The sequence below is a fragment of the Cryptomeria japonica genome, chromosome 7 (assembly GCF_030272615.1).
Source record: "Cryptomeria japonica chromosome 7, Sugi_1.0, whole genome shotgun sequence".
In the NCBI taxonomy this organism is placed as follows: domain Eukaryota; kingdom Viridiplantae; phylum Streptophyta; class Pinopsida; order Cupressales; family Cupressaceae; genus Cryptomeria; species Cryptomeria japonica.
In genome coordinates, this window is record NC_081411.1 from 643,786,568 (window position 1) to 643,858,656 (window position 72,089).

Here is a 72,089-nt window from a genome sequence, read left to right on the forward strand (position 1 = left end):
TGATGAGTTATCACCGATCATGATGAGTTACCCTAACTGATGAAATTTTGGCGGTAATTTGTGATAAGTTATGTTTGATTTTCCAGATACACTGCAATTAGGAAATTGTGATATAATTTCTAAGCCGACATGAAATCTAAATGTCTATATAATGACATTATGATGAACTATTTTAAAAATATGATATGAGATGATTTAATGCAAAGATAGAAGTGTTAAGTTATTGAAGGCATTGCAAAATATGTTGGTGATGCAGTTTTGAGTGTGCAGAAGAGGATCTATTCAAACAAGTTGTGCTACTTCTAGATCACACCACCTGTTGTTTTCTAATCACTACAATAGTCAAATCCCCTAACGAGGTAAGCTCTAACAAGATTCATTGTACAAATACTTTAACAAGGTGATCCATTAGTTTGAATTCAAAAATCCTCTACCGAGGTTACTCCTAACAGGGTATAGCTCCTAAAATTGCTTTGGGATCTTTAACAAGATTCACTCCTAGCAGAGCAGTTTTGTAGAGCTTAATTGGTCAGTTACCTATTACTGCAGATAGTTAACTTGTGGGTCCCATCTCACCATGGTTTTTCCCATTTGGTTTTTCCACATATAAACACTTGTGTTATGGTAGATGTTTTACTTATTGTGGATGCTTTAATATCATTTTCAATTGCATGCATAGTGTTCAAGAAACTTTTTAAGTATATCTATCAATCAGTGTTTAAAGTAGTATTATTTTTGGTGTCACTGATTCACCCCCCCTCCTCTCAGTGCTTTATAATTCTATCAGTTGCATCCTCAAATTTTATATAAAAGGATATTCAAGGCCTTATTTTTTTCTTCTTCTTCTTCCTTGATAAAATATAGTTCATACATTTTGAGGCTATTGTATTGTTATTTACCATGGGTTAACAACATACAAAAGAGTTCATATGTTTCGTAGTGCAATATTGTGATTTTGTGTCATGTTCCATTTGTAGTAACTATTTGCAAGGAATATTATGCATAATACAAACATCTAGAAATCTAGTTCTATGATTTCTATGATTGTTTCTCTCTTTTTGTTATCCAGAGTCCTATATGAATCAATAAAATCAGGGATTTTTGGTTCATATGTCTTCACTGTGTTGATTAGTTTGAATGATTTTTAGCTTATTCTAAAGTAGAGGATTAAAAGTGCTTACCTTATTCAAGGAGGCTCTATGTAGAGAATCAAAATTGAGATACAACTCTGAAAATTATTTCATGTCGTGACTGATATTAGGTATCAATCATACTAGGCATAAGGTGGTACAGATTATGCATGTTTTATATTGTAATAATGGTTCATCTAGTGCTTAGACCAATGGATAAGGCACTAATAATAATTATGCATATTCAAATATTGCAAGAAGAAGGATTTATCTAACATAAATATGTAATACTCATTTTCAGTTTTGTTTTTTTTTGCTTTCAAATATCCAGGATGGCTAGTTCTCATTGTGATCAAAATTATATAAGGATGAAGGCCACATGTTCCATGAGGTTTAAATATAATTGAATCCCATAGTAGTCTGAGAACCTTTCTGTAGTAGTATCATATAAACCAGAAGAATTGTAAGGATGTTGTTGTAAAGGATATCCACCTAGGTCTAACAGACCCTGAAGTGTAGAGAGTGTAATTAGTTTCTTATCCCTGATTACCATTCTGTTAATTGGTCCTTTGATCCAACAACTTGAAGATTGAGATTGGTCTCTCATAGAGGAACTCAGGAGTAATCAGTTGGAAACACCAACAAGTGGCTAATCTGCCAAACTCATCCAAAATTTAGTTTTATTAAGAGAGATTTGAGATCTTGAAGTTGAACAAAACAAGTCCAAGATTTCAAGTATGTTATTAAGGTCCTCTTGCAAATTTTGAATGAATAATAGGCTATCATCATCAAAATAGGAATTCAAAGAAAAATCACTACCAGGTGGAGAAATTCAAAGGATAATTTTTTGTTGCTTTGCATGATGTAGAAGGCAACCAAGAACATCAACAATGAGCACATAATGAAAGGGAGCTAAGGGGAACCTTTGTGTTATTGATCTTTGAAGGGGAAAAGTATGAGTGATTGAACCATTGATAGATAATAAATAATTACCATTAAAAAAAGGATTTATATGGGGGAAAAGAAATTGGGACTGAATCCTAACCATTTAAGCATTTCCAAAATGAATTGCCACCTAATTATATCATATGCTTTGTCAAAATCCAAATTGATGCGGAGGCAATTTTGATTAGTTTGTTGAGCCCATTCCATAGTTTTCCAAGCTAACACCAAGTTGTCAAGAATGAATCTTCCTTCTATAAATTTGGCTTTCTCAGGTAACAATCTCTTGCGTAGTAAGTTATAGTTTGTTGAGGAATGCTTACTAGTCTATATAATTGAAAATAAGTGTCTCATCCAAAGAAGATTTATTTTGATTAAAATTTGTGTCTTCAAGAAAATATATCACCTTCTAATCAAAATAAAATACTATTTCAAAGCCTCTACCTATTATAATTTGTAAGGAGTCATTATTCTTTATGGATTCAAGAAAATATACTACTCTCTATATACATGAAGATAAAAACTTCATTAGTTCATCTAAGTAATTTATAATAAAATTTTGTAAGCAAGCATTATTCTTTTACTGCTACATATATCCTATTGGAATCAATGAACACTAATTCACCACCACCACCACCCCCCTCCCTCTCTATGTTCATTTATTAACCCCCCCCCAATCTTAGTGTTCATTGATCTATGAGGAGAAGAAATGCATGCATACTTTTTTAGTGCTCTAATAAATTTTTTGGAGAACTTGAAGAAAGATTGGGATGATTATTTGTAGTCATTGAGGACCATTTTTGCAGACACTTATACATTTTTGTAATTTGTTGTGTATAGCCTTGTACACATACAATTTTGAGCAGATACCTACGTTTGCCATTAATGTCAAAGGGGGAGATGGAAGAGTGAAAAATGATGTATATTCCTAGTCATTTTTCACTAAGTGTTGTCATCAATGTGAAAGGGGGAGATTGTTGGCAAGAGACACTATTCTGGAAGAGATTAGTGCTTGAGGATTGTTTAGGGGTTATCATTGATGGCAACTAAGATCAGATGCATCATCCAATATATGCAAATTCATTCTACCAGAATTTTTTCTTTAGTCTAGAAGGTGGAACACAATGTTCGACAAAGTATGAGTACATTGAGCAGAACTCGATTTTGGGTGCGCATTTTTGTTTGCAATGGAAGAGGTAGTTGATTTTTTGGTTGGAATTTATTTGTTTCTAATCCTAAATGTGGGTGTTGATTCTTGTGCAAGTTTGATGATCTGGTTGTAGAACACAAGATACAACAAAGAGCGAGGGTGAATCAGTTGTTTCCAATCTTATCCCTTTTAATTATAAATGTGAATATTGGTTAGCATATCAAAGACCAAGATGAAATACCGGTGAGATAAGGGAAGATAAAATTATGCAAGCACACACAAGGATTCATCACACAACATAGGATATACGAGGAAAACCCAATATGGAAAAAATCTCAGTGACAAATGATGGTGGAGTCTACTTCTCCAGTCCAACCTCACAATAAACACTGTATTACAAATTTTAGGGCATGAAACCAAGGAGCACCAACCCAAGGAGGACCAACCTAAGGAGCACCAACCCAAGGAGCACCAACCCCTACACCGAGCACCAACTCAATGATTATAATGAATGCTAACAATACAATAGTTGTATCCTAGTTACAAATGAATTTTGTAACCTCTGCAAATAAAATCTTTGTCCATTTAACCCTTATCTATTGGTCCTCATCTTCTATGTTCTCTATTGGTTCTCTAACTCTTCCTTGCTCATTGTTGTTGCCTTACTTGTTTAGACTCTACACCCGGTTACCGGTTACTCTGCTTACCGGTTGAACCCTAATTGATTCACTTCCTGACTCCACTTCTGGTTTCACTCCTCCTTGACCTTACTGGTTGTATTCTCTTTTTGATACTCTGCCTCTTCTTTGTCGGTTCACGCTCTGCTTCACTCTTTGTTGCCTCCTTACCGGTATGCACACTACCTATTCACACCACTGTCATACTCAGTGATAGTTCACCGGTCACCTTGACATCACCAGTTACACCTCTCTTAAACCCTGCTACCGGTCTCACCTCCACATACTCAGTTGCTATTATCTTCTGTAACTTGCCCTTTGACTGCATGAGACACTATCATGCTCTTCTTCTCTTCTCTCTAGCCTATAGCATCTAGTAGCATCATCAATCACTCTGAACTTTGGTCTGCCTATTTATCTATGCACGTTCCTTCCAAAACATAACTTCAAATTTGGCACTATAGGGTTTCTCCACCGACCATGAGACGCATCATATCCAATAAAATCTTCTTGCAGGGATCTACAACATGTAACAAATCATGCAACTCTACCATATTTTATTCTTCCAATACATGTCTACTATCTTTCATAACCTGCATCCAATCTAGTGGCATATCTTTTGGTCAATCACCATGAATTCTCTTGTTGTAACATTCACCAACTATGATAAGCCTCTAACCTCTTTCCTTGACACACTCTTCACCGACTACTATATGTATGACACCTGAAGTCCATGTGTCCCCTTTTTCAGCATCCACCTTAGCTCAGCCACTTGTCTAAGTTGAGGCTTAGCCACTGACCACAACACACAATCAATGCATACTCTATACTACTGATCTTCTTGCCTTGTTGGTTATGCTCTAACCAGTTAACCTTTGAACCATGCAGTCACCTACTCTATCGGTGGGATCACATCAGCCTGGTCACCAACCTTATCAATCCACAACATGCTCATCTTCATCAGATAGGAGCTTTTCACTTTTCCTCTCTGCTAGCTCACCGATTGTCCTACTTACAAGCTGATAGTGTGTCTTCCACTATACCGGTAATAACCTTGATGACACCATGCCATCAAACTTCAACTATCATGCATCAACCTACATTTGTATTTTAGTTGACATCAGCATCTCGGAGTAGATCCATATCTACAAGTGCTAAGCTTTTCCTTCTCCTTCATTAGCTCGGATCTCACCTCAACTAGTTTATGAAAGTGACAAACTCATCATTTCTTTACTCTTCCTTCTCTGTCCTGATAACACATCATACTTACTCTTGTTGATCATGTGCACATATCTGGTTTCACACACTAGGGGAATCATTATGTTTCACTTTGTTCATCTGGTGTGTGTCTTCAACCACCTACCTTATATCTCTTGACTGTCTTATCTCAGAGGGTTATGATTCATTTCATGCATATTGGGAGATAAGCTTAATATTACCACTTACTAGTGGAAGTGAATCCTTGTCACCTGTGGCCCAATGAATGGTGAGAACTAGTTGTCATTATATTGTGCTCAGTTTGCTTCCGGTATTACACCAGTATGACTTCCTTGTTTAAGCAGACACAACTTCAACCTGACATATGATTCGGTTAAGCATATTCTATGTCAGTCTTCTCTTCATCTTGTGATAGCATCTTTATTTAGTGGGAGTCCTACTGATTAACATCCAACTACTTACTGATTTTTTGCACATTCTTTATGGATCATCCTTCCTTTCTTATTGTTCACATTCTTACTGATTGGTAACCATACACTACCAACACATCACTCACCAGTTGACATACCATACTGGTCTCCAATATTTACTCACTGGTTAACTTCATCTTGTAACATGTCGGTTGATATCCCATGACCACAAAACCAATTGACATCAATGACAACAATACCAACAATCTCCCATACCGGTTTCCATGCTATACCAGTTGACATCAATGACAACACAATGCCAACAATCCCCCCCTTTGGCATTGATGTCAACACATGTAGTATCTGTTATACTATAAAAAATTTCTCCCCCTTTGACAACAATAGCAAAGGGTGCTGATAGATATTTCTACCAGTTTCTTTTCCTCCTTTTACCATTTCACTCTACAACCTCTCATCTAGCAAAATTTGAGATAGAGTGCTTGGAAACCAACTGACACCAATTGCTCTGCTACCAAGTGTATATACTAACCTGATACCAATTGTTGAGAAATGTGTCTGTGAATTTCATTTACCTGTCGGTCAGAGTGCATCTTCTCCCATTTGATATGCAGAAAGATATTCTGATACCAATTTGCTACCAAGTTGATATTACTTGCATATTATTTGATACCAAATGTATGTTCTCCCCCTATGCAGGTGACTCTCCCTCTTTGTTAACTCTTCCTCTTTTTTTCTCACAACCGATTGAGTGAGCACTTTTCTTCCTTTATTGTAGGTCATTTTTCTGGGCAAACTGACTTGTGACTTTGATAGATAGATAAATTGAATAGGAACCTTCCCAAAGTCACTTACAAACTGGTATTGTTAAGAAACTACCTGATCTCCATGTGTCCAACATGTCTAACACCAATTAGTAGATATGGTTGTGAACTCCCCCTAAATCATAGATCTTCGATCTTCTTTTCCTACCAACTCCTCAATTGGTTCTCCAACCTACACCTTCTACCGGTAGAGTTGAGCATACATGATCTACAAGTGATTTTTAAGCTCCATGGTATCCATCACAACTTATGACATGATCTTATATGACCACAATGCCAAACTACATCACTATCATGTCAATTATCAAACTGGTTAGCCCACAATGATGCAAGGACATGAGATCAACTACTAGAACAATACATTGTCACTCAAGACCTTCCAATATCTCCTAAGACACATTTTTTTACTTCAAGCCATAGGAGTCACTGCATAGATCATAATCTACAATACCGGTTAGTGCCCATATCGGTAACATATTATACTCATCAATTTACTATATCAAACAAACATCTCCATTGGGACATCTTATCCACTCAACTGCATCTTCCTATATCAAATGCCTCTGCTACCAATTTTGTAGTTTAACCATTCATGACACTTGCAGTAGAAAACCATCTCACATATCTAGATGTGTAGCCAAGGCACTAACTACACACGCTGTCATTTCATCTTCTCCCTTATACCAACAGCAAACAATCCTTTCATTTGTCCATTTCCACTAAGTGGGTGAATGATGTGATCAATATGTAGCTCCCCCTAAGGTCCTGGATCTCCCTTAAGCCTTAGGAGATATCACTTGTGCATTGAATGCATAGTGCCTGCCCATGGTTGTATTTTCTTCATTTTTCCTCCATACTTTCTTGATCTCACTCCTCTTCTCATTTATTGTCTCTAGGGCAGTGTTGACCTTCATTTGCTCATTTTTTCTTTCTCTACAAACATTTTTGTAGCAGTAGACAATGTTCATGCCAAACATCTGATTTGAGGAACTTTTATCAAACTGGTTTGATCTTCTTCTCCTGATCATGTTGTTGTAACTAGCTACCGGAACTGGTAGATTTCTTGATCTTGAAGGAACACTTTTCCTTTTGTTCCATGCAAAAATTTGTCTCTCATATATTATATTATTTCTTTCATGCTAATCATAGTTGCTATACCTTGCAATTTTGTTGGAAGAGAAGGTGGAAGAGCTGCCATATATATGAAGATTCTTCTTTCTACACTCATGACTTATATGGCCAAAACCATTATATCTTTGACAAGAAGAATTGTTGTTCCTAGGAAAAACATTTAATCTATTCTTGGACCTCTTTTTACATCCATCTTCTTTGTGGCCATAATATTTGCAAGCAAAACAGTAATCAAAGAAACAAGGCTAGTAACTTACAAATTTTGTCTTTCAAGCATGAGGTGATCTTATCGGCTTGGTTTCTCTATTTCTACTTCTCTGGGGATTCTTCTTGGGAACATCAGAAACTCTTTGTCTTCCACCAGTAGAAGGTCTTCTAGGATATCTTCTTATGTTCCCATTTCTAATGAAGCCTTCTTCTCTTAGCTTTCCTTTCCCTTTAGGATCAACATTATTCTTTCTTGCAGCAGCATCGATCTTCAGCCTCATGTCTTCACCAGTTGTAGTTATGTCAACCTTCTTCCTGGGAGCATTTCTGACTGTGAAGGTTTGACCCTTGTTATCTCCACTTGAGGAGACAAACTAAATGTATTTATTGCATGCATTCTTGCACATTCTTGCTTGTGGAGCATTCACCAGAAGCAATACCTAATCCTCCAATATCCTTGGAGTGTTTTTGTTTCTTCAACATTTTATCCAAGGCATCATTGTTGCCATAAAAATGGATCATCACCTTGAGCTCATCTTGACACTTTTCCAACTCCACTGAGAGTTTTCTTATTTCATCCTTAAGATTATGACACTCTTTACCTTCTGTTTCCACTTCTATCTCTAGATCCTCACATCTTATCTCCTCAGCATCAAAGACTGATTTCAATTCAGCAGTCATTCCTTTTGCCTCTTCTAGCTGAGTTGTCTATATGTAGATATTATTATTTGACTCTTCAAGCCATGTTCTCAACCGGCTACATTCTTCATGAACTGAATTTTGTAACTCTTAAATTCATTTCTAACACTTTTTAGCTCATCTAGGGCACATATCAATTCACCTTCAAGATCAACTTGAGCTTCATCATCTTCTTCATCTTCACCATCACCTTCAAGATCAACTTGAGCTTCATCATCTTCTTCATCTTCATCATTATTGTTGTTGCTAACTAATCTATCTTCATCTATAGACTCATGTGTTCCATTTTTCTTCTTGCTTCCACAAACCGGTTCTACAGTGCTAGGTTCATTGCCATTAAGTTTCTTCAATCTATCCCACAGGCTTTTTGTCAATTTACATTTTTTCACCTGTGAAGAAACATCACCAGGAAGCCCACTGAGTATAGCTTTCATGGCTTCAACATTGCACATACATCTTCTTTCTGCTTCAGGACCGGTGGGAGGACTAACCGGACTAGAGAGACCACTAAAAACTAACATCCAAACATCAAAGCCTAAAAAGGATAGGTAGACTTCCATTCTACAACTCCATATAACATAATTTGAACCATCAAACACCAATGTAGGGACTAACTCAAATCTAACCATTGTGTTCAGACACCAAAATCTACCCAAGCTAGAGAAATCTTATCTAACCAGGAACCTAGGCTCTAATAATAATTGTAGAACACAAGATGCCACTGAGAAGGGGAGTGAATTAGTGGTTTCCAATCTTAACCCTTTTAATCCTAAATGTGAATATTGGTAAGCATATCAAATACTAAGATGACATACTGGTGAGATAAGGGAAGAGAACATTATGCAAGCACACACAAGGATTCATCCCACAACACATGATATACCAAACCCAATATGGGAAAAACCTCGATGAGAAATGTTGATGGAGTCTACTGCTCCAATATAACATCACAATAAACACTGTGTTATAAATTTTAGGGCACCAACCCAAGGAGCACCAACCCCTAATTTAGGGCACCAACCAAAGTTGCACCAACCCCTGATTTTAGGGCACCAACCCAAGGAGCACCAACAACTGCATTGAGCTCCAACTCAGTGATTACAATGAAATGCTAACAATACAATAGTTGTATCCTGATTACAAATGAATTATGTAATCTTTTAAAATAAACTCTCTATTGGTTTAACCCTTCTCTATTAGTCCTCCTCTTCTATGTTCTCTATTGGTTCTCTGACTCTTCTTTGCTCATTGTTGTTGGCTTACTCATTCAGACTCTACACCTGGTTAACAGTTACTTTTCTTACCAATTGAACCCTGCTTGATTCTCTGCCTGATTCCACTTCCGGTTTCACTTCTCCTTGACCTTACTACTTGTAGTCTCCTTTTGCTACTCTGCCTCTTGTTTGTTGGTTCACATTCTGCTTCACTCTTTGTTGCCTCCTTGCCGATATGCACACTACCTATTCACACCAATGTCATACTTAGTGGTAGTTCACTGGTCACCTTGAAATCACTAGTTACACCTCTCTTAAATCGTACTACTAATCGCAACTCCACACACTCATTCACTACTATATTCTGCAACATGCACTTTGACTGCATGAGGCACTGTCATGCTCTTTTTCTCTTCTCTCTAGCCTATAGCATCTGGAAGCATCATCAATCACTCTAATATTTGGTCTGTCTATTTATCTCTGCACGTTCCCACCAAAACATCACTTCAAATTTGGCATGATAGTGTTTCTCCACTGACCATGAGCCGGATCATGTCCAATCAGATCTTGTTGCAGGGATGGATAGCATGCAACAAATCACACAACTCTGCCATATTTTATTCTACCAATGCATGCCCACTATCTTTCGTAGCCTGCATCCAATCTGTCGGCATATGTTTTGGTCAATCACCATGAATTCTCTCCCTGTAACTTTCATCAACTCTAATCAGCACCTGAACATCCATCATCGATCAGTGCATGCCATAGATCATTATCATTATGTCCACATCGAGCCACAAACCTTTGTCCTTGACCTATGATTTCCGTAGTCAACATTAATGTCGACCCACTCACCAACTACCTCGTCAAAACACCCTTTACCGACTACAACATGTATGACACCTAGAGTCCATGTTGATGAATAATGATGAACAGTAAATACCCAGTAGGTACTGAGAGGGGGGTGAATCAGTACACACAAAAACTTCTTAAACAACTTAAACTACAAAGACTGCACTAAACTAGCAAACAATATCACCGATCTAAATCAAGGCACTACTGGTAAAACACAGTGAATGTAAAAGTCATAAACCGGTAACACATAGATCTTCACAAAACCTAATATCTCATTTTCACTTCACCCATATGCTTAAGAAAGTAAAACATCATAAATATAATGACCATTGGATCAGCATGCTTTTACTGCTTAATAGAAAACACTAAAACATCACATGAAAAAGCATCACACATAACACACTGATTTTTCACGTGGAAACCCAACTGGGAAAAACCATAGTGAGGATGAATATCCACAAGTTGTTCTTGAACTCTTCTGAAGTCCGCTCTGTTAGGAGCCTATTCTGGTTAAATACTTTACAATAGGTTCTTCTAGGAATCGATCCTGCTAGGGATCACCCGGTTAAGGGATGGCTCAATACCCAGTTAAAGGTTAAAACCCTGTTAAAGGTTACTGTAAAGCAGAAAAATCGAACCCTAGTTGTTCTCCCCTCCCCAACTCCAAGGAGAGAGAAGGGAGAGTCACTAGGGTTGATGGTTTTCACTTAGGAGAGACTTTACATTCAAAAGAGGGGTCGAAACCCACAAGATCCAATCCCACGCAATGCAAGATTGGATTCTAAATGAGTTTCAAGGGTTGTGACATCAAGGATACCCTCTTTTGTAAAGAATGTAGAAAGATTGAACTAGGAATGCATGAAAAAGAGAGAAAGATTCACTTATAAATAGAGATAGGAATATAGGATGAAGCTGCGGACCTGGAATTAGCAGTAAAATGTCGAGACGGTGCTGTTCTGAAAATTTGAGCAAAAGTTGACGGGATGATGGCGCCCAGCGTGCACACGGTCCTCCGAAAAATCCGCGAAATGAAGGTGGATCCGTTCGTCTCTGCACAAGGATTCTAGATCTTCAATTACAGCCGCATACCTGCAACCTACACATAGAAAAGAGAGGACGATTGGGGGGTTAGGGATGAGGAGTTTACCTTTAGGTCAAACCCCGGTTTTGGAATTAACCAAGAAATGAGAATGTTGTAAATGTAAATGTTTGTAATGTAAACAAGTACTAATACCTTGTTGTAAAAATGTTTGTATCCTTACATGCAAAGGTGTAAATGTTGTTGTATGTAATGTGTTGTAAGTGATCTCCTCTTCAATGGTTGAATCCTTGTCTTGAATGCAACACTTAGCCTTGAATGGAGACTTAGAATGATCAATTGCTTGAAGGAATGCTTGAATGCTTGAATTCTTGAATGCTTGAATGTTTGAATATCGCTTTCGCCTCTTTTTTCCCTCTACCAAAATGGGAGAGGAAATGTAGTTTATATACTTGTCAATTAGGGCTAATAGACTGATTTTCCCGACCTTAGGCTGACCAGGAAACATTATTTTCCAATTTGCAAACTTAAAGACCTGAAGCCCCATAAGAGACCGGGCCCAAAATAGGGCTAGGGACAGCAAGGTGCAAGGAGGATCAGGCCAGGGTGCTGAAAAATGCAGTTTTTGATGTTAAAAGCAAGTTTCGCGGTCTCCATTCAGGTTCCGTGTTACATCGCCATCGTGAAGACCCAAATGCAGTCGAAATTGCAAGTGTCGCAATTTTAGGACGCTACATTTAGCCCCCACTTTAGCGAGAGTATAAGCGTATGCTCATACTTCCGATAAAGTACAAGGAAACAACATTGAAAGACTTTCACCACGTCAAGGAGGCAAGATACACCAAGCCCCCAGTGGACTAAGGATCTTACGACTTCGATTGACAAAGTAAAAGGGAAGATCACGAGGGAGAACCATGACTGTCAGTGGTAAGGTTCCCTCACTATGAGTCATGCAAGGAAGATATCAAAAATTTTCAAGGCAAAGCTAAATTTGTCAAGAAATTTTCAAGTATCTTGAAAAGATATGAACGGGATGTATGCCCCCCTACATTAAATTGATCGCACACGCCTCACCAGGGGTGATTGCTTTAAGGTAGTGATACATATAAGAAATGAGAAAGGAGCATGTTATCACAAGGATTTAGCCCCCAAGTGTGAGATAAGCCCAAGGATAATAGACACAGAACAAAAAGCACAAGGTGACTTCGCTTTCCTCAGGGTCAGTATGATGTATGATAATTCATGTATATCATATGTATGTATGCATAATTGTTCTTCATTCCCCAATCAAGGAAGGTCACCTAGAAGAAGGGAACACATGTGTCTTTTGAGTCAACATGAGAGAGACCAAAAGAGATCTCAATGCTTTGCATCGTCCTCAAGTAGACAACACTAAGGACAACAAATAGAAGAATGAGAGTAACACATAGAAGAAGTAACAAAAAATCAAGAGAGGAGGAGAGAATCTGCTATGCTAATGAACTAGTCTAGCACGTCATCTATCCCCCGATCTTGCTGATCAATATTTCAGGAAGGCAGGAAACATGCTAGAGGAGGAACATTCAACACAGCAGATGGAGCTATCACAAGATCCAAACAAGCGCTACGTTCATGTTCCGAGCCACGTTGTTCTTGTCTAGGAGCTAGGATAAGTGCTTTAGAAAATTTGTTAGATAAATGGTTATCAACATCAACATATTCATATTCACTATCAGAATGAACAGGAGTAACATTTTCATCATGAGTAACATTTTCATCTATATCATCATCAAGATTTATAAAAACAGGATCTTTAACCCGCACAGGATCAAGGCCATCATGCATCTTATGTTTAGGAGATTTCGGCTCAATCGTCGGTTGAGGACAAAATGGAATAATACTGATTGAAGGTGTTTTTGGGGATCGCAAAGTTTGAGAAGCAGTTGCCTGAGCTCTAAGACGATGTTTTCGTCAGCGTTCACGTGCAGAACGATTTCATCTAGTCCTAGTAGGAAGTTGCGAAGATTGAGGAGGAGGAATGTTCTCATCCTTTTCATTTGGGTGTTTAGGTTGTGGTCTCTTAGGTTGAACAATAGGAGAAGAGGAAGGTCTCTTCTCTCCATAATAGGAAGGAGGAGGAACTGCTCCATATAAAGGAGGAATATTTGGTTTAGAAAGGAGACCAAGCCCATCATGACGAGGAGGTATAGATCTACCTTTAGGAAGTTTATTAGATATAGGCATAGTCACATTCATAGGGATGGGTTGGGAATCTTCTTGAGGAAAGACATTGGTTTTATCTTTCAAAGGAAGAACTTCCTTCTCAAGAACGATAGGAATATCAAGTTTGGGTGTTCTAGGTTCACTTAGAGATAGGATCATATCTTTTTTCCACTTTTGATAAGATTTAAAAAGATGATCACTTCGCGGAGGAAGAGATTGAAATTGTTTAGGCCAAAAGTAATCAATAGGAACGCTAGAAGTTCTTTCAGCTGGTTTAAAGAGACTATGATTGACAGTAACAACTTCACCATTATGGGGAAATTTCAAACACTTGTGAATAGGAGAAGCAATAGCTTTCATGGAAGACAGCCAAGGATAGCCTAGCTTCACACGAAATTGTTCAGATGATGGAAAGAAAAGTCCACATCAAGGGATTTGTTATGAACTTCAATAGGTAATGTAATAGAACCAATTGCAGGAGAAGAAAATGCATCAAATAGTTTCACAACCACATTTTTTTCATCATAGATCACTTGATTCAATTGCAAAGTAAAAAGAAATTCTTCCGTAATGATATTAACCATACAAGAAGGATCAATAAGCACTCCACGGCAAGGTCTATTCTTGACTTTTGCAACTATATATAAAGGACCATCAGGTGCCCTGATAGTTTCACTGGAATCAAATGTGATGGAAGGTTCTTTAGGGATTTTCTGCTGCTCTACAAAGTTAATCACATTCGGAGCCATAGACACAAGATCATCAGGTGAGACAGAGGAATCATTAGTATCAATTGCATTAGAGGTATGAGAAGGTAATGGATCAGTAAAAATCTGAAGATTTTGGTTAGGAGGAGCTACAGATGTGTTTCCTTTATCATTCACACCAGAAACAGAGATAATATTATTATCAATCAAATCTTGAATTTTACCCTTTAAAGCAAAACATTTTTCAGTATCATGCCCAGGTTGACGATGAAATTGACAAAAAGATTTGTTATCAAAATAGAGTGAGTTAATTTTTACAGGATCTATTTGCCTTATAGGAGGAAGAGTAAGCACATTTTGTTCCAATAACTTATTCATAATACTATGCAATGATTCATTCAAAGGAGTAAACTTTCTTTCTTTCTTGAAAAACTTAGAAATAGGAGGCACACCTGATGCTGCATTCACATTGTTGTTGATGATGTTTTCATTGAATTTAATGGACTCTCTGTTTGGTTTAAACTTCCCAAATGGTTGTTGACTACTATCACCCTTATCACTCGGAGCCATAGGATTTGCTTGTTCCATTTGACTCATAGACAGTTGATAATTGTGAAGAGTTGCGCACAACTGTTGGAAAGAAGTAAACTCAGAAAACAGGAGTTTTTCTCTAATATCTTTTTGTAAATTAGAAATAAAGATTCTTTGAATATCATTGTCAGGCACTGGAAAAGAAATTTGAGCATACAAATGCTTATATCTACCAATGAAATCAATCACTTTTTCTTTAACACCTTGTTTACAATGCATTAAATCAATCAAAGTAACTTTAGGACTTATATTGTTTTGAAATTGTTGAATGAAAGCATTTGCAAGTTGTTCGAAAGAAGAAATAGAATAGGAAGGCAATGAGCAATACCATTGTAGGGCTTTATCTCTTAATGTTCTAGTAAACAGTTTTGCAAGCAACCTTTGGTCATAAGCAAAATCGGTACATATTGTTTGAAAGGTCTTAACATGTGTTAGAGGATCACCCTTACCATTATAAAGCTCCAAATGCGGAATTTCAACATGTTTAGGGGGGATAGCTCGAACAATGTCAAGAGAAAGTGGGCTCGCAACATCAAATGTGGGCACACTAAACTTAGATTGATTCATAGAAGCAATTTGTTGTTGTAAAGAAGAGATAGTTTGTGCAAGATTGTTAATGGTCGCTTCAGTCGAAGAGTTCATATTAGACGTGTTAGATTGTGATGGAGGTGTTATGTTATTGAAAGAAGGTAGAGAGTAAGGTGGTGGGACACTATGATAGTTAGTCATAGGAGATGATTGGAAAGGAGGAACACTACAAGGAGGAATGGAAGGGTTAAATGAATTGCCCCCTTGCGTCATGTTCATTTGTGGAGATATAATAGGAACACTCATTGAAGGAATGAATGAGGAAGTCGGATTGAATGGAGGAAGAGGGTTGATTGAAGAAGAGGGATTGCCCCCATGACTGGTGATCATAGGAGGAATGTCTTGTGTTGAAGTAGTCATTATGTTTGATGTAAAGGTAGGTATACTAGCAATAGAAGTTGTCGAAGGAATAGAATGATTAACTTGAGTAGGAGGTTGTGTATAACCTAAGGTTTTGGCACAACTTTTCATAGGCATGACATTTGAATGCACAATGTGTGCAATACCACGCAAAATATCAATTCCATTCTTATCACTTTGAACCATATGTTTTAGACCCTCAATTAATGAAAGAGCTTCGCTATCGGGGTATTCTTGAGACATCCATTGTCGAAAATCATCAAATTGGTTATCCAATTTTGAAAGTTGTTCTACAAAAACCTCATGGAAAGCTTCTTCATCATTAAGAGGATTAGAGGAATTACCCATGTCCTCGTTAAAAATGCCATTCAAATTAGGTTCCATCTCCTCGGTAATTACACCTTGGAAAGACTTAATTCTAAGGCTTCGTCTAACGGGAATAGTGTAAGTAGGGCTTATTGTTGTAAAACTCATGCACTAAAGAGAGAGAGAAGATTTTGAATTTTAGAGGTAGCAAATTTCAATAAAATCAGCCAATCTCCTAGATTTAAGCTGTTAAATGCAATCAGGACAATCTCCCGAAATTTTGGAAAAAATGTCCGGGACCGTGGCGAATGGAGTGCACACGGTCCTCGCAAATTTTTTTGAAATTTTCAGGGATGAAAGTTATGATGATTTTAAAGCTAATCTGAAAAAATTGAGTGATTTTACGATCTGTAGATAGGCCAAATTAAAGTTGCAATCTCAAAATTGAACCCTACCAAGATTGTTGAAAAATGTAAAATTTGGATTTTGAAAAAGAGAGGGAAACTGAAATTTTGAATTTTATGATTTTAGAGGGAATACTGAAAGCAATGTAGGCTTTGAAATTTAAAATTTGACTCGATTTCACGCAAAATTCAAATTTGAAAGTGGAAATCAAGGTTGTTGCAATTAAACACTTAATTTCAAAAGTCACAAACTGCAAAAATTTGAATAAAGCACTGAAATTTTGAATGAATGCCAACACACTTTTCAGATCTAGGACAGTAAGGAACACAATTTTGATATAGATTTCAATTTCAACAATTTTTGAATGATTATAAGCCTTTATCCAAGCAATCACTAGACCAACTTTGACTTTAATTTTGAAAGTGTTAGAATTGATAAAATCAGCCAAAATTCTGGATTTTAGCAGAAAAATACAGTAAGATCAAGCTCCCGAAATTTCGGAAAAAATGTCGGGGAAGATGGCGCTCAGGGTGCACACGGTCCTCGCAACTTTTTTCCAAATTTTCAGGGATGAAAGATATTGTGATTTTATTGCGGAATCCAAAGTTACAGCCGATTTGGAGGTGTTTTGATTAGTGAAATTATCAGTCAAAGGTTGAATCAAGAAGGTTTTAAAAATTAGGGTTTTGACACTTAACCACTTAATTTTCAAAATTAAAGCACAAATATGAATTGACAATTTGCAATAGAAGGACAGATCTAAAACAAGCATTAACAATGAAACATTTCACAAGTTTAATTACTTAAAAAGAAAATTTTAGGGATTTTATGCAATCAACCTCTAAAATTTGCAAAAGATCAAACATGGAAATATAATTAGGAAAGCAAAATTTTCAGATCTAACCATGAATAATCAGAATGAGGATGTTCACGTCGGGTTCACCAAAATGTAAAGCAAAAAAATCGAACCCTAGTCGTTCTCCCCTCCCCAACTCCAAGGAGAGAGAAGGGAGAGTCACCAGGGTTGATGGTTTTCACTTAGGAGAGACTTTACATTCAAAAGAGGGGTTGAAACCCACAAGATCCAATCCCACGCAATGCAAGATTGGATTCTAAATGAGTTTCAAGGGTTGTGACATCAAGGATACCCTCTTTTGTAAAGAATGTAGAAAGATTGAACTAGGAATGCATGAAAAAGTGAGAAAGATTCACTTATAAATAGAGATAGGATTATAGGATGAAGCTGCGGACCTGGAATTAGCAATAAAATGTCGAGACGGTGCTATTCTGCAAATTTGAGCGAAAGTTGACGGGACGATGGTGCCCGGCATGCACACAGTCCTCCAAAAAATCCGCGAAACGAAGGTGGATCTGTTCGTCTCTGCACAAGGATTCTAGATCTTCAATTACAGCCGCGTACCTGCAACCTACACACAGAAAAGAGAGGACGATTGGGGGGTTAGGGATGAGGGGTTTGCCTTTAGGTCAAACCCCAGTTTTGGAATTAACCAAGAAATGAGAATGTTGTAAATGTAAATGTTTGTAATGTAAACAAGTACTAATACCTTGTTGTAAGAATGTTTGTATTCTTACATGTGAAGGTGTAAATGTTGTTGTATGTAATGTGTTGTAAGTGATCTCCTCTTCAATGGTTGAATCCTTATCTTGAATGCAACACTTAGCCTTGAATGGAGACTTAGAATGATCAATTGCTTGAAGGAATGCTTGAATGCTTGAATGCTTGAATGCTTGAATGTTTCAATATCGCTTTCGCCTCTTTTTTCCCTCTACCAAAATGGGAGAGGAAATGTAGTCAATTAGGGCTGATAGACTGATTTTCCCGACCTTAGGCCGACTAGGAAACATTATTTTTCAATTTGCAAACTTAAAGACCCGAAGCCCCATAAGAGACCGGGCCCAAAATAGGGCCAGGGACCAGGGCACTGGGCGCCATGGTCCCACCTCCAGGGACAGCAAGGTGCAAGGAGGATCAGGCCAGGGTGCTGAAAAATGCAATTTTTCATGTTATAAGCAAGTTTCAGGGTCTCCATTCAGGTTCTGTGTTGCATCGGCATCGTGAAGACCCAAATGCAGTCGAAATTGCAAGTGTCACAATTTTAGGACGCTACAGTTACCTCACAAGAGGATTTGAAGAACTCAATGATTGTGAGTCACCCTGTTAAAGCTACCCGATAAAAGGATTTTCCAACTACTGAAATGGTTAGAAGTCAATAGGTAATACACTGATCTGATAACAACACTTAATGCCAAGGCAGATCTGCTTTAGTTACTTTACATTTGCAATCACACTCTGCAAATCTCTACTCACTTCTTCAGTCTAGCAAGAATCACATCACACACATTCATTTGCCAACAACTTCTAATTAGAATCATCATCGACCTTATAGACAACAATTAGGTCGGTGGCAAAAACCTAAAACCCTAAGCATCTAGGTTATCAATACAGTCGGTCCAATCCTGACCATTTAATCACATTACATACAGTAAAACAATCTTGAACAAATCTCAAGACATTCTACATCATTCATTCTTTTCCTCTTCTAGAAGCTAATAACCCATCACATGCTCTCCACCATTTACTGAGATTTTACACATTCTCGAGGTAGATAGAATCAATCTTCTTCATGTAAGATCCTTAAGGAAATCCTTTGCGCACACAAGGCTGACATGGCAAAATGATCTGATCTTCATTTCAATGTTAACTTATCACAGGATGTCATTAGTCAAATCACACAGTCTTGGAATGCATCAACCGGAAACCCTTAATCTGAGACTACCAATCGGTAGTCATATTAAATGATACCCCGATACAAACTTTGCATATACTGGTTCACATTCCAACATAACGGTTCACCTTTTCACATATACCGGTTCATACCATCATACCAGTTCACTTCATACCATCATACCGATTCTCTTGCTAGTTTGCTTACTTCAATATACCAATTCATACTTCAACATATTGACATCAATGACAACATACAATCCCATCATGTCATCAAACTTTGCACATATGCCAACAATCTCCCCCTTTGGTATTGATGGCAATACACAAAGACATATCTACATCTTCTTCCATATAATATGTCTTCAATACTGTAGACATCTTCTCTACTTCACATATTCTCCCCCTTTGACAACAATGTAAAAGTGGAGGCACAAACATCCATGATCTATTATGTTGCTCCCCCTGAGGAGTAGCATCCTTCAACACATCAATCCTAAAAAAGATTTGACAATGCAATACCTAACTAATAAGGAGCACATACCTTTAGTTCACCTCTTGAAGGGGCAGCACCCCTAATTCACCTCTTAAATAGGTAAATGTAGCCTTTGGTAGAGGCTTGGTGAATATATCTGCTAACTGCTCTTTACTGGAAACATGTTCCAATACAACCTCTTTGTTCTAAACTTTCTCCCTCAAGAAATGATACTTGAGCTCAAAGTGCTTGGTTCTAGCATGAAATACCAGATTCTTGGAAATATTAATTGCACTTGTGTTGTCACAAAATATACTCCCCGGTTTAGATACAGGGACTTTGAAACCACTTAATACATGCTTCATCCAAATTGTCTGAGTGCAGTTCATAAATGCTTCTACATATTTTTCTTCTGCTATGGACTGAGAGATACAACTCTGCTTCTTGCTCATCCATGAGACTAGTCTACCACTGAGAAAGAATGCACCGACGGTTGTGCTCTTCCGGTCATCCACATTACCAGCCCAATTGGCATATGTCAATACTTTGAGATTGAAATCATTACTGTATGGATACCACAATCCATAATCTATAGTTCCCTTCAGATATCTAAGAATCCATTTGACTGCTACCAAGTGATATTCTCTTGGAATTTTCTGAAAGCATGCAGCAATTCCCACTGCATGTGCAATGTCCAAACTGTTGTGTACTACATAGTGCAACTTACCAATCATTGATCGGTATTCCTTCTCATTCACCAACGTTGAGTCATCTTCTTTTGACAATTTACAACTAGTCATCATAGGTGTACCAATCGGTTTGTTGTCTTCCATGCCAAAGGTCTTCAACACCTCTTTGACATACTTGGACTGAGTGATAAAGATACCATCTTTCATTTGTTGAATCTGTATTCCAATGAAGAACTTAATCTCTCTGATTAGTGACATCTTGAATTCCTTCTTCATCTCATCTGCAAACGCATGGCTCATCTTGTCATCTCCACAAAAAATTATGTCATCAACAAACACTTCACAGATCAAAATCTGATCTCCTTTTGATTTTAGATAGATATTGCTATCTTCACTTGTTCTTTCAAATCCAATCTTCACAAGATGGGAGTATAAACGTTCATACCATGCTCTAAGTGCTTGCTTCAATCCATACAAGGCTTTATGTATCCTACACACCATATCACTATATTCTGATAGGGGAATACCATCTGGTTTCTCTATATGCACTTCCTCTTCAAGTATTCCGTTCAGAAATGCATATTTTACATCCATCTGATATACTTTGAATCCCTTGAAGGCTGCATATGCAAGAAGCATTCAAACTCCTTCCAATCTAGCTACTAGAGCAAAGGTTTCTCCATAGTCTTCTCCTTCTTCTTGAGCATATCCCTTACATACCAATCTTTCTTTTTTTCTTACCACCGTGCCATCTTCATTTAGCTTGTTTCTAAAAACCCATTTGGTGCCAATAACATTTTTCTGCTCAGGCCTAGGTACCCAAGACCATGTACCATTCTTTTCTATCTAGTCAAGTTCCTCTTCCATAACCTTAATCTAGTCTTCATCTTTGTGTGCCTCTTTAAATGTTTTGGGCTCAAATTCATAAATCATGCCAGAATTCTCTCTAACCTTTCTTCTTGTAATAATTCCTCCATCCTTATCTCCAATGATCTACTTTGGTCCATGACACAACTTTACATACCTAGGAATGATCTTGGCTGATTCCTCTTGGTTTTCTTCTTCATCCTCATCTTCATCTTCATCTACATCAGCATCTACTGGTGTAGGAGCACTGTTACTTGTACTTGATCATTTTGCAATTGGTTCCTAGAAGGTTACATCCGGTTCATCTACCACTCACTCACTGCCGGTTTCCTCAAGTTTTTAAGTGGTCTCATCAATTCTAACATTGATATTTCAAGAATTCTCTGAGTCCTATTGTTAAAAAACTTGAGAGCCTTTCTCTTGGTGGAATACCCTAGGAATATTCCCTCATCACATTTAGCATCAAAATTTCTTAGGTGTTCACTTCTCTTAATGTAACACTTGCTACCAAACACTCTAAAGTAACTTACTATTGGAGTCTTACCAGTCCAATACTCATAAGGAGTTTTATCCTTACCTTTCTTGATGAGTACGCAGTTCATAGTGTAGACTCTAGTGCTCACCGCTTCTCTCCAAAAAGTGTGAGAAACCTTCCCTTGAATCAGCATCATTCTGGTAGCTTCAACTACAATCTAGTTGTTCCGTTCTGCTAGGCCATTCTGTTGTGGATTTTGGGGGGCAGACAGTTGCCTCTTGATGTCATTCTCTTCACAGTAATTATTGAACTGACTAGAGGTGAACACACCTCCTTGGTCGGTTCTAAGGCATTTGATTCTCTTACCGCTTTCCTTTCAAACTAGTGCTTTGAAAGATTTAAACTTTCCAAAAGCTTCAGACTTGTCTTTCAAGAAGGTGACCCACATCATTCTTGAGTAATCATCAGTAAGAATCATAAAGTACCTATCTCCCTGAACACTCCTAGTTTTCATAGGACCACATGAATCAGTATGCACAAGATCAAGTAAATTATCTGTAGTGAAAGATTTTCCTTTGAAGGTTGAGGATGACATTTTCCCCAGTTGACATTCTTTGCACAAAGGATTCTCTGGTTTGTTCAGCATAGGAAATCCTCTATTTGCCTTGATCTTACTAGCCTTCACAATATTATCAAAATTTACATGGCAGAGTCTCCTATGCCATATCCAATTGTCATCAAACTTAGCCATTAGACATTTACTGATATTTGTATTTAACTAGAATAACTTACCTTTGGTCTTCACACCGGTGGCCATTAGTTCACCACTCTTTCCTTTTATTTTGCACACTCCATCTTTGAATTCCAGAGTGATTCCTTTATCATTCAGCTAAGCAACACTCAAAAGGTTATTCCTAAGAACTTCTACCCAATACACATTATCAACACTGCTTTTTCCATTTAGAGAGATGGACCCTTGGCCTTTTACCATACATGGTACATCATTACCAAATCAGACTACACCTCCATCATACTCTTCCAGAGATAGAAACTTTCTCCGGTCACTAGTCATGTGGTGAGAACAACCACTATCAATAATCCACTCATTAGAATTATCAAAGCGGGAGACAAGAGCCTTCTTGTCTGACACATCTTCCTTAATGGCTACAAACACTATGTCGTTGCTTTCTTCATCTTCTGATTCATCATCGGTGACACCTTCATCAACTGCAACAAGACAGTTTCTCCTATTACCTCCTTTGAACTTTTTGAACTTCTTTGGTTTGTCCTTATTATCACTATTGGGACAGTTTACAGCAATGTGCCCTATCCTATTACAAGAAAAAAATTTCAAAGGGAGCTTACCTCTGTATTTTCTAGTTCCCTTAGGAAGTCTCTTGGCTAGAAGAGCTTCAAATTCCATCAAGATCTCCTCATCATCCATATCCCTGCATTGTCTAGGCTCACAACTGGTACCAACTTCTTTTCCCTTTCTAGATAGTGCAGCAGATGCTCTCAAGGCTGATTTGGTCTTCTGAACACTACCATCATAATTGTTTAGCTCATATACAGTCAACTTAGCAATAATGAAGTCAAGAGATACATTTGTCTTGTCAATAGATCTCAACTCTTGAATAGTGGCAACCCTTATTGCATAGACCGATAATAAGGATCTCAAAACTTTCCTAACAACAGTGGAATCATCCATTGTACCTCTTTCACTCTTGATGTCTCCAACAATAGTTTTAATTCTTATCCCATATTGTTGAATGGTCTCTCCTTCAACCATCTGCATGTCTTCAAATTTTCCTCTAAGGCTTTCTTCCTTAGCTTTCTTCACATGCTCATCACTGCCATAGATAGACTCTAGATTATCCTATACATCTTTGGGATTGTCTTTATCCTGAACATCTATAAACTCAATATCAGATAGACTGCTGATAAGAGCTTCTATGACTTGCCCATTCTCTTGAATTTCTCTTCTTTGATCGTCGATGAGAGTACTAGTAGGGACAACATAACTATTCTCAACATAGTTCTAGTGTTGAGAACCCATGCTTTTAATGTATATCTTCATTCTGTCCTTTCATATCTTAAAGTTATCTTTGTTGAACTTAGGACCTTCCCTCTTCATCATTAGAATAGGATATTTTCCTCAAGCAATTAAGCTTATAGCACAGAGGACCTAGAGGATGCTCTGATACCAATTGATGAATAATGATGAACAGTAAATACCCAACAAGTACTGAGAGGGGGGGTGAATAAGTACAAACAAAAAATTCTTATACAACTTAAACTACAAAGACTGCACTAAACTGGCAAACAATATCACCGATCTAAATCAAGGCACTATCGGTAAAACACAGTGACTGTAAAAGTCATAAACTGGTAACACTTATATCTTCACAAAACCTAATATCTCATTTCCACTTCACCCATATGTTTAAGAAAGTAAAACATCAGAAATATAATGACCATTGGATCAACATTTTTTTACCGCTTAACAGAAAACACTAAAATATCACATGAAAAAGAATCACACATAAAACATTGATTTTTCATGTGGAAAGCCAACTAGGAAAAACAACGGTGGGGATGAATATCCACAAGTTGTTCTTTTACTCTTCTGAAGTCCGCTCTATTAGGAGCCTAGTCCAGTTAAAGACTATACAACAGGTTCTGCTAGGAACCGATCCTGCTAGGGATCACTCGGTTAAGGGATGGCTAAATACCCAGTTAGAGGTTAAAACCCTGTTAAAGGTTACCTCGCAATAGGATTTGAAGAACTCAATGATTTTGAATCACCCTATTAAAGGATTTACAAAAATCCTGTTAAAGCTACCCGGTAAAGGGATTTTCCAACTGCTGAAATGGTTAGAAGTCAAGAGGTAATACACTGAGCTAATAACAACACTTAATGCCTAGGCAGATCCGCTTCAGTTCCTTTACATCTACAATCACAGTCTGCAAATCTCTACTCACTTCTTTGGTCTAGCAAGAATCACTTTGTTGTCTTCAAAATCTGATTCTCTTTAACATCTTTAATATAATATGATTGAACTCGGTGTAAATGAGATATCAAAGATAAGGAAATTCTCAAGACAAAATATGACAAGGTTTAATTAAACCTTCTACACTTCAGACTTGCTCAGAGTCCAGGTGGGTATACCTTTGTGAACTAAATTCACACTTTCAAACATAAACCCATAGCAAACCAGTCTAGAAAACCAGTGGATTTAATCACCTTGAAACCAACTGAAACAAAAGAATGCAAATTATACTCATATTCAGTATTGTGACCAACAAAACATGTAATAGACAACTTCAATCAATACCAGTGCCATATCCAAGGTCACAGAGTCATTTAAAATTCAGACAATACTCCCCAAAACAAAATACCTTCACACATCCCATTGGCTCGACTTCTATTAATCCTTATATGTGCCTAACACTTATAAGAATTTATGCATATCAAATTAAACCATGATCATCAAGATTCAAAGTTCTCTACAAAGAATTCACAGGTAGGAATGATCCCCGCATCTTTAATTTCCCTCCTAAAGAGAAAATCTAGCGAACACATCTACTGAAAATTGCATTGCAACCCCATTCAAACAAAATAACCCTGGATTATTCAGAATGAAAGCAGTAAACAAATTGATGGAATACTTGAAGACAACACAAATTTTACTCAAAAGCCGATGGTCTGCATATTGATATTATTCTTCAAAGAAGTATTACAAAAACTTTGGAATTTTCTCCATTACACTTAGAAAAGCTCAGCTATGAATTTCAGCAGTGTTTATTTTACAATTCTTTGTGATCCCCTTTCCTCTAGTCCTGGTATCCATTTATAACAACATGGATGCACAAAGCTTCAGACTTCTCAAGGAGAGTTTGTTACAATCATTTCTTTCAAAACAAAGAAGTTACAAGCCTTTCACAAAAATAGTTATAAGTTCTTTTCGGCCTCTACAGCTTCTTCAACAGGCTGTTCGGTTGTAACTTCTTCTACCTTTTCAGGGGTGCTCTCCAACTATTCCGGATCATGAGTGGCATATTTTGTTGTCCACTCATTATAGACATCATCGGTCAGCCATGAGAAATTAATCACTTTTGTCTTAGCTTTGGTCAACCTTTTCCAGGAGTTTCTCATTTTGTTGACTTCTGAATTGAGAAAACTATAATGTGCCTTAATTTTCTCTATCTCCTGTATTGTTATAACAAAGAAAGAAGCATCATCTAGATCAATAATTCCTTTAATTCTTGGTGATAGTTTGTCTTCTATCTCCTTAAGCCACATTTGTTTGTCCTTCAGTTGATCCGGGCTAGCAAAAATTCCTAGGAGTAACTCAAAAACTTGATTAGCATATTCCTTTTTGCACAAACTAACTTTCCTATCAACATTATCCACCCCTACTACTAATTGTACTAAATCTTTAGTGATATCAGAAGTGGATCTAATGATAGGATTGGCCTTTTCTTCATCACAAGATACACACATAAACTCTAAATCTTGCTCCCTAGGCCTCCACTTGTCAAAAATAGGTGTCAGTATGGCCTTGTCTCCCCTGAACTCATTCCATATATCCAAAATTTTACCTACATTATTGTATAGCAAGGAGGCATTCACGGTATCTGCAAAACTAGTAACAGTGGCCTTCACTCTATCCTCATATTTCTTTGCATACATGGCTTGGGCCTGTTTTAGATTCTCTAACTCTTGAGGAGTAATCTCAATCATTTGAGAGCTAGAAGGTGTTAGAGACGGTGGGAACTCAATGATAGGGCTGGCAGGTGGAGGTCTGGCAGGAGAAGAGGAAATCATCAATGTTGAGGATTCACCATGTTGATGTTGTCCTACTAGTTGCATCTGCAATTTAGCAATGATGTTATCTCTATTCCTTACCTCTTCTTGAGCATTAGTGTAGGCTTTCAAAATTGTCTCCAATTTAGCCTGGAGATCTTCCTTTTCCTTAGCTTCCCTTTTTGCCACTGCAACACTAAATTTTGCAATTTCTAATATAGTGCTAGCAGCTTCCACTACCCTAGTAGTCTGCACCCTCTTCACCATCATCCCCCCAAGGTAACTTGACATTGAGGTGTCCCTTTTCTTCTTGTTTTCATCTCTTTTCAGAGACCATGTAACTAATGCAGCATTGTCTTTATTGAAAGTGACTCCCTCCATAGGTTTAGTCTCCTTTCTTACTGCTTCCAGGACTAGAGCATCTGCTATATCCCATTCAGGGAGGATAAGTACCCCAGCCTTCGCCACCATGTCTCTTCCTTGCTGAGGAGTGATGGTCTTAAATTCTTCAACCATTTCTTGCTTTATTTCTTCCTCAACTGTAGCTGGGTTTTTATGAGGCTACTCACCCTTCCTTTTCTCGCACCTTGCATTGTATTTATCAATGCTTTGCCTCCACACAAATTGCATGAATGCTTCTGATGTGATGAACTTGTCATCAGCCAAGAAATATTCACTGGCTCACTTGATCTCAGGGTCCCATTCTTGGTCTTTGAATTCATTAGTGGTGATATTCATTTCAGCAGCTAAGGGCTCTTTTGGCATTCCTTCCTCTACTTCATCATAGGTGTAGGCAATCTCCCCTAGACTGCCGAATTGCAATAGTTGCTCAGCTGCTACCTGTTCATCTCCTATATGGATAGGTGATTGTGATGGGGAATAAACAGGTTCTTCAGGTTGTATCTCTTTTCCCACTCTTTGTTTCTTTGGGCTACTAGGGATGTCAATGACATCGTGTATCTTCCATTTACCTTTAGAGGAAGAGGGCTCGCCTGAAGCAGGCATAAGTACACTATAATTAGACTTCTTATGTAGCATATAATTACCTGGAGGGATCGGCCTAGTAGATACAGACATACTCAAGATCAACCTTGCTTTCTCAGGGTTATTCTTGATTACAACCTCCCTCTTTTCTTTTAGTGTTTGCATCACCTCCTCAAAACTAAGAATTAAAAACTTCATCTTCTCTGCAAAGGGGTGAAAGATTGACAAAGGGTCATAGCTTATGTCAAGTTGATGCACCAAGTCTAAGGCCTTCTTATAGGCTATCCACTTTTCCTTTCTCAACTCTTATTCATCCAAATCAAATTCATTCCTGATGAGGTCCTCAGGGAACTTAAATTGATGGGGTTTGGCCTTGCATACAACCCTCTTCCTAAACATACCATTGAAGAAATCTTTGGGGTCAGCACACTGAGAGACTGTAGTTGATAAATGATATAGCTGGAGGAAATCTCCAAAACATTTCCAACCTCCTTTGGTTATTACAAATTGGTGTGCCACGGTAATTGTAGGGAAAATTGTCCCTTTGCCTCTACCTGTCAACTCTGCCTCTTGCACAACACCAATCTACCTGAGTATCTCTGCAATTCTCACTTTAAGAGGGACCTAATAAGGTAACAAAAATGGGGTACCTGTGAAACCATATATTCTGAAAACTGTTGAAACAGGGTATAGGTAGATATCACCCCAATTGTGGACAATTTTTATGTCCTCTGCAAACTCTTGTGGCATAATGAATTCCAAAAGCACCTTAGGGACTCTTGGGTTTTCCAAACAGATAAGGGTCCTGATTTTTGATGCAAAATATTTATCAAACCTTAGGAATCTTGCATCCTCTCTGTCCTATGACAGAATAGTGCTCCATAATTGCACTGGCATCTTTTCCCCATCCTTTTCTTTTACAAGGTCCATCCCACTTGCAAAATAGTCACCACCCTTGAATAAAAACAAATGCATAAGAAGGGAGTATCACCCGAAGGGCCTATCTACTTTCCCATTCCTGATCCCTATCAATCCATTATGGATAGCATCAGTTATAAAAGAAACGTAATCAAAAGTTATTGCCATAGAAGGATTCAAAATCTGAGCAACCATCAACATGTAATGAGTGGGCATACTCGCTTGAGTATCTTCCCCTAGGATTTGGTAGAGTGACCAGTATAATCCTTTAGCCCTAAGGGTAAACAAATTTAGAGAGAAGGGCTCTTCGGTATTAGGTCCTACAATAGTTAACCCGCCTATCTTCAAAAAGAATTCTTTGAGAGGCCCATTTCTTAGGTGATTTCTTTGCACATTATACACCTGAGCTAATGATTTAAAATCAATAGGCTCCAGAACATTACTGTATTCACTTAACCCAAAGGCATTCCTAAATTCTTCATTGTTAATTTCAATGAGGTTCTTCCCACTAATATCCTTTATACTTCTTGAAGTTGGGTCGTAGCTATGTGCAATTTGAGTCAGAAGGTCTGCATCAAAGAAAACCCCTGGAACCACCAACTTTCCAACATCTAATTCCCATATACTGTTCTGAGGGCTGGAGAATTTCTCATACTGAACCCAACCTTGAATAATCCTAACCCAGACATCCCTACTTCAGGGTCTCTTAACCAATTCCCTTTATCATATAAACCCTCTCCTATTTTCAGGCGAGAAGCTCTTGGCACCAACTCTTTCATTTTGGAAGCCATATTAATTGACAAAGTCAATTGTTCAAGGAAATCATTGCAAATTGCCCTCTCGTGATAATTGACTTTTCCTAAGAATTCCCTTTTAGGTGCCATCTCTTTTAGAAAATTAAGCAAGTGATTCAACAATTTCTTTCAATTGTTCTATGACAAATTAAAATCTCAGTAAAACATACACAATTAAAAGAAAGATGGCTAAACAAGAGTATAGAGAAACCTGCTTGTACTCGAAGGAATTAACTCTGCAATTAAAGAAGTCTACTCTGCAACTGTTTCTTTGGAAGTGCTCTTCAGAATGATATCTTATTTCAATTGATACGAGATCATATATGGTGGTTGGGCTCTTAATTCCGACATTGATTCCACATGCTTGGCCGTCCTTTCATAATTGAATTCATGAAAGAATTCAAAGTTTTTGCTCCAACGGGTCACAACGCCCATGCATTTTTTCCTTTTTGCTATTTCGTAGAAATTAATTTCTTGGCAACTCTACTTCACGAAATAACGCAGGCCGTCCGATCAGATGAGAATTGATTGGTCTTTACACTAGCATAATACTTCCACCCTTTTCACTGAGCCTTATTTTGTTTCGCCATTTCACGAGTGTTATTTAGTGAGCACTTTACCTTTGGAAAACTATGCCAAGCATTGGATGGGACCTGAACTGCATGGCCTTTAACCTTTACCTGGACAGTTAACCTTTTCACTAACTGCGCCTTCACCTAACAGCTAACGGGTTTTCGCTATTTCACACAACTTAAATTGCATTCAACTTTAGGCTGTGAAATAGCACTAACCATCGGATCAAATCACACTTGATTGTCCTTTAAGTGAAGATTCTTATTCTGACTTGCTTACTCCGCTCCTCTTCTGGTTACCAGATACCACCTGGCACCCAACCATTGGCCTCGGGGAACTTACTAAGTTCAAAATCTGAGTCAGCAGCATATTGTACCCCCCTTTAAAACTGCTGGTTCCACCTGGCACCTTCAATCTCTGTGGAAGACATGTGCTCATGTACACATCACCGTTTAGCCCGACATCAAAATGAATCTCCTTTACTTTCGCCATTTTGTTGAGCATATCCTTCAGGCATCTTACAAGCACGAAATAGTGCTAGCCATTAGATCAAACCATACTTGATCACCCTTTACACTTCATGTTCACTTTGCCTTTAAGAACGAAAAACCTTTTCGCCATTTCACGAGGGTTAACATGCGAGCACTTCACCTTCCCGAAACAACACAAGTCATCCGATCAAATGAGAATTGATCGGTCTTTACACTCTAAACGTTTACCTGCAAATGTGGGCCCTCTGACTCGACTTTGAACACCTGGCATCCAGTCATCTTTCAAGCTAATATGTTAATCTTTGATTTGCCGAGAGAAAATATCAAGTTCCTCTCTATTTTCACCACCTGTATCTATTAGAATGCCTTAATCTCGCGGTATCTCTCTTCTCTAGGACCCACCTTCTTTGAAACTATCGGACCCACTTCACTGACTATTGCATTTTCTGCCACATGCCATTAGCTTACTCACCCTCAAGACTAGCTAGACCATCTGATTGGAATGCCACATCATTTTGCCATTTCGCGGGTCTTAAACCACAAACCATTTCATCTTGCGAAATAGCGCAAACCATTCGATCAAATGAGAATTGATCGGTCATTACACAAACAGCCTTGGCTCTACACTGGGTCCCGCTTCTTTATTGACTACGTGCTACCACGTGGCACTCGACCATTGGCTTTGAAAGGCTTTTTGCATTTAACTCAACGCCGGTCGCGTGTCTTTCTTTTATACTGCCGGTTCCACCTTGGCGGGCCCACGACTTCTTTTTAAGACCACGTGTTCATGGACACGTTACCATCTATCATGACACATGGATGGTCCTCATTTACTTTCGCTATTTAGCAAGGTATAAAGCATGAGCATCTTATCCTTGTGAAATAGTGCAAGCCGTCAGATCATTTTCTAGTTGCTCGGTACTTAACCATCTAAATAGACTCCATGAGGGGTGGGCCCTCTGACTCAACTTTGAACACCTGGCGTCCAATCACCTCTAGAGCTGACATGTTGTTTTTTCATTTGTCGAGAGAAAACACTAGGCTCCGATCAATTCTTGACACCTGTATCAACCAGGTCACCTCCCCTCCTGCAATCTGACTCACCTCTGGGACCTGCCTTTTAACCTTTATTCCTGACTTGCTGATTGTTGTAGGTAGCGCCGCGTGCCACCATTTTACTCACCTTCTTAACCAGCTAGACTGCCTAGGTGGCATGCCATGTTAGTTTTGCAACTTCGCTAGTTTTAAACCATGCGCAACTTCACCTAGCAAAATAGTGAAAACCATAGATCGATCTACGAGATGCACACTACTTACTAGGCCCGACAACTTTAGGAGGGATACTCATAAGGCATAAATTTTTGTGATTAATTCACATGACCACCTAGGAAGAAAAACAAGGGGGGACACTTCCTATGATCCCATGACCCATTACTTAAGTGGATAAAGTAATGATAGAAAAGAAACTAGAGGGTTTTATCAGATATTAGGCGATTTAAAATCAAAAACCCTAAACCCTTAAGACCTAAAATAGAGCTGAAGCAATTGAAAAATGCACCTTACTCAAGATTTCAAAAAATCATAGCCAATTATGGGAAAAGAAAAACCCATTTTTAATCAGTGTTAACACACTTCACACACATTCATTTGCCAACAACTTCAAATGAGAATTATCATCGACTTTATAGACAACAATTAGGGCGATGGCAAAAACTTAAAACCCTAAGCATCTAGGTTATCAATACAGTCGGTCCAATCCTAACCGTTTAATCACATTACATAGAGTAAAACAATCTTGAACAAATCTCAAGACATTTTGCATCGTTCATTCTTTGTCGCTTCTGGAAGCTGATAACCCATCACGCACTCTCCATTGTTTATTGAGATTTTGCACATTCTCAAGTTAGATAGAATCAATCTTCTTCATGCAAGATCCTCAAGGAAATTCTTCACGCGGACAAGGCTGATGTGGCAACATGATCTGATCTTTATTTCAATGCTAACTCATCATAGGATGTCATCGGTCGAATCACACATACTTGGAATGCATCAACTAGAAACCCTGAAGCTGAGACTACCAACCGGTAGTCATATCAAATGAAACCCCAATACAAACTTTGCATATACTGGTTCACATTCCAACATATCGGTTCACCTTTTTGCATATACCAGTTCATACAATCATACCGGTTCACTTCATACCAGCATACTAGTTCTCTTGCTAGTTTGCTTACTTCAATATACCAGTTCATACTTTAGCATATTGACATCAATGACAACATACAATCCCATCATGTCATCAAACTTTGCACATATGCCAACACATGTGACCCCTTTGTCGGCATTTGCCTCACCTCAATCACTTGTGTCGGTTCAGGATTAGCCATAGACCATAACGCACAATGGGTACATACTTTATACTACCAGTCTTGTTGCCTTGCGGTTTATGCTCTAACTGGTTAACCTTTGAACCATGTAGTCACCTACTCTACCAGTAGGATCACATCAACCTAGTCACCAACCTTGTTGATCCACAACATTCTTGTCTTCATCAGATAGGAGCTTTTCACTGTTCATCTTTGCTAGCTCACTAGTTGTCTTACTTACGGTTTGATAGTGCATAAGCCTGTATACTAGTAATAACCTAGATGACACCATGCCATTACACTTCAACTATCATGCATCAACCTACATTTCTATTCCGGTTAACATCAACATCTTTGAGTAGATCCATGTCTACAACTGCCAAGCTTTTCCTTCATTAGCTCATATCTCACCTCAACTGGTTTCTCAAAATGACAAACCCATCACTTCTTTACTCTTCCTTCTCTGTCCCGATAGCACACCATGCTTACTCCTACTAATTTGGTGCACATCTCTAGTTTCACACACCTGAGGCATCTTTATGTTTCACTTTGTTCATCCAATGTGTGCTGCAAACCATCTGCCTTATATCTCTTGATTATCTTATCTTAGAGGGTTATGATGAATTTCATGCATATTAGGAGATAAGCTCAGTATAACCACATACCAGTGGAAGTGAATCCTTCTCACCTGCTGACCATTGACTAGTGGGAACTAGTTGTCATTACATTATGCTCATCCTGCTTTTGGTATTACACTAGTTTGACTTCCTTGTTTGAGCAGACACAATTTCAACCTGACATATGATCCGGTTGAGTACATTCTTTGTCAGTCTTCTCTTCATCCCATGATAATATATTTATTTGGTGGGAGTCCCATTGATTGACATCCAACGACTTACTAGTTGTCTACACATTCTTTATGGATCATCCTTCCTTTCATACCGGTCACTTGATTACCGGTTGGCAATCATACACTTCCAACACATCACTCATTGGTTGACATACCATACTGGTCTCCAATCCTTACTCACTGGTTAACTTCATCTTGTAACATTCTAATTGATATCCCATGACCATAAAACTAGTTGACATCAATGACAACAATACCAACAATCTACCATACCAATTGCCTGATAAACCTAGAGGATCTAGTTAATACTAAGAGGGGGTGAATCATTATTAACAAAAACTGAAACTTTCAACACCAAAAAAGACTTATCTCAGATCTAAAAACATTCAACACTTACACCAAATCTTCATAATAGATTTCCTTATTAGATCTTGATAATCATTTCCTCTTATGCAAACTTATTAATCAGATAGGCCATCAATTCAATATCAGATCAACAAACACAGTTACCAACTTATTAACTGATCAGAATGCTTCATCAATCATATAATCATCAATACCAGTAACCACTTTAAGATCGCTGATAAACAAACATAAACTGTCTTTACCGATTCTCAGAAATAAAATAGGAACATCATAAGAAAAGCATACCACACATGAACATCATGTTTTTCATGTGGAAACACAAATAGGGAAAAACCACGGTGGGAATTGGTAGCCACAAATATTTTGCACTCATTCTGAATGCACCCTATTTGGAGCCAAGCCTGGTTAGAAGCTTATAATGATACCCTATTCGGAGCAAACCCTGTTAGGAGTCACTCGGTTAAGGGATTTACCCTAGCCCTATTAGAAGCTTTGATCTATTAGGATCAACCTTGCAAGAGGATTTAGAACCCAGATATTGAGTCACCCTCTTAGGGGATTTTACAATGTGAGGCTTGTTAGGACCTACTCGGTTAAGGGATTTTAGCTGCTGTAATTTTTAGAGAACAATAGTGAATGATATGTGTATAGAAATCTACTACTTGCTTGATCAAATCCAATTAAGTTCTAAGTCTGCATCTCTCTAGCAAATCTTCTCACACACTCTGGTCTGGCTTCTCACAAATTTCAAAATCATCAACACTACAAAACATCAACCTTGCCGACATAAATAACTTTTACAACTAGGTCGACATCAAAACCCTAAGACTTACTACATAGATCATCATAGATCTTTACAAATCATTACAGATCATCATAGAGATCATTACAATCAATTACAAATCAATATCGGTTGTTGAATGATCATAAATCATCACAACAAGTTGATCTGGCAGAACGTCATACCCTTAGCACATTCCCAAGAAATTTGTTCTCCAAACGTGCCAAAACATCTTTCAAACCCATCACGCGGTGTGTGTCGCATTATCATCAACATGTGAACTTGATGTAGATTACTGCCAAACCAAAAATCATTACCAGTTAAGAGAATTCTTTATCGGTCCTTAAACCCTTCTTACACCCTGGAAAAACTTCATCAGAAATTCAAAACATGCCTTCCAATAACCATCATGGGATTCAGTTCTAGTTACATACTCAAATCTGACATAAAAGCTTATGTATCAAACCACAAGTCACCAAACATCGCCAATAACTTGATTCCATCAAAACTTATCTGCTTTACCGATTAAGGTCCTAATTCACAGTCTTGTCGGTAAGCTCTATCAAACTGTCAAACTCTTACTTCGGTAGACCAAATCACTTAGCCAACAAGTCAATCACCAAAAACTAACTGTAAACATCATTAAACATCAGTTGAACCTGGTTGCCATCAATGACAATATAAATAACTAATCATGTAATCTTCCTCTATCAGTATTGTCATCCACCATCATCTCATCTTCATCAGTTATGTCAAACATGTCAACAATCTCCCCCTTTGGCATTGATGGCAACACCAAATATCAACATACTCAACTCATATTCTTCTGCTCTTTTTTGGACCTTCTCTACAACTCTTCTCTTCTATGTTGCATCTCATATGCCGATTACACTATATCTTCTCCAACTAATCATATGTCTTCTCTTAATCATATTTTTTCTCCCCCTTTGACAGCAATGCCAAAGGTGCATAAGCATAAAAAATCATCAAGTCTATTGCAGTTGTTTCCTTCAACATGTCTGCAAACACATCTAAGTTGCTCCCCTATGAAGTAGCCTGCATCTCATCATTCCAAAGTAAAAAATAGTCATGAAGCCCATTGGATTGATGCATCCTGCATTCTAGTTTTGTCTGAGTAGGGGTCTAACCCCTAATTTACCTCTGAGATACTCAAAGGTTTTCTTCAGCAATGGTTTTGTGAAAATATTTGCTAGATGCTCTTTGCTTGTCACATACTCTATGCGGACTTGTTTTTCCTGTACTCTTCCCCTTAGAAAATGATATTTCAATTCTATGTGCTTTGTTCTTGCATGTAACACAGGATTTTTTGAAATATTGATTGCACTAGTATTATCACAGTAAATAGTTACCAATTCAAACATATCAAATTTGAATCCTTCAAGTACATGTCTCATCCAAATTGCCTGCATGCAATTCATTGATGCTGCAACTTACTCTGCCTCTGTTGTTGACTGAGAAACACAAGTTTTATTCTTACTTTTCCAAGCAACCAATCTGCCTCCAAGAAGAAAATATCCACCGGTAGTGCTTTTTCGATCATCTACATTTCCTACCCAATCTGCATTAGTAAACACATCTAAAGAGAAATTTCCTTTATAAGGACACCACAAACCATAATCTATTGTGCCTTTCAAGTACCGAAATATGCTTTTCATTGCTACTAAGTGAGTCTCTTTGGGATCCTTTTAAAATATAGCAACCAATCCAACAACATGTGCAATATCCAGTTTGCTATGAATGACATAATGCAATTTACCAATCATAGACATGTATTCTTTCTCATCCACATATGGTGAGACATCTTGCTTAAACAACTTGCAGCCTATCACCATTAGAGTACCAACCGGTTTACATTCTTACATGCCAAATGTTTTCAACACCTCTTTGAAATACTTACTCTGACAGATGAAAATTCCACCATCCAACTGCTACACTTGCAAACCAATAAAAAATTTAATCTCCAATAAGAGACATCTCAAATTCCTTTTTCATCTCCTCAGCAAAATCCATGCATAAGTCATCATTACCACTAAAGATAATGTCATCCACAATACTTCAGCTATCATTACTTTCTCTCCATCAGTCTTTAGATATATGTTATTGTCCTCACTGGTACGTTGGAATCCTATCTTTATCGGGTGTGCATGAAACCTTTCAAACCATGCTCTCGATGCTTGCTTCAATCCATATAGTGCCTTGTGTAGTTTGCAAACCTTATCTTTATCTTCAGACAAAGCAAATCCATCTAGTTGTTCTATGTATACTTCTTCTTCAAGGATGCCATTGAGAAAAGCTGATTTAACATCCATTTGATAGACTTTAAATCATTTAAATGCAGTGTAAGCAAGTAACATTATTACTGCTTCCAATATCGCCAAAGGTGCAAAGGTATCACCATAATCTTCTCCTTCTTCTTGTGCATAGCCTTTGCAAACCAATCTTGCTTTATTTCTCACAACCTTTCCTTCTTCATTTAAGTTGTTTCTAAAAACCCATTTGGTTCCAATCGCATTTTTGTCTTCCGGTCTGGTAACAAGTGTCCATGTCTTTTTCTTCTCTATCTGATCTAACTCCTCATTCATTGCATTAATCCATTCATCATCCTTTAATTCCTCTCTTACTGTTTCCGGCTCAATAGTAGAAATCGGACAAGAATTTTCTTTGATTTTCCTCCTTGTTTGTAAACTAGCATGTTTATCTCCAATTATTTATTCTTCTGAGTGATTTAACCTGAATTACCTTGGAATAACTGGTTCTAGTGCTATGCTTCCTACTTCATGTTATTCATCTTCTTCATTGCTCTTTGCATTTACCTATTGAACACCTATTTCTACAACATTTTGCTCATCAGTCGTATGCACTTTCGGTTCTATAAACACAAGTATTTCTCCATCTTTCTCAAGCTCAGTTTTGTTGGAATCGCCAAATTTCTCAAGGATTTCATCTATCTTCACATTATCACTCTCAATGATCTTCTTAGTTCTCTTGTCATAACATTTAAATGCCTTACTCTTTGTAGGCTAACCAAGAAAAATGCCTTCATCACACTTAGCATCAAATTTTTCAGTGTAATCATCTCTCTTAATATAAGATTTACTCCCAAATATTTTGAAATAGCTTACACTAGGAGTCTTTCCATACCATAATTCATAAGGTATTTTTTTATTACCTTTTTTGACAAGTACCTAATTCAAAGTATAGATAACAGTGCTACTACTTCTCTCCAAAACATATTTGGTAGTTCACCTTGAATCAACATGGTTCTAGCAACTTCAACAATTGTTCTATTCATTCTCTCTGCTATCCCATTTTGTTGTGGAGTTCTAGGAGCTAACATCCACCTCTTAATTCCATGTTCATCACAATACTTGACAAACTCAGATGTGAATTCACCTCCCCAATCAAATCTCAAACATTTTAGATTCATCCTGGTATCTTTCTCAACAAGAGCTTTAAATGCTTTAAACTTACTAAAAGCCTCAGACTTTTCTCTTAGAAAAGTTACCCACATCATTTTGAAATAATCATCAGTAAAGATCATAATATACTTATCACCAAAATAGTTGTTAGTCATCATAGGACCACAAAGATCAATATGAACCAAATCAAGAATATTCTCTGAAGAAAAAGACTTACTCTTGAAGGATACATAGTTCATCTTACCCATCTGGAAATCCTTGCATATCACATTATCCAGTTTCACAAGATGGGGAAAACCTCTAACAATACTTGACTTACTAACTTTAATCAAATTATCAAAATTGACATGACAAAATCTCTTGTGCCACAACCAATTGTCTTCAATCTTCACCACCAAACAATTATTTACATTAGTATTCAGATGAGATAAATTACCTCTAGTCTGCATCCCAATAGCAATCAATTCTCCATTATTTCCAAGAATCCTACACACTCCACTTTTGAATTCAAGTAGATATCAATTATCCTTAAGCTGTCCAATACTCAAGAGGTTATGTTTTAGTCCTTCAACCCAAAAGACATCATCTGCATTACTCTTCCCATTTAATTAAATTGATCCTTTACCTTTAACCGTGTAGGGAGAGTTACTACCAAATCTTACAACACCTCCATCAAACTCTTCAAGGGATAGGAACTTACTTTTGTCATAGGTCATGTGGTGTGAGTGACCACTATCTATTATCCATTCATCGTTGTTATCCATATGAGACACCAAATCCTTCTCATTTGTCAGATCCTCCTTCATAGCAACAAATACTATCTCCTCATTGTCATCTTCTTCTGATTCATCATCGGTCACACCTTCATCCATTGCAACATAACAATGTTTCTTTCTTTTTCCTTTGAATCTCCTAAACTTATCTTTCTTATCAGCATTAGGGTAGTTAGCAGCTATGTGTCCAATCTTACTACAAGAGAAACACTTCAAGGGTAATTTACCTTTATATTTACCTGTTCCTCTAGGGAATCTTCTAGCCAATAATGCCTCAAGTTCCATCAGATGATCTTCATCATCGCCATCAGCTTTGATACCGCCATGACAAGACCTGTAGTCATGATTATGACAAACATCTTTTCCTTTCCTTGTTGATGTACTGGTTACTAAAGCCTTAAAGGCAAATTCAAAAGGTTTGGAAATACTATTATCAAATTTGTTAAGTTCAAATGCAGTTAACTTTCCAATTAAATAATCAACAGTAACTTTATCTTTTGAAATGAATCTTAGTTCTTGAATAGTAGACACTTTGATAGAATATTGCGGTAAAAGAGTTCTAAGAATTTCGCTAACAATAGTATCATCTTCAATCTTTCCTTCAACAGTCTTTATTCCACCTACAACTTAATCCTTTGTCCATATTGAGTTATGTTCTCACCGTCAAATATGTTCATATCATCAAATTTTCCTCTCAAACTCTCTTCCTTTTCCCTTTGTACATGTTCATCTCCTCCATATATTAAATTTAAATTCTTCCATCCTTCATTTGTAGTTTCTAATCCATGAACATCAATATATTCAGAGTCATACAGAGTACTTACAATTGCTTCAAGAGCCTGAATATTTTCCTACTATTCTTTGAGCTCATCTAGTGTCAAGGGACTAGTAGTAGGTACAACATACTTGGTTATCACATTATTCCAGTAATTTGAACCCATTCCTTTAATGTAGATCTTCATCTAATCACTCCATATCTGGTAGTTGTCCTTGGTAAACTTGTGACCCTCCTTCTTCATCATCTTTCATAGAATATTTCCCTCAAGCTATTAGGCTTTCTACATATAGAGGACCAATGCTCTAATACCAATTGATAAACCTAGAGGATCCAATTAATACTGAGAGGGGGGTGAATTAGCATTAACAAAAACAGAAACTTTCAACACCAAAATAGACTTATCTCAGATCTAAAAACATTCAACACTTAAACCAAATCTTCATAACAAATTTCCTTATCAGATCTTGATAATCATTTCCTCTTATGTAAACTTATTAATCAGATCAACCATCAATTTAATAATAGATCAACAAACACAGTTACCAACTTATTAACTGATCAGAATGCTTCATCAATCATATAATCATCAATACCGGTAACCATTTTAAGATCTCTGATAAACAAACATAAACTGTCTTTACCGGTTATCAAAAATAAAACATGAACATCACAAGAAAAGCATACCACACATGAACACCATATTTTTCACATGGAAACCCAAATAGGGAACAAACATGGTGGGAATTGGTACCCACAAATATTTTGCACTCTTTCAGAATGCGCCCTGTTAGGAGCTAAGCCCGATTAGAAGCTTACAATGATTTCCTGTTAGGAGCAGACCTTGTTAGGAGTCACCGATTAAGGGATTTACCCCAGCCCTATTAGAAGCTTTGATATGTTAGGACCAACCTCGCAAGAGGATTTAGAACTCAGATATTGAGTCACCTTGTTAGGGGATTTTACAATGTGAGGCTTGTTAGGACCTACCCGGTTAATGGATTTTAGTTGTTGTAATTGTTAGAGAACAATAGTGAATGATCTATGTATAGAAATCTACTACTTGCTTGATCAAATCCAATTAAGTTCTAAGTCTACATCTCTTTGGTAGATCGTCTCACACACTCTGGTTCTGCTTCTCACAATTCTCAAAATCATCGACAATACAAAACATCAACCTTGCAAACATAAATAACTTTTACAACTAGGTCGGCATCAAAACCCTAAGACTTACTACATAGATCATCATAGATCTTTACAACTCATTACAGTTCATCATAAAGATCATTACAATTAATTATAAATAAATACTGACTGTTGAATGATCATAAATCATCACAGCAAGTCGATCTGGTACAAAGTCAAACCCTTAGCACATTTCGCTAAGCACTTTGCACATTCCCAAGAAATTCATTCTCCAAGCACGCCAAAACATCTTTCAAACCCATCACATAGTGTTTCGCATTATCATCAACACATGAACTTGATGTAGATCACCACCAAATGAAAATTCATTACCGGTTAAGAGATTTATTTACCGATCCTTAAACCCTTCTTAAACCCTCCAAAACTTCACTAGAAATTATACCATGCCTTCCAATAACCATCATAGGATGTGGTTCTAGTTACATTCTCAAATCCATCATAAAAGTTTATGTGTCAAACCACAAGTCACCAAACATCGCCAATCACACGATTCCATCAAAAATTATCTGCTTTACCAATTAAGGTCCTAATTCGCAGTCTTGCCAGGAAACTTTGTCAAACTGTCAAACTCTTACTCTGGTAGACCAAATCACTTAGCCAACAAGTAAATCACCAAAAACCAACTATAAACATCATTAAACATCAGTTGAACCTAGTTGCCATCAATGACAATATAAATAACTGATCATGTCGTCTTCCTCTACCTATACAGTCATCCACCATCATCTCATCTTCATCAGCTATGCCAAACATGCCAACATTGCCATGCTATACCAGTTGACATCAATGACAACACAATGCCAACACTAGTATCTGATATTTCAGGAAGAACAAGGTTATTTTGGTGTAGCATATTATGCAAAATCTTCAGGATGATTTTGTTTATTGGTGTCATGTTCGAAGTTGTTGTTCCAACTTATTTGAAGTGTATTATCAATTTTTTTTTGTCCGTATGAGAATTTGTAAACAGATTGAGCCAACTTCTTGTTACACATTTCATCTTTTTGGAGTTGACATGTTGGTGACCTAATCAAGTGTTGTGGATATATTAGACTGATAGATATGAGCATTTTGGTATTCAAAAGTGGTGTGTGAAGATTGTATGAGCATCTGTGCGTAGTTTCATGTGTGCTATCCTTAGATTTGTTCTTTGGTAGATGAAAGAGAAGAGAATAATAGAGCAGTATGCCAGAATAGTAGAAGAAGACTATTTGTGCTTAATCAAAATTATATTTTGGCATTTGTAGATGTTATTCATCAATTCAGACAATCAGTTATCATTTGTAATCATTTGTAGGACAGTAGGTCCTCTTAGGGTTGCAACCCTCTCATTTGTAATTGAGCAGTGAGCTCTAGGAAGTGTGCCTGAATGTATGTGCATTCCCCTTGTAATATTATTATACTCCTGATGTACTGTGATCAGGAGTATAATAATATTACAAGGGGAATGCACATGCATTCAGGCATACTTCCTAGAGCTCACTACTCAATTACATAAGAGAGGGTTGCATCCCCTGGAGGACTCACTATCCTATGAATAATTACAAATGATAACTGATTATCTGAAATTATAAATATCATCTACAAATGCCAAAATGCAATTCCAATTAAGCACAAATAGTCTTCTTCCACTGTTCTGGCACACTGCTCTATTCTGCTCTAATCTATCATATACTGGAGCACAAATCTAAGGATGGTGCACATGAAACTACACACAGATGCTCATACAATCTTGGCATGCCACTTTCGAATACCTAAATGCTCATATCTATCGGTGTAATATATCCGTAACACTTGGTTAGGTCACCAACATGTTGACTCTAAAAAGATGAAATGTGTAACAAGAAGTTGGCTCAATCCGATTACCAATTCTCATGCGGACAAAAACAAATTGATAATATGCTTCAAATAAGTTGGCACAACAACCTCAAACATGACACCAATCAAAAAAATCATCTCATACTATGATCAGGAGTATAATTATATTACAAGGGGAATGCACATACATTCAGTCACACTTCCTAGAGTTTACTGCTCAATTACAAAAGAGAGGGTTGCAACCCTTGAAGGACTCATTGTCATACAAATGATTACAAATGATAACTGATTGTCTGAACTGATGAATCGCATCTACAAATGCCAAAATGCAATTCTGGTTAAGCACAAATAGTCTTCTTCCACTATTCTAGTACACTACTCTATTTTGTTGTTCTCTATCATATACTGGAGCACAAATCTAAGGATAGCGCATGTGAAACTATGCAGATATGCTCATACAATCTTCACACACCACATTTGAATACTAAAATGCTCATATCTATCGGTCTAATATATCCGCAACACATTATTAGGTCACCAACATGTTGACTCCAAAAAGATGAAACGTGTAACAAGAAGCTAGCTCAATCTGATTACCAATGCTCATGCGGACCAAAACAAATTGATAATACACTTCAAATAAGTTGGCACAATAACCTCGAACATGACACCAATCAACAAAATCATCCCAAAGATTTCGCATAACATGCTACACCAAAATAACCTTGTTCTTTTTTAAATACCGGATACCAGATCATCAAACTTGCACAAGAATTAACACTGAAAGCTAGGATTGCAGACAAAGCAATTCCAACCAACAAATCTACTACCTCTTCCATCACAAACAAAAATGTGCACCCAAAATTGAGTTCTTCTCAGTGTACTCATACTTTGTTGAACACTCTATTCCACCTTCCAAACTTAAGAAAAACTTTCAGTAGAATGAATTTGCATATACTGGATGATGCATTTGATCTGAGGTGCCATCAATGACAACCCCTAAACAATCCTCAAGCACTAATCTCTTCTGGAACAATGTCTCTTGCCAACATACCCATACTATCATAAACTATTTATTGCTACTAATAAATCATGGTTACAAAAAGGTTAATTTTTTTATATGGATATCCATAGCAAGAAACCATTTTGTTAGCACATGGCTTACCATAGAGGAGGCTATTCATATTTATTTTAAGAAATTATTTTGTCATCTTTTATTTTGCAATTGTAATTTGATTAGTTATACAATATTTAACTCATCAACAAACTATTTGAATAAATAAAATAAATAGGTAACTTGCAATTAGATATATCATAATTTACCATGTTATATACAATAATGACCAATTTTGTACAAAATATTTTAAGAATGCAAAGAAAAAATAACAAGACAAATGCATTTATAGTCTAATGGGCCATTTCCAAAGTATAGTCATCCAAAAGTTTACCTACATTAATTTTCACATTACAAGATGTTCTACGAACCTCTCACCATTTTTACATACATTCAAATAGGAATTATATATTTTTTTATTCATAATGAAAAAACATGGGTGATCCTACAATACTATGTCCCACTTCTAGGACATCTTGATTTTTTCTTGAAATAACATATTTTTTAGAAAATATAATGATTTAAGCCTTTAGAGGTTCCATTTAAATTTAATTCTAATTGAATAAGGTTATATCAAAACCCCTTGCATAGAAACCCTCTAGTCTTAAATTATACCTATAATGGAGTCTCCTCTAAACCTATCAAAATGCTAACAAAAAATCTTTTTTTTTACCTTTTGGAGGATCAAATGAATTCATTTAAGAATTATGCTTTGCGAATATGTATCCCTTATTATAAGCTTTCCAAAAAGTATAAATTTGAATATATTTAATTGTATTAATTATATTTATATTTAATTTCTTGTGAATGTAGGTTTTTCACTGAATATTAAGGTCTTTGTTTCACACATGTGAAAAAATAGAAAAAATGAGAATCTAATATTCTAAAAACTATATATTCCCTAGGTATTATGTTTTTATTTCAATAAAAAAAAGAAAATTAAAATGCATAGAAAAAATGTTATGCAATACAACATAAACCTATCTAATACAGGAAAGGGCAAGCATGGCGGTGACCTGGCATGACATCATGTACAATGATCTTGTTAAACATCTAATTATTCTGCAGATTGGTTAAATATCGCCTAAGGCTTCCTTGATAGCAGATAACCAACTTACAGCAAAATGAGAATCTTGAAGGAGGGCATGTGAATCATTTGATTGCTACAAAGGGCATGGCGTGATTATTGAATTTACACGAAATATGTTTGTTGAAAATTTTTTAAAAACTTTTGATCAAAAGCAAACAACAGGTATAAAACCAAATTGAGAGCAGCGACTTTTTATAAGTTCATTATCAGAGAGCAGTGACTTAAAGACAATGGATCTCGGTGATTAATATATTGCTGCAATTTATCTGGCGCTAATAAGAGATTAATCAATATCCGACTCTCGCTTTTCACCAGAGAATTAGGGTTTGATTAAACTGTTCAAGTCTTTTTCTGAAAGAGCAGCATACCCACATTTTGGTATTCTTCAAGTTCTACTCTTCTGCCTATAAGACATGGATGAATCTAGGGTTACTGGCATGTGGGCTGATGTGGGCTGGGAAGATCAGCCGCAATTCCCACAACTGGTCTTCACGAAGGGCAAATGTGTAGATATGGCAGCGCAGAATTGGTTGAGGGAAGACTTACAAAATTTTAAACCGGTCTCCAAGTATTTTTGGGGTTTTTTCAGAGGTCCAAGCAGTGGAAATTGGCGGAGTATGGATAGATCTGGTGAAGGGCATCAACGATTTTTGGATCGTAGGCATTTTGGTCAGGGCCCACGGCAAAAGTTTACCCCAAATCATTTAAAGGGGCTTCTGGGTAAATGATCTACAGAGCTGGGAGGAAAACCTTCCTATGCGAAAGTTGTGAAGTTTTCATCTGTAAATGAGGCAATTAGGGCTTCTCAACTGAACACTAGTGAAAAGATGATGGACAAATAATCTAACAATAACCCGCTTGAGTTATCTTCATCACATCAAAGGGGGGATAAGGTAAGGGAATCTTCGACATCAGGAAAAGATGATAAGGTAAGTGAAAATCAAACCAGCTCTGATTTAGGAGGTGGGTCTTCACAGGTATGGGCTCCTATTCCATGCATTGATTTACTTGATTCTGTTGTGCTTTTGAAAGCTCGTTGTTTGCATACACATGCTATTTCTGGGGAAATATGGGGGGATGCAACTAGTTTATCTAAATTTCATCATAAATTGCAGAAAAAGTGGTCTGATATGCGTTATTTTCAATTACTCTCTACAAATGCATTTATTATTGTTTTCAACTCTTCTTTTGTTAGGGATGAAGTTTTCAAATCTTCACATTACTGGTTTGGTAAAAATTTAGTGTTTGTTTCAGCTTGGAAACCATTTTATGTCCCTGCTTGGTCAAGCTTTAAATTAGTTCCTTTCTGGTTTGGCTTGCCCAAATTACCATTTAAATTTATGGACCTAGAGGTTTTGGAACAAATTGGTAATACTTGTGGTTCTTTCTTATCATCAAGATTTGATTTTGTGGAGGGGGAGGTTTTGGTAAAAATTTGTGTCTTGACTAACCCTAATAATGTTTGCCCTCAAACCTGTATCATTAAATCTCATGAGGGTATTTGGAAACAACCAATTAATAAGTTGGAGAAAGACTTTGGTAAAACTTCCTTACAATTAGATGCTCCTTTCCTTATAAATTTTTTGAAATCCTCTATTCTGGATAAGGCAGAACATTGCTTGGGTAGTAACGATAATCTATTTGTGGATAAACTTTTAGTTAATGGTTCCACTGGGAAACCTCCCGCTACTTTTGAGGTTAACCAGGCTATGAGGGATGTTAGGAAGTGAGAGGTTTATTTTCTGTCTCATGATCTAGAGTCTGTAGGGTTTTTTACAAGTAAGGATAAGATAGTAGCTTACTAGAATATTGTGGTTTCGGGGGACAACAATGTGGATGATCTACTTCCAAATCTCACTACGTTGAATTTCTTGGATAAGTCACTAAATTATGGTGGTGGGAATCCTGTCTGTCCTGTGAAGTCAAAAGAATGCTTAGAAAGTTGTCAAGGGATTGGTCAGAATTTTGCGAAGAATGATAGGGTTGTTTCAAAGTCTAATGTTGGCATTTCTTCTCTAGGGTTTCCTGTTGATGTTATCCTTTCTCAACAAGTCAAAGAATTGGTGTCTAATTCTTCGCAGTATGTTGATGTGGATGTGGATAATAATGCCACCTTAGGAAATAATATTCAGTTGGGGGACATTCTTGTTATTGTGCCAGATGAAAATCTGGTTCACCAAGTGAATGATTTTTTTAAAGATCATGAGCATCAAATGGATGAGGACATTATGAATAGGGTTATCTATTCCATTGAGAATGACTTGGGGGGAATTAAATCAACCCTTCTTATTTCTGCATCAGCTAACCCTTTTGAGATTTTGGCCTCATCAAAAGTGGGCATCATAGATAATTTAGCCATGACTTCTCCTAAGTCAAGTAAGAGTTTACCAATTGTTCACACTACTCTAATTAGGGCTTCATCTGTGGTTTCTCCTGGTAGGGGTAGGCCTCCAAAGAATTGAAAGACTCAATTGGAGATTGATGCTGGGATTCAGAAAACTTTGTCTCTTTCTCCTGGTGTTGGGAAAGGGAAGCATTCGGTTTCTCTTGGTGGCGCTATGAAAGGAAGTGGTACTCCTAAGGGCAAGAGGAGTAAGAGGTCTATTATCAGTCCTCCTGTGACTAGGTCAGGGGCTATGAAGCATAATCTTCAAAGTAGTTTTGGAGAAGGAAATTCTTCTCTGTCTAAAGAAAAGAGGGGAGCCTCGGTCTCCCCTTGAGATCAATGAGAATTATATCTTGGAATGTTAGGGGCTTAAATGCCCCTAACAAGAGGCGCTTAATTAAGTCCCAGATGGACTTAGTTAAGTGTGATATTTTCATGTTGCAAGAGACAAAATTGTCAAAGGAGTCTGCTGATTTGGTTTTTTCTTCTTGGAGAAAGTGGGAATTCCTCTCCTCTCTAGCTTGTGGTGCATCAGGGGGATTGGCATTTCTTTGGAATAACTATAACATTGAGGTTGAGCTAGTTGCTTCTACTGTAAACTAGATGTTGGCCTTAGTTAAAAGCAAGCTTTCGAAGGTTAAGTTTTGGCTTTTTAATATTTATGCTCCTTATGGTTTTCAAAAGAAGACTAAATTATGGGGAGAACTTAAGAGGATTTCCTCCTCTTTAAGGAATGGTCCCTTTATAATCTTTGGGGAGGATTTTAATGCTATCACTAACTTGGGAGAAAAGAAAGGAGGTATTCTTCCTAATAAAAAAATTATGGAAGACTTTGGGATGTTCATTAAGGAGATGTGTCTTTTTGATTGTCAGTTTTAGAATGGGATTTTCACATGGACAAATATGTGAAGAGATTTTTCTCAGATTGCGGAAAGGTTAGACTAGTTTTTGTTATCAGATGTTTGGATTGATTCAAAGTTTGAATTTTTTTCCTCTATTCTTCCAGTTTCGGGGTCAGATCATTTTCCAATTTCTCTATCAATTCTAGAAGATAAAGCTCCTTTTAAGTCACCTTTTAAATTTGAGCCTATGTGGTTTAGAGATTCTTCCTTTTTGCCTTTGCTAAAAAAATGGTGGAGTTCTGCTCCTTATTGCTCTGGATCCCGAATGTTTCAGATTGCTAAGAAGTTGAGATTTTTGAAATTTAATATTAGAGAATGGAATATATTGCATTTTAAGAACATCTTTCTGGAAAAACAGAGGATTCAAGATATGATTGAATGTCTTAATTCACATGTGATTCAACATGGTATGGTGCCTCTTGTTTTTGATGAACTAAAATTGCTAAAAGCAGAGCTTGAAGAAGTTTTGTCCAAAGAAGAAATCTATTGGAGACAAAAATCGAGGGAGATCTCGCTTTCAGATGGTGATAGAAATACAAAAAAATTTCACTCTTCAACAAAAATTAAGAGAAGTAGAAATAGGATATCTTGTATTGAGTGTCCAAATGGCAGACTTTTAACAGAACAAGAGGATATTGCTTCAGAGGCAGTTAGGTTTTTTATGTCACTATTGTCTTCAGAGCATGGAGATCTTCATAATAACATTTCTTCTCATATTCCTTCTTTGGTATCTTTGGAAGATAATAAAATGTTGATGTCTCCTTTTTCTTTGGATGAAGTTAAGAATGTTGTTTTTGCAATGAACCCTGATAAGGCTCCGGGACCGGATGGATTTACTCCTTTATTTTTTCAGAAATGTTGGGATTTTGTGGGGAATGATGTTTTATTGGCCCTTGAGGAAGCTAGAAGGAATAGATCTGTTTTGAAAGAGCTTGATACTACAATGATTTCAATTATTCCTAAAAAAGAGGTTACCAAGACATTTGCTGATTTTCACCCTATTGCTTTATGTAATACTTTGTACAAGATTTTGACCAAGGCTATTTCTTTAAGGTTGGCTAAAATTCTGCCTAGGATCATTTATTTAGAACAAGGTGGTTTTGTTCCAGGAAGGGAGACAATAGAGAGAGCTATAGTGGCGCATGAGGTTCTACATTCTATTTCTACTTAGAGAATCCCGGCCATGATCCTCAAATTAGATATGATGAAAGCATATGATAGAGTAGAATGGGGGGTGTTGTGTGTTGTTCTACTTAAATTGGGATTTTCCAAGGCATGGGTCAAATGGATTCGTGCTTGTATTTCTTTTGCAAGGTTCTCGGTTCTAATTAATGGATCCCCTTGTGGTTTTTTCTCCTCTTCTAGGGGTTTGAGGTAGGGGGATCCCCTGTCTCCTTTCTTGTTCATTCTTCTAGCTGAAACGTTTAGTTGGGCTATAAGAGCCACTAAGCTGGGAGGGCTTTGGAAGGGAATTAGGATTCATAATGTTCCACAAAGCATTTCGCATTGCTTGTTTTCAGATGATACCTTGTTATTTGGTCAGGCCTCTTTGGGTGAGGCAAGAGTGATAAAGGGGATAATACAGAATTATGCATCCTTTTCTGGTCAAAGAGTCAATGTTGATAAGTCAAATATTTTTTTCCTTCATGCTTCACAATTGGTTCAGGATAGATTGAAGAGTTTTTGGGGATTTGCATCTGGAAATCTTCCTTGTTCTTATCTTGGTATACCTTTCTTCATTAAGAAGGATAGAGTTGAGTTTTGGGATAAGATCATTTTAGTTATCTCTAGAAGGATCCTATCCTGGAATCATAGATGGTTATCTTTGGCTAGTAAGATTGTTCTTATTAAGTCTGTCCTAAATGTTGTTCCTATTTATCTCATGTCTATTTTGCAGTCTCTGAAAGCGGTTCTTGTTAGTTTGCAAGATACTCTTAGGTCCTTCCTTTGGAGTAATAATAAAGAACGTAAGAAGAAACTCCCTTTGGTAGCATGGGATAAAGTTTGTTTGCCTAAAAACCTTGGGGGAACGAGCATTAGGAGTTTGGAAAGTCAGAATTTAGCCTTAGGTGCTAAGTTGGTTTGGAAATTATATGAGAGACCATTCTCCTTTTGGGCACAAATTATGTTTGCTAAATATTTAAATAACGGACCAAGAGAGTATGTTTTTCAAGTTTCTAATTTACCATCTGGTTCAGCTATTTGGAATTTTCTATGTAAATGTAGATCACTGATTTTACCTCATCTCTCATGGATTGTTGATAATGGTAGAAAAGTTAGGTTTTGGGAGGAAGTTTGGAGTGGACATCCCCCTTTGGTGAACATTAGGGATTGGTCTCCTTTAATTTCCACTCTTTCTTCCCTTTGGGGTGTCTTTGTGGCTGATTATTTTGAAATTGAGTATAGTGGGAATCTTAAGGTGGTAAAATGGAAATTAATTGAGTTTTTAGATATTGATCAAAATGTGAAATTGGAATATGAAAATATGTTGGGGGAGAGAGTAATAATTCTTTCTGATGCCGACGATGAGCTTATCTGGACAAGGAATATCTCTGGTAAGTACACAGTTAAGGATGGCTATAATTCTCTCTTGGTTGGTAAAGATTTATCTACTTGGCCATACAAGTTGTTTTGGCATATGGCTTGCCTCCCAAAGGCTGGTGCTTTCGCATGGTTAGCAATGTAGGATAGGGTCCTTATAGGAATGAGGTTGGATAGGTTGGGTATTACCGCAGTATTTTCTTGTGTCTTTTGTTATAAAAATTTAGAATCCTCTGCACACTTGTTTCTTCACTGTGATTTTGCCTATACTTGCTGGGAGTGGTTGTTTGAAAAGATTAATCTATCCTTTTTTATCGGTAAGGATCTCCTTTCCCACTTTAGAGCCTAGCCTCTCCTGTTTGCCTCATCTTTCTATGCATGTCTTTGGATTATTTCTCCATCTATTGTGATTTGGAATATTTGGTTAGAGCGTAATAATAGGATTTTTAAACAAACAAGTTCTTCCTTGGCTGAGGTTTTATTGAGGATTGAATCTTCCATCTCAGAAGTTGCTTTGTCTTTTATCTATAACAATTTGGAAACCCTTACCTCTTTTTCTCATTGGGATGGTATGGTAACTCGAGTTTGGAGAATGTTATCAGTCTTACCTTCTCATGGATCTATTTTAAATAAGACTAATGCTATAAGTAAGAGAAATTTTGCTTCCTGGAAACCTCCTCTGCAAGGGCACTTTAAATTGAATTTTGATGGTGCTTCTCATGGGAACCCTGGCCTGGCAGGGGCAGGTATGGTAATTTATGATCATAAGGTAAGATTTGTTCAGGCTCGTTGTCATGCGATTGGTTTCAAGTCTAACAATTGAGTAGAATTCTTTGCTTTGTCCTTTGGTTTGGATATGGCTATATCTTTGGGAATTAGGGACTTGATAATTGAGGGTGATTCTATGGTTATTATTCAAAGTGTCATGAAAAAGAAGTAGAATTGTTGGCAATTACAATATATACTTGATCATATTTTGCAAAAATTAGATTTTTTTGATTCCTTTTTTATTTCCCACTGTTATAGGGAAGTGAATAAGATTGTATATTTCTTGGCTAACTTAGCCATTGATAGTGAAGCTAATATGCGGGAGGTAAGTATGGATGAGATCCCTTCCTCGGTTTTGGAATATTTGAAGTAAAGAAGGGCATAGTTATAGTCTTCATCAACCTCCTTATTTGGTGTGGCTTTTCTTTGGTGTGGGTTCTGTTATGCTTGATCACAATGTTTATTTTGATAGGGTCTCTGATTGCTATGTGGTATCATTCTAGCCAGTGGTTTGGAGAATTGTGTTTCATAGACAGGGGTGGTTCAAACTGATGTTTTTTGGCAGCAATGGATATGCATCCTTCGGTGATCATACTGTAATCTTCCTTCTATATGCTTTTGTTGGCGGCTTCCTTTATATCTAATGCGGCTCATGTAATTGGGATGGGTTTTTTGATGTACTATGCCAATGGGCATTTGGTATTGGGTAGAATAGGCTTGTGTTACTTAAGCAATACTGAAGGGTTTTCTTACTGGTTCTTTCCCTTCAGTGCTTTTTGAACCAGACACTATAAAAAACTTTTTAAATTTAATATAGTTTAGTGGTTCTATCCACTTTTATCAAAAAAAAAAAAAAAAAAAAACCTTTGTCCAAATTATAATTATTTTGACTTTAAAAATTAATAATAATATATATGCAATAAAAAATTATGAAAAAATATCTATGCACTAGATATTGGTGTGAGAAATCTATACTTAAAAAAAATTATTTTTATCCTTGCTATAAAAAAAGTTATGCATTATGACATAAATGTCACTTTATGAAAATATTATCTTACTGCAGAAAACAATTTATTAAAAGTTACATAAAAACATTCACAATTTATTTATAAATTTATTTTTTAAATATATTTAGAATCTACACAAAAAATCTCACAATTAATTATTTGCATCATCTTTGAATTCCTAATGGTTTAAAGTTGTTATAGTTGTTAGAAAGTGAAAATCTAGTGAAAAAAGCTAATTTCACTTTCTTAATTTGGCCAAAAGGTGGTACTCATCATTGTGGATTGACTCACATTAAGATATCCCTATGATGTAAGTTTGAGGATCCCATAAAATTCTATACTACATGTACAACTAAAAATATGCATACAACTATTAAAACATATCTACCTAACTATAAGAACACATATACAATTGCATAGTTAGACTATAAATAATTTGGAAGTAGTAGCATCAAACACAAATTCATAGTGCACTTTAATGTCCAATGGCTTAAGTATGATGTGCTTGTTTTAAATAGAACAAAAAATAGGTAAATTTTGATCTATACATTTGTCTTAAGAAGTATAACAAATAGGAGCTTGAAACCACCCATATAAATTTTTTGATATATATTATTATAATTAAGCTAGAATTAAAGTACATTGTAGGACAAACAAGGGATTATTGCACAAAAAACTATCTACAATTTGTTAGAGTTATAACATGTACATATAAATATATTTTTCACATATATTAAGTATACATATACGCATATCTATCTATAATAACTACAATATGTGTGTATGTGTATACACGTGCACACGTGCACGCGCTCGCTTGCATGTGTGTGTGTGTGTGTGTGTGTGTGTGTGTGTGTGTGTGTGTGTGTGTGTGTGTGTGTGTGTGTGTGTGTGTGTGTGTACACCTATATAAAAAATATGTAAAAGAGTATAAGTATGTAATCGTAACTATGTATGTATATAAGTGTATAACTAGAAATTGGAAGGAGAAATGATGAAAGTCACTAACTAGAAAGCCCATGTCAATGCCCTAAGTTTAGTGGAGAAGCTTCATAAGCTTCTAGAATTATAGAGAATAAAGTGGCCATGAAGTAATAATGTCATAAAATTACTAGGTTGAAAGATAGGTCTTGAAATGGGTGCAAAAGACATTATATAGTCAAACTTAAATTTTTATAAAGTAGATACTAATGTGAGTGTAGTCCATGCCAACACAATTTCTTAACATGGCATTGGGAATCAAAACCAAGACACCCTAAATATTTAATGGCTTAATTTGGTTTAATTAAGTGACTTAATATTAATTGGAGGATTTGTGCAACTTTTTTGGTGGTCATAGCACATAGTTACTTGGGTATCTATGCATTAGTATTAGTCAAAACATCTAAATGACCACTTTTATATAATTTATATGTAATGACTCATCCCATTATCATTTTAAATATATAGAATCTAAAACAATAGATTTAAGCTTTTAAACCACATATGAAGATAACCAAAATATTTTGTCAAAATCCAATGTATCTATAGCGTCGTAAATTGTAACCATGTACAATTCACACATATTTGTGCTCCTACTTTAGCATGTCCTATCTCCATTGCCCCTAGGCTTGTTTTGGCCCCTTTTATTCTAAATATGATGTCAACTATTGGAACTACTAAGTGGACTCCATCTTAGGTCTATCCCCCTTTATTTGATGGTCTCTTTGTCTTATTTTTGGAGGACAAGGGTGTTGTGGTACCCTTGTCTAAACTAGGGTTCCATACCATTGTTTTGCCCCTTAAATAGAGCCCATTTCAAATGTGGGCGAGCATTTCCCGTCCTCGATTGATTTTGGTCCTCATTGATCTATTTGACCATTGGAGGCCAACCTAATTGGTAGTTTACCTAGGAAACCCTATATAAGGACATCCTAGATCAATTCATTTTGATGTCAATAGCATAACCCATCATTCATGCATCCATCAAGCATTCAAGGTAGCATTTCATCTCACCATATCCTTCAAGAATCATGGATAAAATTCACATCAATCTTCATGTAATCATGTGTTTTTGATTAGGTCATTCATGTTCACATGTTTGTCATGTTATTGCATTCAACTGTTAGGTCCTGGAGGCAACTGAGAGGGGGAGAGGTGAATCAGTTGTCCAATAATATTTTAAACAAAAACAACTTAACCAAATTATCACTTAATACCGGTGAACCGGTTTGTTATACCAGTGGATAGTTTTAACAAATACATGCAATACCGGTAAAGATTAATGCATGAAACAAAAAGACAAAGTCATCCACAACACATAACACAAAAATTTGTACATGGAAACCCTGTAAGGGGAAAAACCACAGTGGGAAACCTTACCCACAATCAGATGATACTACTGCAGATAGTAAGTGTACATAAATGGGGTCTGCACATGCAAAAAGGCTAAGCGCCTAGAGCTCACTGCTCAATCACAAATGGGAGTCACACTGACTACAATTGGATGGTTAAATCTAATAAGAATGTACTGCACAAAATAGCATCTTCATATCCTGGATTCAGTACCTGTGTAGTTCTAATATGCTTTCACAAAAACCTAGCTTCACCTTCAAATGATGTCTGCATGTATAGCTCTGCTTAATCTCACATATACCTTCACACAGATCTTCTTCGCATTCCACACATGATCTTACAAATAAGATCTTACATTTATACCATAACCTAAGACCAATTTTAGTAGGTTGGCTCTACAAGATATTACAATAAAATCTTCTCCTCCAAAAACTATATCATCAACAAAAACTTCTATAGCCAAGATGTCATCATTAGTCACTTTATTGTATAAGTTATTGTCAGTATTACCTTTAGAAAAACCAATCTTCAAAAGATACTTATCCAATCTTACATACCAAGCTCTTGGAGCTTGCTTCAATCCATACAAAGCTTTCCTTAACTTGCAAACCATGTCTTTGTTATCTGTCAAAGAAAATCCATCAGGTTGTTCAATGTAGACTTCTTCTTCAAGATCTCCATTCACAAATGCACATTTAATATCCATTTGATATACTTTGTAGTTCTTATGTGCTAGAAAAGCCAAAAACAATCTAACTGCCTCAATTCTAGTTATTGGTGCAAAGGTTTCATTGTAGTCAACTCCTTCTTTCTGAGAATATCCCTTACACAATAGTCTTGCTTTATTTCTGATAACCTTACCATCTTCATTCAGTTTGTTTCTAAATACCCATTTGGTTCCAATTACATTTTTATCTTTAGGCCGGGGAACTAATGTCCAAGTGTTGTTTTTCTCAATTGGTTCTAATTCTTCTTCCATAGCTTTAGTCCAATATTTATCTTCACATGCCTCAATAACTGATGATGGTTCAATTTGAGAAATAAGACATACCTCTTCATTTGCTAATCTTCCTCTTGTCATAACTCCTTTGTATTTGTTTCCAATTATCTGATATTTAGAATGATTAAATCTTACATACCGGGGTGTCTTTGTCTATTGTAGTTCCTCAGTCATAGTGGAATTTTCAGATGATACCGGTGTAACTGGATCTTCACTCTATACCGAATTCAGTGTAGGTTCATTTATAATTTATGTTGCCAGTTCAGAATCTATTTACCTTGAAGTTCCTCTGAATTGTTCATCAATCTTCACATTTGTACTCTCAAAAAATTTCTGCAATCTCTTGTTAAAATATCTATATGCTTTACTCTTAGATGAATAACCAAGAAATATTCCTTCATCACTTCTAGGATCAAATTTCCCAATGTACTCATCTCTTCTAATGTAACATTTACTTCCAAATATTATGAAATATTTAAGAGTAGGAGTATTACCAAACCATAATTCATGAGGGGTCTTACCGGTTTCACCTTTGATGTGAACTTTGTTGAATGTATAGACTGATGTACTTACTGCCTCCCTCCAATATACATGTGGTAGGTTTTCTTCTGATAACATACTTCTAGCTCCATCCAAGATAGTTTTGTTTTTCCTTTCAACAACTCCATTCTGTTGTGGTGTCTGAGGTGCTAAGAGTTGTCTTCTTATTCCATTCACTTCATAGAATGCATTAAATTCCTTAGATGTAAATTCTCCTCCTTGATCTGATCTTAAGCATTTGATTTTCTTACCGGTTTCATTTTCAACCATTGCTTTGAACAACTTAAATTTCCCAAGTGCTTCTGATTTCTCTCTCAGAAAAGTAACCCAACACATTCTAGAATAGTCATCAATGATTAGCATGAAATATCTATCACCTTGTAAGCTTTTAGTTCTGGCTGGACCACATAAATCAGTATGAATTAAATCAAGAGCATTATTGAATTTTTCTGGAATACTTTTGAAACTAGCTCTAGCTTGTTTTGCAAATTGACATTCCTTACATATTGTATTGTGAGGTTTGACAATTTTAGGTAAATCTCTAACTGCCTTAGTAGTACTGATTTTTACCATGCAATCAAAGTTTACATGATAGAGTCTCTTATGCCATAGCCAACTTTCATCAATGTGTGCAATCAAGCATGTCTTTTCATTGTTATTCAAATGAAAGATATTACCTCTAGTCTGATTACCAGTTGCAATTTCTAAACCAGTTCTTTTCATGATTTTGCATTTTCCATTTTTAAATTGTAACTAAAATCCTTTCTCAACTAATTGACCAACACTCAAAATATTATGCTTTAAACCTTCAACATAGTATACATTGTCAGTGTTATTCTTACCATCAAGAGATATTGAACCCTTACCTCTGATTTGACAAGCTTTGTCATCTCCAAATCTCACTAAGCCTCCATTATATTGTTGAAAGTTCAAGAATTTACCTTTATCTCCTGTCATATGATGTGAGCATCCAGAATCAATGATCCATTCATCTTTTACTTCAATTTTAGCATCCAAGGCCTGCTCTACCGGTTGGACTGCAGGTGCCAGTTGATCTTTTGTTATAGCAACAAAAACCCATCCATTGTCTGCCGGATCTTCATCAGAATCATCAGTCACTCCTTCATCAGCTACATAACAAGATTTGTCTTTATTCTTCTTAAATTTGTATCTCTGATATTCAGGGTTAGGCTTGTATGTCCTTCTAGCTTCTTCTCTTAGTCTAGCATGTCTATCAGGGCATCTTGAAGCCATATGACCAGTCTTATTACAGTTAAAACATTTAAAGGGTGCTTTACCTTCATACATACTTCCAACTAGACCTTTAGGCATTTTTCTTGCAAATAGTGCTTCAAGCTCTTCAAGTTCTTCATTTTCTTTCCTGCTTTCCTCAAGTTCTCTTGCATAAAAGGATTTCCAATCAGATTTGTCAAATGATGATGTAGATGATGTTGATGCTTTAAAGGCTAAATCTATCTTTATAGTAGCAGCGAGACCAAATTCCTCAATTTCAAAGGCTGAGAGTTTTCCAATTAGTGTATCCCTAGTTACTGATGTAGTAGGCATTGTTCTTAACTCATTTATAGTAGTAACCTTCATTTTATATGCCGGTGGAAATCCTCTTAAAACTTTTGAAACAATTTCATCTTCACTTAAGGTTCGTCCACAACATTTAATACCCAAAACAATTTCATTAACACTTTCCATAAAAGCAGAAATCCTTTCATTTTCTTCCATTTTTCAGATTTTCATACCTGACCTGGAAGCTTTCAAGTTTTGTAATTTTGACTATGGAATCTCCTTCATTCAGTGTTTCCAAATGATCCCAAATAGCTTTAGCAGTTGATCTTTCTAATAATCCCATGATTTGTTGATCTGTTAATGCGCTCAAGAGTGCTTCCCTTGCTTTGCAATCATTTTCCTCATCTTTAGTCAAGTTAGGTAGATTAGGCTAACTGGAAGTAGCAGCAGTATAACCATTTTTTGTAACTTCCCAGATGTCCTTTCCAATGCAATTCAGATGTGTCTCCATTCTAATCTTCCATGTGTCATAGTTGGTCCCATCAAGTTTAGGACTGTCCTTCCTAAAATAGTTAGTAGACATTGGATCTCCTCAAGCTGTTAAACTTCTGCAAAAGAGGACTAAGCTCTGATACCAATTGTTAGGTCCTGGAGGCAATTGAGAGGAGGGGGGCTGAATCAGTTGTCCAATAATATTTTAAACAAAAACAACTTAACCAAAATAAGAATGTATTACACAAAATAGCATCTTCATATGCTAGATTCAGTACCGGTGTAGTTCTAATATGCTTTCACAAAAACCTAGCTTCACCTTCAAATGATGTCTACATGTATAGCTCTACTTAATCTTGCATATACCTTCACACAAATCTTCTTTGCATTCCACATATGATCTTACAAATAAGATCTTACATTTATACCATAACCTAAGACCAATTTTAGTAGGTCGGCTCTACAAGATATTATAATAAAATCATTTTACAAACAATACAATGTCTGATGCAATAACGGATTCAACATGTCGGCTTAATGCTTCTACAACAATAATTAATCATCTCCATAGCATGTCGTGCTGATCTGGAAAAGATAAATCTGTCAGTGCATAACCTAGACCTATTTGTCGGTAACAGCAAAATATGCAAATATGAATATGTCAATAAACAATTCTCCAAGATAAGATTTCCAAACAACGTCTTCGACATTACCAAGTGTTTTCAAGTTATTCCAAGTGTCGGTGATCATTATTTCCTACTGGTGTACCATATACCGGTGACTATGCAAAAGTCACTTGCATGTCGGTGAATGTTGTTGGATCTCCAAAGTGCTAGAGTTTTAGTAGGTGTTGACATCAATGACAAAACCATACCAAAATACCAACATCAACATCCATGATCACATATAAAGAGCATTGTGGCATCAATCTTCCTATCAACCATTTCAAAATCTAACATATATCTTCCAAAATTTACGTCAATATTTACATGTTCTATTTCAATTCAATTCAAGGTTTATTCCTAAACTAGGGTTTCACCCAAGGCAAACCCCTAACCATAAACCCTTTGTTGGCAATTGACACTCATCTAGTGGATATCGATGGTTGATTAATAGTTTAGGGTTTTCATTGATGGAAACTCTTCATGAGAACCCTATCTAGTAGCTATAATTTTTGGAGAAGTGGTCAGGTAACCGGTAATCTATCTCTAATAATTCAAGATAAGGAGAGAAGTTTTGGTCCAAAATATTTTTGGTGATTGTGGTGGTCAGATTTGTGCATGGGATAATAGAGCCGACATATATAAATATTTTGGAATCTACTTGGGTGATCTAAATGTGTTTTGATGATCTGGTTCAAGTTGACACATGTTTACATGTTACATTACAGTCTGACTTGATAATTATTTCTTTTGTGATTCTGGATATATAAAGATCGATGTAGAAAATATTTTTTTTGTATGTTATGATGTGATTTAAGTGAGTGGTGATCAAGAAATCCTTTTGGTGCAGTTTCACGTGTGCATTCTTGATCCTGTAGATGACTGAGATAGAAAATAGAGTAGAGTTACAAAGCACGCACAGTCAAAGTTTTTGCACTTAATCGGAACTCATCCAGGAATAGTTTGATGCTATTTTGGAATAAAATCATTGTAATTCATCATTGAAAATGATTTATAAGGAAATGAGACATCCGAGATTGTAGCCCTTATTGTAATTGAGATGTAAGATCTAGGTAGTGTGTCTGAATGCAAACTGAATTCCCCTTTTGTAATATTGTTTTTCTTTTGGCCATTGTGGAATAATATTGTGGGTTCAAATCCCACTGTGGTTTTTCCCATTTGGGTTTCCACGTAAAAATCTTGGTGTTATGATTTTATGGTTGATTATCTTGTGTTTCCGCATTTTACTTTCTTGCATATGCTTCTAGTGGTTTAAGATTAAGTCATAAAATTACTTTACCAGTAGATTAATGATTCAAACCCCCTCTCAGTGATCCTTGATTCCAACAATTGGTATCAAACCGTAGTTCCTCTGAGGAAGCCTAACCGCTTGAGGAAGGTCTAGGAGATTAAATCAATGGATTCCGGTTTGCAGAGACAACTTTATGTGGCACTTAAGGATCTTGATGTACAGCAAGAAATGAAATAAGTTCCCTAAAGAGAAACCCGAATGTAGCTAAAGAATTCATTAATGATTTGAAAGATTAGGTCAACACTTCAAGAGAGAAGAGGAAAGAACCGATGGATAAGATGAAGGAGAAAGAAGATCAAAGCATGGAAAATCATAACAAAGCAGATGAATGTGATAAGATTGCTAGAGAGAATTTTGTATTGAAGAATGAGATGCAATCCATTGTGATGAAGCCGACTAAGGAGATTGAAGACCAGAAGAAGAATGAAGAAAGCTTGACTCAATCATTAAAGGAAAGATCAGACAAATGCTTCAGGCTTACCTATGAGAATAATCAGCTGAAGCTTGAGTTGACATAGTCAAGGACTAATGGTCAAGAACTTGAAAGACAAATTATTTCCCTAAGGGATGAACTTGCTACTACAAATAAATACAAAGACAAATTCAATGCTAGCTCAATAGAGCTTGATGAGATGATGGAAAGTAAAATACATGGAAATGATATGAGAGGACTTGGATTTGATTTTAGGGAGAATCCTCTAGATCTGGTCAAGGCAATGCAAAACCTAATCATAGGAAGAGCAAGAATCCTCTAATAAGACAACCTAATGCCTATAAATTCAACGGTAGATGTTTTACTTGTAATAAATTTGGTCATATGGAATATCAATGCAGCAGTAGGATGAATAATGGAATGAACAATATAAACAATGGTCCTACCTTTATCAGTCAGTGTTTTATATGCAATAAATTTAGTCATAAGTCAAACATGTGCAGAGCAGTAATGAACAAGTTTTAGAACAAGAGATGTTATGCTTGTGGGATGTGTTTGGACATATCTCTAACCAATATAAGATGAGACAAAATCAAATGAATTTCAGACCTATGCAGAGAAATATTGTTTGTCGTGCATGCAACAAGATTGGTCACATTGCAAAGTACTATACAAGCAAGAATAATGCTCCGGTGAATAAAGAAAAATTAGATGAAATAGAAAAACCAAAGATAGAAGAGATCAAGAACAAGCATGAAAAGATCTGGGTTAGAAAAGATGAATCCAAGGCTGATAATGGATTTGTGCCTAAATCCAGTGCAGGATATTCATTTGGTAACTAAGGCTTTTGGCCTTAGGGGGTGACATCTTCATGCATAATCTTACCAAACCCCCTGGAGAGATCTATGGTCAATCAAGATTGATTGCAAATGATAATCTAGAATTCCTCATACCAATACTGAAATCCGGTTGAATGGTTTATGTTGAACAGAGCATCTGGTTGAACCTTACCAGTTCATTTATGGGTATGTGCAGGATCATGGTGTGCCAAAACAGACCCTTAAGTGGCAATCAAATTTCAGAAAATCAGAGTTATGCAACTTGACATGAAAATTTGAATAAATTGTGAACATTATTTTTAAAATATGTAAGAAGAGAATCTATTGAAAATTGAATGTAGTTTCTAAGCTACTAGTTGTTTTTTGGAATCCTATTTGATGAAAAATTCAAATTTCAATGCAGTGGTACTAAAATTTCAGGAAAAGATAAGAAATAGATGTATGTCTGACCACCCTAATCACAATCAAATCATAATTTTATTTTATAATATTTATAATATAAGTATTAGACTCATGTCCAAATGTGACACATATTTTTTTATAATTTTTTATAAAGTAAATAATTATTTATGAATTTTTTACTACAGCTTTTCAGAAATTCAGAAACTCCTACGTCTGACAACCTTAACTTGGTCAAAACCTTATGAAATTTATTTTTTTAAATTTTTTTCCCTATAGTAGACGAAGCATAGGATTTGATGCATGTTTTGGATTAAAAAAATGTTATACCGTTTGAAAGTTATGAGTGTTTTTTAATTAGTCTATCAATCAAGACTATTGTCAGAATTCAATTAGAAAATAAATAATAATAATTTATTAGAGTCGAAATAAGACAAGCCTTATATTGTTGGAAAGCTGAGAATGCCCTTAAAAAACCCTTTTCATTTTATCAATTTTGGCTACAAAAAAAGTTCTCAGCCACCCGTGTAAAGTCTGGAAAATCAAGGAATATTGAAAAACACATTTTTTCAGTTGATTTTCTAGGCTTGTCACTTCCAAGCCAAATCCCAAAGCATTCCTAAGCCAAAATTTGAAATTTTAAAATTTTAAAACACAAATTGAATATCCGATTTTAATAAGTAAATTCACTAACTAAATTTTCACATAATTAATCTAATGTTTATTAATATATTAATATATTAATTTATAAATAAATTAGTATATGATATTTGGGAGAGGGGGGAGTGGGGGGAGAGAGAAAGATATTAAAAGAGGGAGGGGGGAAGGGAGAGAGAGATAAAGAGATTAGCGGAGAGGGAGAGAGAGGGAGAGAGAGAGAGGGGGGGGGACAGATAGAGAGAGAGAGATCAAGGGAGGGAGAGAGAGAGAGAGATTAGGGGAGAGTGGGAGAGAGAGAGATTAAGACACCAAATTGTGTCGTTATGGGTCATATGGTGTCCTAAGGGGTCGTATGACATAATATGACCCTTTAGGACACCATAGGACCCATAGTAGCCCAATATGGTGTCATAAAGTGTCATATTGTGTCCTAAGGGGTCATATGATGTCTTAAAGGGGTCATATGACACAATATGACCCATTAGGACACAATATGACTCATAATGACACAATTTGGTGTCTTAAGGGGTCATATGGTGTCCTAAGGGGTCGTAGGACACAATATGACCCCTTAGGACACCATAAGACCCATAACGACCCAATATGGTGTCTTAAGGGGTAATATATTGTCCTAAGGGGTTGTAGGACACCATATGACCCCTATGAACACCATAGGACCCCTTATGACATCATATGGTGTCGTTAGGGGTCATATGGTGTCCTAAGGGTTCATATGGTGTCCTAACGGGTCGTAGGACACAATATGAGCCCTTAGGAAACCATAGGACCCATAAAGACCCAATATGGTGTCTTAAGGGGTCATATGGTGTCCTAAGGGGTTGTAGGACACCATATGACCCCTATGGACACCATAGGACCCCTTATGACACCAAATTATGTCATTAGGGGTCATATGGTATCCTAAGGGGTCATAGGACATAATATGACCCCTTAGGACACCATATGACCCATAACGACCCAATATGGTGTCATAATGGGTCATATGGTGTCCTAAGGGGTCATAAGGGTTCATGGGACACCATATGACCCCTAAGGACAACATACGACCCCTTTATGACACCATATGGTGTTGTTAGGGGTAATATGGTGTCCTAGGACACCATATGACCCCTTAAGACACCAAATTGTGTCGTTATGGGTCATAAGGTGTCCTAAGGGGTCTTAGGACATGTCAAAGCCAAAAATTTGTCATCACGATGAGAAGAACAAGAAATTGGCCACGCGACAACATTCGATTGAATGAGACTGATGATTTTTTTGCCAACCAAAAAATTGCTGCCATAATAAAACCGTAGGGAAAATTGAAAAACCGAGATAGGCTTTTGTAGGGACCCCTCTCATGGCCCCGTAGGTTCAAACTGATCATTTGCAGGTGCCACAAATTCTTAGTTAGGGTTCGTGAAATTTTGACAATTTTTAGCACTTAGGGAGCTCAAGGGACGACGTCAGTAGGGTATGCCCCGAGCGTTCGACTGAGTGGGGGGGGGAAAAATAGGACCATGGATATAGTAATAATGAATTATATCAAGTATTGTTCATTAAATTAACTATATTGTATTTTTCATTAAATGAATTTTATCGTTCATGAATTGTATTGTATTGCTCATTAAATGAATAGTATTGTTCATTATACAAACAACACTTACGATGAAATGAAATGAAATGTATTGTTCATTAAATAACCATTATTAACCATTGTTAATTATTGGAATTAAGATTAAATATTTCCATGATAACACCATGCACAGATGAGCAACACTTTATATGATCGAATATCAACTTTTGTATATATAAAAACTGTCAAATAATTACAAATGTATGTCCATACACAAATATGGCATAAATGCCAACTCAAACGAAATGTATGTCTAAATACATGAATGTATGTCCATATACAAAATATACATGCCAACTAGACATGTAAGAATCCCAAAACTATCTATAACATCCTAAGTTGTTGATGGATCATCAAAATCGATCCTCTTCACCGCACTGCTTGGCTCTGAAGGATCCTGCACAAGAAAAATAAACCACGATTAATATTAGTTATATTATATAATTCACATTCGAAAAGTTAATATAAAAATGAACTATAATTGAACTATTCATGTTTACCTCATCTCCACATTTTCTCTTCGGCTTTGCAGGACTCTTGATGTATGTCTTCGGTAGAGGAGGTATGTTTTCAATATTTTCATACACAACCTGCATATGTTTAGAAACATGACATTGATACAAGTTAGCATATAATTGTCACTGATAATAACAAATTATATCTAATAAACAGAAAATAAAATAGAGACACATCTACTTGAGGCATCTCTTCTTCTTCTTCATCTTCAGGTATACTGGGTGTAGTCATCAAGGATGTGAAGCCAAGAATTCTCTGTACATATACACAACAAGTATATGAAACTATCAATCTATGTCTAGACGTGTATAATCACTATAAGTTATTTAAACTTTTCATTCAATCATATTTGCATTCAATTTGCTTTCCCTTCTCTCCAATTGCACTACCAGATCCTAAATCACACTGCCCCACACTCTTGTTGCTTGTGCCTGCAAGAGTAAAATAAGATATACATGAAATTTACTACATAATCTAATTAATACCAATATAAATGATGAGCATGTATGTACAATAAAATACAAACGACTAGGTACAATAGTATATGTACTGTCAAGCTATCAAGGCCAAATGAAATGGCCAACAAGGTGCCCTCCTGAATCTGTCTCAACTCCTCCTCAGTCATCAACTGTTAAATAGACCATGTAAATAAAAATTAGTACTTAATATTATCTATATTATGAAAACTCATTTAAAATATAACATGAACTAGTAAAATACAAATCTTACCACTACATCATCAATGTATGATGATGGTGCCTCCTCGCCACTAGCATGCGAGGACTCCCCAGGGTATCCTCTAGTCTGTGTCATAACATATGGTGCATGATGCATCTCATGCACCTCATAATCTACATTGTCCACGGGAGGATCAACAAGATGTCCCACTAGACCCAAGCAAATGTGCCCACACATGACACAACTATGGGGCATGCATATGTGTGGAGTTGAGGATGACGTGTTAGCACCACTAGATGCACCACTACCATCAAAAGTAGGCTAAGCTACTGACCCAGCCTGAGAAACCAAAAGACTACTCAAAGAGTGAATAGCTGATATGGTCCGCGAAGCCAACTTACAAATGATATCTGGATGCTGCATTGGAGGTGGGGGATCAATAGCAGGAGGAGGGACATATGGGCCCTGGACTACTCTGACTGCCCTAGGTATATTTGGGGCATACCTAAACCCACACCTTGGAAAGGTTGGATGTCAAAGTGTTAGGATTCCCAAAGATACTAAGAGGGGGGGGTGAATCAGTATCTAATTGGTAAATGGATTTTCTGAACTTATTAAATAAAATGCATTCCAAAATAGTGTACCGGTAAACTAGAATTAATGCAGTAAATAAGTATAATAAGCACAACATGAAAACCACACCATAACACAATATTTTTAACAAGGAAACCTAGTGTGGGAAAAACCTCGGTGGGATTTGTGACCCACAATATTCTCTTACTAGCCAATAAGTGAATATTACTGCTACAATAGGGGCCTACACATGCAGGAAGGCCAAGTGCCTAGAGCTTTCTGTTGAGTTACAAAAGAAGTCTCACTAACTTACAAAAATGGATTAAGTAAATCCAATATCATATACTGCTTTGGATCAGCATCTTCTATGCCAGGTTCAATACCGGTTTAATCTCTTGCAATAATCATAAACCCTATTCCATAATCTACCTTAATATTCGCACATAATATCCATCTATGCATATTCCTCATTACAAATATTCTACAAGATCTTATACTTATATATAAGCCTTATTACAATATGCCATGTCGTCTTACAAAAGATATTTCAATTAAATGCAAAATGCAATAAACAAAATCTTGTTGGCTAGGGTGTCGGTAATCATCTTTTCGGTGTCGGTGAACTATATGTCGGTGTAGAGTCTATTGGTGTCGGATGGTGTCATATGGTTGTAAGGTTGCCATCAATGACAATACCTTCAATCACCTACAATTTCTCATTAGAGTGTGCATTTTCCAACAATCTCCCCCTTTGGCATTGATGGAAACACTCATAAGAAAAAGCCAAAAGTGTGTCCAAAAAGTGTTGTCCAAAATTGTCTTACCAAAACTATGTTACCAAAATTGTCTGCTCCAAAAATGTGTGCTCCCCCTGAGCTGATGATCTCTTATGTCATATCCTTTTTATCATCCTCTACTACTCCCCCTTTGGCATCAATGACAAATTTTGTCATTCAATGTCAATTGAGTGTAGTTCCTGTCATGATCCTTGTAACCGGTGGGTTACAATCTGATACAACTCCACTAAAGCAACATTCAGACTATTCTAGAATCTCTCAATGTCCTTTAGTGGTGCTTCGGTCCTCTAAATTGTATCGCTGAGTATGTGCATTTTCTCTTCCGGTGTCTTAAGTCCTGGAACAAGAGCCTCAGAAATCTCTTTTCTCAAAGAGATGAGGATATCCAATTTAGGACTTAGTCTACACTTCAATTCTTTTGCCTTAAACTTTAGCCTTTCCTTATCTTTTTCAAGTTTTTCTATTTTCCCTTCAAATCCAGTAATTTCCTGTTCTACTACCGATATTGAATCCGATGAACCTATCAAGTTATCAGCAATATCATTGATTTCCTTTTGACCTATGTTGATCTCTTTATCTATATCTTTTGTCAAAATGTTTGTCTTGCATGTATCTCTATACAGTTTCTTGAAGTCCAGAATTATCTTGCCTAGTACTGATAATAAGGTATCCATGTATTCCTTATTCTTCTTTACAGTCTCCTCAAAGAATTTTTCCTTCTCTTTATTCATTTTCTCTATGAATGTCTCCTCATTTATTTGATCAATTGTTTGCAGGTTGCCGGTTATATACTTAGGCAATGTGTCTAATTGGCTCAAAGAATATTTATTCTTTATATTACACTTAGGTGCTATCAATTTCAAAATTGGTAAAGTGTCATCTATAGCCTTATATGCTAGTGTATTACAATCTATTATTTTCTTGATAGAATCTAGTAATACCTCTGTCACATTGGTTGGCCTAAATTCAGTCATTGAGGTTTTGGATGACTGTCCAACTTCTTTTACAATTTGTAATCTATCGGTGGTAGTAATAGCTTTGCTTTCCTCTTTCTCTGGAGGATTAGTTTGTGTTTGCATTTCCACTACCAAAGGTTTAGGTTTATCAGATGTAGCTGATGGCACTGTTTGTGTATGTACCTGTGAAGGATCTTGTTGCTCTACATGTTTCTCTATGTGTGTCTCTGTCGGTTTCTTTGTGCTCTCTGCTGATGGTTTTTCTGATGGTGCCTTTGTACTATCTACTATCGGTGACTCAATAGGTTTTTCAGTCTCATTATTTATCGGTTGCCCAGTAGATACATCAATATGTACATCTATGGTATCTGCCTTTCCTATATCCAGGGGATCATTTGGTGTTTCAGTTTGTTGCTCATTCCCAATTTCAATGTTTCCAACTATATCTTTGACATTTGTTTCAACTGTTGTGTCTTCTACCGGTGGCTCAGTTGTCACATCTCTCTTCTCAGTTGTTTCCTTATCCACAACTATATTGACTTCCTATGTGTCAATATTCATCGTATATAACACTTTAGAGTCAGGATTTGTGTCCTCATGAGGTGTTTCCATACTCTTTGTTGCCAGTGGTGTATCAATAATTTGTTTCGGTGGAGTATCAGAGGAAGGTGGGGCTAAGTTATATGTCACCTTTATGCTCGGAGGTCCACGCACCTTTCCTTTCTCCTTATCCTTTTCCTTTTGATAGACTTTAAAAGACTTTGGTCTCGTAAGCTCTTCTTGTTTCTCCTTTTCAAAAAAAAATATGTCCCACTTGTTTGCAATCTCTTCTGATATTTCATTTACTCTACCTGCCATCAGTGCTACATGTTGGTGACTAGTTGAGAATACTGTCTGGTTAGCCTCACTAATTAACTCATCAATCTCTTGAGTTGAGTTCACTGGGTGAACTGCAAGTAGTTTTTCTATTTTGATCTTTTTATATAATTCCACAATTGCTACTCTTCTAGCTTCTAATCTTCTATACAAGTCATTGGGTATATCATCAACAATTTCCATCAAAAATTTCTTATAAATATAAAGATGTAAGATAACACTATTTTCTATACTTTCTTTTTCATCATTTGAAAGTGTGTTGTACAACTTGCTGATGTTAGTCAATTTTCCATCTTCAGTTATCTCATTTAAAAGTATGTCAAGTGGAGGAACAACTTGTTTTACTTTCCTTTTCTTTGGTGTCAGTTTCCTTGCTAGAGGCCTAACTGGCTGTTGTTTCTGTCTTGTTCTCTTTGGTGTCGGTGAGGGTTTTCTTTTTCTCTCTACCCTTTTGAACTATGTTGGTATAACACTGTCAGAGGAGGTAGCAATTGGTGAAAGATGTGCTTCCAGTTGTAGTCCTTCTAAGTCACTCTCCTTAATGCCAGTTTTATTTAATACATCCTCTTTGATAGCTTTAGCCTGCCTTGTTCCTTTCCTAACTATCTGCTCAGTTTTCTTTATTCTTTTTTGAGATTGAATACCGCTTTCAATTGTTTCAGCATTGCCAAATACTTTTTCTGTCGATTCTTTAGGGGCTTCTAAGAGGGCTTTTGCATAAGTTTCAATTATATTCTCATCTGCCTCATATCCCATTTCAATAACCCAAATAGTCCTTGGGACAACTACCTCCATCCAAATTTCATCCTTCTTTATTACAAAGCATATCTCCTTTTGATATTTGTCAACAATAGCTTGAGATAGCCTTATCCTTGTTTTCATCCTAGCCTTCAAAGCCTGAAAATGTTCATTTATATTCTTTTCTCTGTCATCTTCCATGTTGTTTAGAATGTCCAGTAGTTGTTTTCCTACCGGTATGTCAAAACCAAAGTCTTTTCTACCAATATCGGTTAATTCCTTGGTTATACAACATTAAGCATACAAGCAGGTTGCCAAATCTGAAAGTCCCTTTCTTGTCACCTTTGATTTTATTTAGGTTGTCTATCAGTTCGTCTTTCAACCATTCACATATGTCAATCTTGGCATTGTTGTTTACTAAGTCATAAGCACTTTTAATACACAAGCTAGAAACAAAGTTTAGTCTGTTGGCATGAGTAGCTTTGTAACCAAGTATCATGCTAATGAACTTCACATTTATATCCTTAACATCATTGACTCTTAAGGATCTTTTGTCAAAAGTTGTACCGGTTATGGTCATCGCAGTGTCATTTCGAACCTTTTTAGTTTTATCAGGACTGCTACCAGTGGAAGGTAAGCCTGTCACTGCTCTAACTACCTCTTTGGTTATCTTGTGAATTGAATCCAGCCAAAATAAGTCCCCATGTACTCTTCTTAGCACAATCCTTATAACGTCCTTGGGAAAATCAGGGATACTAGGGATTTCCACAAGACCTAGGGTTTCAACTATCTTATGTTCCAGTTTAGCATTTCCATTTTCATCACATAAAATAGTCCTGGACATGTTCTTAATTTCATCATCACCTAGTTCTTCTATATAACAATGTATGTACATTCTAGGATCCTCAACATATACTACTCTCTTGGGTATTTGTGAGAATGCTCCTAGGGTATCATCTTTCTTCATAATTTTGGGAATGATCCTAAATACGAGTCTAGGGTGCTTAACAACTTCAACTACAATAGGGTTTGCAATGAATTCAAGTGCAAAGGAGGAAGCCATTGATATAAATACCTTAATCTACCTTTAGGTATGAGTGCTTGATTGATTTGCTTCACTTCTCTCTATGGATGCCTTCACTCGAGATTTTCGCGCTCTCAGGAAATTTGAATGCTCGGTGAATGGAAAAGAGCCAAAACACTTTCTTTATAGTGTTATTTCCTTCAACTGCCACATTTAATGTTTGCCGGTAAAGAATTATTTCAACTTCTCACCATCAACCAAGGGTAAATTAGCATGTTTTATATTTGTTGTCATACCCCAAAGGATTCTCTTCAGTTAGATGAAGAACCTCCCATCTGTGGAGTGATACTCTATTCTACAGGTGAAGGAATAGCTTCACTAACACTTTGATCTGACTTTCTAATCCATTACTTTGAGAACTCTCATTTTACCTCTTCAACCTTTTCTTTACGTTTCAAACTAGGTCCTTTGTTATTTGTCGGTGATGCCTTACTTCTACAAAATTTTGCAATATGTCCAATTTTGTTACAAGCATAACAAGTCACATTGTTTTTCTGAATAGCTTTTCCATATCCTATGTCGGTACGTGTTTTGCATTGATTAGATAGATGTCCAAATCTTCCACAAACATAACATCTTACATTCATTCTTCAATTTTCTAAGTTATGACCAATTTTATTGCATTTAGAACATTGACTGGTGGGTGCATTAGTGTTCTGATAATTTCTAGATCTACACTGATTTTCTCTATGACCATACTTGTTACAGTTAAAGCATCTCCCATTGAATTTGTAAGCATTAGGTTGTCTTACCAGTTTACTATGATCATGATTGTTTGCAGTACCAGAGCTTTCACCAACTTCAAAGCCAAGGCCATTTGTATCTCCATTAGGTTTCTGATTCTTTAGCATGTTATCAAGTTCCTCTGAGATTTTGTTGAATTTCTCTTTGTGTTGATTAGCAGTAGCCAACTTATTTTCCAAGAAATCCTTTTGTCTTATGAATTCAGTTCTATCATTTTGTGTATGCATCAAGTTTGTCTTCAACCTATCATTTTTCTAACTGAGTCTTGTGTTTTCATTTCCAGCATCATTTAGTCTTCTAACCAAGTCAGCTTCATTCTTCTTCCTATCTTCAATGTCTTTACAAAGCCTCATAGTCATATCTTGCATCTCATTCTTTATTGTATTGTTTTCTTGTCTTAGTTTGTTCACAAGGTCATTAAGAGTTTCCTTTTCATCATGATCATTCTGCATCTTTTCAGAAAGTTTTCTTCTTTTGTTCCTTGCAATAGTGAGATTTTCTTGAAGTCCCTGAATGATTTCATGTGCAACCTTTATATCATCTTCAAGTTTACTATTCTTTAATTTTTCTACATCATAGTCTGAAAGAGTTGTTTCCAATTGCTTTCTCAAGTTTTCCATCTCT